The sequence below is a fragment of the Papio anubis genome, chromosome 16, assembly GCF_008728515.1.
Source record: "Papio anubis isolate 15944 chromosome 16, Panubis1.0, whole genome shotgun sequence".
Taxonomy (NCBI): Eukaryota; Metazoa; Chordata; class Mammalia; order Primates; family Cercopithecidae; genus Papio; species Papio anubis.
In genome coordinates, this window is record NC_044991.1 from 62,159,048 (window position 1) to 62,219,995 (window position 60,948).

The 60,948-nt window shown below is 40.9% G+C and overlaps 1 protein-coding gene across 1 annotated transcript; it reads right to left on the reverse strand.

Annotated features, from left to right (window-relative positions):
• Positions 1–1,174: 1,174 nt before the first annotated feature.
• On the reverse strand, positions 1,175–60,477 carry LOC116270802 (short transient receptor potential channel 4-associated protein-like). Its single transcript, XM_031656705.1, has 9 exons — positions 60,046–60,477; positions 45,205–45,333; positions 35,801–35,917; positions 24,034–24,091; positions 21,458–21,513; positions 16,370–16,498; positions 11,022–11,229; positions 1,971–2,156; positions 1,175–1,464 (listed from the first exon to the last, which is right to left on the reverse strand). Exons 1-9 carry the CDS (start codon positions 60,211–60,213, stop codon positions 1,337–1,339), a joined length of 1,179 nt encoding a protein of 392 aa, XP_031512565.1. The 5' UTR covers positions 60,214–60,477; the 3' UTR covers positions 1,175–1,336.
• Between the last annotated feature and the right edge of the window lie 471 nt (positions 60,478–60,948).

A 60,948-nucleotide genomic window follows, 5' to 3' on the forward strand; every position in this document is an offset into this window, starting at 1 on the left:
TTTTCTGTAGGTTGCATATAACTGGATCTTGTTTTCTGATCCAATATAACAATCTGTCTTTTGAATGGTTAAATCGATTCACATTTAATGTTATTACTGATAAAGCTGGACTTACTTCTGCCATTTTTTTGTTTTCTCTAGTCTTGTGTGTTTTTTTGTCCCTCAAAAAAATTTTTTTTTAAATCTGAAAAATATTAAGATGTATGTGGTAAGCAACTTTTTTTTTTTTTTTCCTGATATGGAGTTTCACTCTTGTTATTCAGGCTGGAGTGCAATGATGCCATCTTGGCTCCCCACAACCTCCGCCTCCCAGGTTCAAGCGATTCTCCTACCTCAGCCTCCCGAGTAGCTGGGATTACAGGCATGTGCCACCACGCCCGGCTAATTTTGTATTTTTAGTAGAGATGGGGTTTCTCCATGTTGGTCAGGCTGGTCTCGAACTCCTGACCTCAGGTGATCCGCCCGCCTTGGCCTCCCAAAGTGCTGGGATTACAGGTGTGAGCCACTGCACCCAGCCAGCAACTTCTAAGAAAGTAACTTGGGAAATACGGTGAAGAAATAATTGAAGGAGATATAATGTTATACTAGAAAATATTAATCAAAAGAAACATTAAAGCTTTCTGCCTCTTCTGGTATTACATCCAGCTGTTAGGCTCTATTAAACTGCTGTCTGAATTCTCGACTGTTTTTGACAATGCCCTGGAGTATACACTGCTCCCAAGTCTAATTCAATTAAATTCAGGAAGGGGTGATTTTTGAAATTGAGCTTTGTTCTGACCTTAGGAGAGTTCTTCTCAGCTGTCTCCTTCCCTGGTTCTCTGGTGAACTAGCTGGCCTGTGCATCACCTTGTTCTTAATTAAGAAGAGGTACCTGGCCGGGCATAGTGGCTCATGCCTATAAACCTGGCACTCTGGGAGGCCAAAGAGGGTGGATCACCTGAGGCCAGGAGTTTGAGACTGGCCTGGCCAACATGGCAAAACCCTTCTCTATTCAAAAAAAGAGAAAATACAAAAAATAAAAGAGTAAAAAAAAAGAAGAGATACCTGTCTCTTTTTATTTGCTTACCATCAAAATCTCAGGCATGAACTTCCCTAGACTCTGTTCTTACTAACTGCCTTTCTCTGTGGGCAAATTCTCAGAGCAGGGTCAGTAGCCTCTAGTCTTCTGGGCTTGCCTTTCCCAGTGCAAAACCTCTGTACATGAGCAAGCAAGCTTAGGCAAAGGTGATCACAGCCATAGAATTCTTGGCCTGAAGTATGTGGGATAGAGCTTCCATACCGTGAGTGCAGTATGGAGTTGGGTGGAGGAAGGAAGCCTCTGACCTCTTTGCCATACTTACCGAGAACTCAGCCTCTTCAATTTGGAGCTGGAGGGAAGAAGAAAAGCTGGTGGCCTCCCACTCCCAGTGAGATACCTATTCCTCGTTTGGGAGCTGAGAATTCCTGGGTTTGTGTATTCTGAACCTGCTGGCCAGAATCGAATGCTTTAGGGATGGGCACCTAACCAAAGATGTGCCAGAGTTCTTTACCAGGAAGCTGCAGCTGAGACTGGGAGTCTTCTTATTTAATAGGCAGTCTTCTGCCTAGTCCCATCAAGGGGACCAGGAAAAGACAGGGCACAGTAAGACAGAAGACTAAGAAACATTGTAGAAAGAAAAAGAGATGAGGAGAGAAGTTTCTAGGTTCCTAAGAATGTTCTGGTTACTGGTTCTTATCAGTCCCTGAGACATAGCTGTCTCAGGTCTGCAACAAAGCCCTTCTCCCTGAAATCAAGTCCACTTTGGGGAGTTCAATGAGGTTTCTGTAACCAGCTATCAAAAGAGTCTTAATAGTCATGGTCTAGAATTGCCTCGAGGAAAATACTACTTTGAGCAAATCTCCAATTAATCCTCCTTGGAAAGGAGAGCAAGAATGGTCCCAGGTGCCCATGGAAAAGCTCCCAATCACTCAGGGGACCCATCCTCCCATACCTTGATTGTGCTCTGACTCCTCATTGGCCACTCGCATCAGGGCATCTAGCACCAAAGCATTGTCTAGCCATGTGTACCACTCCTCCAACTCCTGAAGGAAGCTGGCTGTGCCCGTTGACTCTGACACCTTTCGAGTCGCCAGTTTGCAAAGCCGCTCAACAAAGCCAGGGATGCTGAGAAGGGCCGCTGACAGGGAAAGAACAAGCGAGGAAATTTTCAAAACAGAGACCAGCAAAACTACCCCTAAAGCCCTAACAAACAATCTGCATGATAGGAATAATTCTTACTCTGATAGTAGCTAAAGCTACTCTTTTAAAATGAAATGTCAAGCCAAGGTAAATAGTAATTATGTTATAGGCATAAGCTCAATTTTTAGCAGGTACAGGGAAACAGTCTTTTTAATCTACTGGGAATGCATATTAGAATAATCTTAATGCCTTAAATTTGTGTGTCTTTGAGCCAAGAGGTCAATTTCTGGGGATTTACCACAGGGAAATAACAGTCATATTACAAGAGAATATCTGTGTAAGGAGGTTCACTGATGTGGTTTCTGTAACAGCAAAAAGGTGAAGATAACTAAATGTTCATCAATAGCTGATTAATTAAATACAATGATACATTTATACAAAGGAACACTGCATAGATACTAAGAATGATGACACATACATCTTTATACAGTGACTCAAAACAGCTGTTTACTTGTTAGAGAGAGTAAATTATTTAAACAATATGAGTTTAATTAAGTTCATTTTCTTCAAAAATTTAAATATTTACTTCTTTAAAATACACAAATAAGGAATGAAAACATATATACCAAGGGATTTGCTGTGGCTGTTCCTGAGTAGGAGAGAATATAAACATTTCTCTTAAAATTACTCATCTACAGTTTCTAATTTTCCTATAACATTTACTGGCAGGATGAAAGAAGATAAACTTTTTTTTTAAGGTAAAGAAAAAAACTGAATAATCACCCAATTTTTCTTTCCACCAGTCTCATTTTATTCACAATGAGTGAGGTGGAAACTCTGATCGGCATAGTAGAACATCATAAACTTTGGAGGCGGGGAGATCCAGATTCACATCCTGACTCTGTCATTTAACCTTCTTTAAAATGAGACTAATGCCTGTTCATGTTTGCCTGAATATGCATTAAATCTCTCTGGAAGGACAGAAAAGAAGCCAAGAGCAGTGGCTGCCACAGTAAACGGCCATAAGATGGAAACAGTCAAAATGTCCATCAAGTGGAAAAGGGAATTTAGGTCACTGGGAATAATAGTGGAATGGAAACTTTTCAATAAATACTTTTGAATCTGCAGATTTTTTGGAACCATTTGAATATTACACCTAATTAAAAATTAATAAATAACTAGATATTTCAGGATATCAAGGAATTACCATTAATTTTTGATATGATGACAGAGTTACGTTTCTTAAAAGTCATTATCTTGTAAAAACACTGAAATATATGCAGGTGAAATTATACAATGTGTGTCTGGGGTTTACTTCAAAATAACCCAAGGTAAAGTAGGGAATAGTGAATGGGAGTAGAGATAAAGTAAGACAGGCTTGAACTCCTAGACTCAAACTATCCACCCACCGTGGCCTCCCAAAGTGCTGGGATTACAGACTTAAACCACTGCTCATGGCCTTTTTTTTTTTTTTTTTTTTAATAAATGATTTTTAAAAATTTTTTATATTGACAAGGCTAAGCGCAGTGGCTCATGCCTGTAATCCTAGCACTTTGGGAGGCCAAAGTGGGTGGATCACTTGAAGCTAGGAGTTTAAGACCAGCCTGGTCAACATGGCGACCTCCATCTCCACCAATAATACAAAAATCAGCCAGCCACCTGTAGTCCCAGCTACTCAGGAGGCTGAGACATGAGAATTGCTTGAACCTGGGATGCAGAGGTTGCAGTGAGCCGAGATCGCACCACTGTACTCCAGTGTGGGCAAGAGTGATACTCTACACACACACACACACACACACGCACACACACACACACCCTCCCTATAAATTAGTGAGTGGCTATGACGTTTGACCTTACTTATACTACATTAAGGTTCCTCAAAAAGTCAAACATAAAATTACCGTATGACCCAGCATATTTCACTCCTATATATATACCCCAAAGAACTGAAAACAGGTGCGCACACAAATATGTGTACACACACGTTCATAGCAGCACTATAAGATGAAAACATCCCAAATGTCCGTTAACTGAAGGGATAAACAGACTGTGGTATCTACATATGATGAGTATTATTCAGCCATATAAAGGAATGAAGTACTGACATGATACAACATGAATGAACCCCAAAAACATTATGCCAAGTGAAAGAAACCAGATTCAGAAGGCCATATGCTATATGATTCTGTTCACAGTCATGCACGGCATTAACGCTGTTGCGGTCAATGACAGACCATGTAGAAGACGGTGGTCCAATCAGATTATAATACTGTATTTTTACTATAACTTTTTTCTATGTTTAGATACACAAATACCATTATGGTACAACTGCCTACAGTATGTAGTACAGAAACATGCTGTACAGGTTTGCAGCCTAAGTGTATCATGGGCCACACCAGCTAGGTTTGTGCAAGTACACCCTATGACATTCACACAATGACAAAATTGCCTCACTGCATTTCTCAGAAGGATAGAGATTGCTAAGTGACACATGACTGTATATGAAGTAATCTGAATAGGTAAATCCACAGAGAAAAAAGCAGAACGGCGGTTGCCAGCGGTTGGGGAGAAGGGGCAATGGGAAGTAGCTGCTTAATGTGTACGGGGTTTCCTTTTGGGGTGATGAAAATGTGCAACTGGACAGACGTGGTAGCTGCACAACACTGTAAATTTATGAAATGCCGCTGAGTTGTTCACTTTAAAATGGCTAATTTTATGTTATGTGACTTCCATCTCCATAAAATAATTACGCAGAAATAGATATCTGTTTGAGACACTTTTTTTTTTTTTAAACGTATCAGCCTGGCAAATACAAAAAAGTCTGATAACGCTCTGTACTGGGAAGGCTACAGGCAACAGGGTGGGAAGATGAACAAGTAATTTCTTTGGAAGGTGAATTTGTCAACATATCGATTTCCATTAATGAAGGACTAATTAAATTATGGTATGCCCATATAATAAAATACTATATAATTACAAAAAGGAATCATATAATTCTATATATGCTAGAGTATAATTTTTGGCAAGGTAAGTTTAATAAAAAGAGACAAAGCAGTGCTTATTTTATATTACCTATTTACATTACCATCTGTACAAACAGTAAGGAGTCAGTCTCTCTCTCTCCCTCTTTCCCCCATCCACGACTGGGCATGGATAGAGTATCTCTGGAGGGACGTTTAAGAAACTGGTAAAAAGTTACCACAGGGAGGGGGACAAACTCTCTGCTGTACTTTTTGTACCATTTTAAAAAAATCTTAGGTGTATATTATTTTTTCTAAAAACAAATAAATAGGCTGGGTGTGGTGGCTCACGCCTGTAATCCCAGCACTTTGGGAGGTCGAGGTGGGTGGATCACCAGAGGTTGGGAGTTCAAGACCAGCCTGGCCAACATGGCGAAACCCCATTTCTACTAAAAATACAAAAAAATTAGTCGGGTGTGGTGGCACATGCCTGCAGTCCCAGCTACTTGGGAGGCTGAGGCACAAGAATCGCTTGAACCAGAAAGCGGAGGATGCAGTAAGCCAAGATTGTGCCCAGCCTGGGCGACACAGCCAGACTCAGTCTCAAAATAAAACAAAACAAAGCAAAAAAAAACAAAAAAGAAATAAAAAGAATTTGTATTCTACACGAAAATCTTCACAAAGCTGGATTTTTATTCTTATACTTCTGTTCTCAGCAAAAGTAGCTCCCGCTGCTTGACCTGCTCCTCTCAGGACAGCACGTAGGAGCTAGTCTTCCCCATTCCTGCACACTGAACACACTCCTCCAGATGGGAAGTGCCCAGCACTCAGGGCTATAAGTCAGACTTCCCACCCAAGATTCTTGAGCTGTTGTGAGTCACTCACCTCCTGAAAAGCTAACGAAAGCTACAGACTGTCTCCCTGGAAAGAAATTCGCTGGACCAATCATACCTAGCAACTCATACACAATCTCATGGGCTGACACCCCAGCATATCCAGTCCTTGTAATTCTCACAGCTTTAGCAGTAGCTACCACACCTGGCTGGTTAATGGTAAACTGACAACTAAATCACTCACAACTGGGAATTTCTGCAGAAGCAGGCCTCTTCTCTCCTCTCACTGCTGAAACATCAGTATTCCCCACACACTCCGGTAGTCTCCCCTCCTGCTTTCCAGCTTCACGTGCTGCATAATTCAGCCCCTCTCAGCTAAGTGTCATTTATAAATTGACAATTATCTAGCCTATAGCTTCATTTGCATCTCTGCTAAAAATCTTGAAAGATGTTACTTTCTCCCAGAAGGAAACCAGTTGTTCTCTTCTGAATCGACAGAAGGAACAACTGGTAGTTCTGAGAATCCCAAAAAGGACTCAAAAAATAATGATTTATGCGATCTTCCTGGAGGTCACATAATTTACATTAGATAATTACATGTAAATTATGTGACCTCCAGGAAGATCGCATAAATCATTATTTTTGCTGGGCAAGAAAATGACCTCACAGCCACAGTTTATTAAAAACAAAATGAAAACTTTTTGGCAACATCCTACATATTTCAGCTTTCCATACAGTTATGGACTGTATCCCTCCAGCCCCTGCAAATTCATATATTGAAGCTCTAGCCCCAAATATGACTGCGTTTTGAGACAGGCCCTTTAGGGAGTGTGGTCGTGTGATGGTTAATTTTAGCTGTCAATTTGACTATACTGTGGGATGCCAACGTGGCTGGCATAGCACTGTTTCTGGGCGTGTCTGTGATGGTGATTCCACAAGAGATTGGTGTATGAGTCTGTGAACTAAGGGAAAATCTGCCCTCAATGTGGGCAGGCACCATCCAATTGGCAGGGGAGCAGTGGGAGGTGATGGAGGAAAACCAAAAGGGATTCTCCCCCTTCTGGAGCGGGAAGTTTTTCTCCTACTGCTCTTGGATATCAGACTCCAGGATCTTAGGCTTTTGGTCTCTGAGACTCGCACCAGCAGTCTCCGGAGTCCTCCAGCCAGGGAGCTACACCATCAGCTTTCCTGGTTCTAAGTTTTCTGGACTTGGACTGAGCCATGCTAACGGCTTCTCAGGTTCTCCAGCTTGCAGACGGCTTCTCTTTTATTTTCTTTATTTATTTTTGGAGATGGAGTTTTACTCGTTGCTCAGGCTGTAGTGCAATGGCGCAATCTCAGCTCACTGCAACCTCCACCTCCTGGGTTCAAGCAATTCTCCTGCCTCAGCCTTGCAAGTAGCTGGGAGTACCGGCATGTCACTACGACTGACTAATTTTTGTTGCAGATGGCTCATCACGGGACTCCTCCGCCTCTGTGATCATGTGAGCCAATTCCCCTAACAAATCTCCCCTCATAAATCCTACTGCTTCTGTCTCCAGATCTGGAGACTGCTGCCTAATACAGGGAGGTAATTAAGGTTAAATGAGGTTACAAGCGTGGGGCCCTAAACGGAGAGGACTGGTGTCCTTCTAAGAAGAGGAAGAGACACCAGAGATCTCTGTCTCTCCTCACAGACGCAGAGGAAAAGTCATATGTGGATACAACAAAAACGTGGCCTTCTACAAGCCAGGAAGAAAGGCCTCACCAGGAACCAATCCTGACAGCACCTTGATCTTGGACTTCTAGTCTCCAGAACCGTGAGAAAAATAAATGTCCGTTAGTTAAGTCACCTAGTCTATGGTATCTTGTTATGGCAGCTCAAGCTGACTGACACACACACATCTGAGATAAAGGCATTCGCTACTGGAGTGCAATTCAAGAACGACAACATTCAGAGGACTAAGACTTTTCTCACCCACTCATGATTGAATTATGTCCACTGGCTTGGCTTTCCCAGGGCATTCGAATGGAGAAAATCATGTGGGTAAGGGAATGGAGTAGGAATTACCGTCAGAGTCAGGAGGAGTCAGACCCTGCACAACCTCATGTGTGGAACCTACAACATTTAAGCTTTATTCCAAAAGCTACAAGCAGAATCACATATAGACTGTCTACTACGTTAGTCACACAGGTTTGAAAGTGAATCTAGATATTTTAGAGAGACTTAAAAAAAAAACCTCCCAAATAAAAAAACAAAAACAAAAACTGAGCTTTGGGTTCTCAGTTAATCAAAAAAGCGCAGCTGACCAGAACAGTTCATTCCTCAAGAATAATGGGTAATGCTGGTTTTACTTAAGTCAGTTTACAAATAGGCATATGAAGGCAATCAGTACTAACAGGATCAAAATCATCTGCCAGAATAGATTCCTTAAATGGGAAACTAAAAGGTGCAAGTTACTTAGTGCCTCGGCACACACAGGTATCCCATACAGAACCGTTCTAGCCCTCGGTTTCCTCACATGTGCAATGGGGATACTAATCTCTATTCCACAGGGCACTTGAAGGATTAAATAAAATCACTTATAGGTAAAGCAGTTAGCTCAGTGTTTGCCATGCATCAGGAGCTTAGCAAATACTACCTTTTGTCAATGTATACGGAGGTGTGTACACCAGTTCTGAGGTATAATTCAGTTATAATGAAAGTCACATATTTTTTTAAAAAGGCAATTTCCTAAAATGAGAACTCCCCGCAAATCATAAAGGAGTGGGAAGAAAACTGTACACAGACCAAGGAAGACCTTGTATCTACGGACACAGGAGGAAGAGCAAACCTGAAGAGATAACAAACAAACTGTGGTCAGAGTCCACAAACCTCTACCTTTACATATGACTACAACATGTAAAATTATATTCCCTAATAACCTACAAAGTATAGTTATGACCACCTCGTATTCCTAACTAAAACTAGACAATAACAGAGTGAATGGCGGGCTCATATTCAGCCTCAGGAGACGAGGCTGCTCTGAAGCACCTGACAACTCTGCAGAGCCAGCCTGGGGAATGCACACAACTGGACTTCAGAAACAAAGAACTGTTTTCAGAGCATGATTAGGGTTACCTCTGGATGGTTGTGGTTTTCCGCTGCTGCTTTTTAATGATGCATTTGTATTATTTTACCTTGTTTACTTGGTGTACCCTAAGGTACACCAAAGGCTTTTGTATGAACAACATTTCTAGCCTGTTAACACTGAAAAACTAGCTTTTAAGACACAAGTTTCAGTTCAAATATGAATTATCTACACTCTTATGGCCAAAACACATATATGCCAGTTTCTCCAAAATCTGTGCAGGCAACAACATTTTAGAAAGAATACAGTTCTTTTGCTACTGAACAGAAATAGGTGGGGTAGGTTGGTTAGAATAGTGTTTTGTTTTTAAAGTAATATATTTACACGGTTCTAAAATCAAACAATATATGAACGTATACAGTAAGAAGTCCCACTCCCACTGCTACTACCTTCCCTTACCAGCTACTTCCTATTAACAACCACTTTAGGTTTCTTGTGTACCCTTTCAGTTTCTTTAGGCATACCATATGTGAGCAAACGTATGGTCTTATTCTCCCCCAGCTTAATACAAAAACTATCATATCATACACACTGTTCTGTATTTTCCTCTTTATCATTAATATATCTTGGAGTTTTCCTATAGCAGTACATAGAGATCTTCATTTTTTCAAAGCTACATAATTTTCCATTATATAAATATTGAATACATTAAGCAGTCTAGTGTTAATGAACATCTGGGTTGTTTTCAGTCTTTTGTTATTACAATGTTGCAATGAATAATAATTTTTTTTTTTTTTTTTTTTGAGACGGAGTCTAACTCTGTTGCCCAGGCTGAAGTGCAATGGTGTGATCTGGGCTCACAGCAACCTCCGCCTCCTGGGTTCAAGCAATTATCCTGCCTCAGCCTTCCGAGTAGCTGGGACTACAGGCATGCACCATCACACCCAGGTAATTTTTATATTTCTAGTAGAAACGGGGTTTTGACATGTTGGCCAGGCTGGTCTCAAACTCTCAACCTCAAGTGATCCTCCTGCCTCAGCCTCCCAAAGTGCTGGGATTACAGGCGTGAGCCACCGTGCCCGGCCTTAATGAATAATCTTGTACAGTAGTCCTCCCTTAGCCAAGACCCCCACAGTGGATACCTGAAATGGCAGATAGCACCAAACCCTATATATACTATGTTTTTTCTTATATACATACATAACTATGATAAAGCTTAATTTATAAATTAGGTACACTAAGAGATTAACAACAATAACTAATGATAAAACAGGACAATTATAACAAGCTGCCGTAATAAGAGCTATATGAATGTGGTCTCTCTCTGGAATTTTCCAGTTAATATTTCGGATTGCAGTTGAACGGGTAACTAAAACCACAACATGAAACTGCATACAAGAAGGGACTAGTGTCTATACATCATTATCTATAAAATGAAGGCCCAGGAGAGACCTAGTAGATCAAAAAGTATATGCATTTGTAATTCTGATAAAAAGTAGTTCTTAACTTTTTTGTGGTTCTGAACCCATTAACAAACCTAATGAAAGGTATGGAACTTGGTTCCCAAAATAATGAACAGATACACAAAATTTACATACTAGGAGCCTTCGCATGGATCCATCTCTAGAGATATTAAAAAGGGGTGCTAGGTGTGGTGGCTCACACCTGTAATCCTAGCACTTTGGAAGGATGAGGTGGGTGGATCACTTGAGCCCAGGAGGTCAAGACCAGCCTGGGCAACATGGCAAAACCCCATCTCTACAAAAAATACAAAGATTAGCCCAGTGTGGTGGCACCTGCCTACAGTCCCAGCTACTCGGGTGGCTGAGGTGGGAGGATCACCTGAGCCCAGGGAGGTCAAGGCTGCAGTGAGCCATGATTGTGCCACTGCATTCCTGCCTGGGTGACACAGTGAGTTCCCATCAAAAAAAAAAAAAAAAGAAAAAAGAAAAAAAGTTAGATGATTTAGGAAAGGCCTCAGAGCTATAATCTCAAAATTCTGAGAACTTGGAGACTTTACCTTGATTGATTTCAGCTGCAGAAGGCCCCAAACTCAAGCTCTTCTTCTGTTGAGCATTTTTGGCAAGAAGCGTGTGCTTGTCATCGTTCCCTGTATCCATCTCTGAAATGGTGACAGCCAGAATCCGGCAGAAATTAGCGAGCTGCTGCTGATCGAAATTGGATACTAAGGAACTCAGATTGGGGACTTCATCTAGTCGGATCATTTCCTACAGAAGACAAAAATGAAACAATCTCCATGCTCAATTCACTCAAGAGATTGGATGTGCCTCTCTTTTGCATCCCCCTAAATATGGGGCTCAGTGGCTAGATCACTTAGGTTCCTATCCCAGCTCTGTAACTTGCAGCTCCGAAACCTTAGTTAAGTTATAAAAACCTTTCGAGTCTTTGCTTGTTCATCTGTAAAACAGGACTAACCTGCCTCATGGGATTAGTCTGAGGACTAAATTTACCTTTTGATCACCACTGTTTTCACTTGTTCTTGTGGTATATCTTGCCTACTTTTTTAAAAAATGGAAATGCCTACCACTCAAGTTTTGCCAATTATAAATTACCATTCTTACTACAGATTTTCTTCTTAAAAAAATAAAACACTTCAAATATAGCTAAAGGCCTCTGTGTATTCCCCATCCAGTCGCATTTTCCTATCTCCTCGCAGAAGTAGCCATTATTTTGAACTTTGTGTTTATTATTCCCATGCATATTTTTATACTTACAAATATTTCCATTAAAATACATGGTACTGCTCTGCATGCAGTGTGAATGATACCATACTATACCTTACTTTTCATCCAACATTTTGAAGTTTATCTACACTGATATGAGCAGCTGATTCAATCACTTCCCACCGTTTTACCTCACAGTTTAATCACTTCTCTTTTCTTTAATAGACAGGGTCTCACTCTGTTGCTCAAGCTAGAGTGCAGTAGTGTCATCATAGCTTACTACAGACTCAAACTCCTAGGCCCAAGTAATTCTCCCACCTCAGCTTCCCAAGCAGCTAGGACTACAGGTGCGTGCCATTACACCTGGCTAATATTTTAATACTTTTTCTTTTTTTTTTTGAGATGGCATCTCAATCTGTCGCCCAGGTTGGAGTACAGTGGCGCGATCCTGGCTCCCTGCAAACTCCACCTCCCGGGTTCAAGCAATTCTCCTGCCTCAGCCTCCCAAGTAGCAGGGACTACAGGTGCCCACCACCACGCCTGGCTAATTTTTGTATTTTTTAGTAGAGGTGGGATTTCACCATGTTGACCAGGCTGGTCTTGAACTCCTGACCTCAGGTGATCCATCCACCTTGGCCTCCCAAAGTGCTGGGATCACAGGCATGAGCCACTGCGCCCAGCCAGCACTTCATTTTTATAGAGAAAGTGTCTCACTATTGTTGCCCAGGCTGGAACTCCCGGACTCAAGCAATCCTCCCACCTTGGCCTCCTAAAGTGCTGACATTACAGGCGTGAGCCACTGTGCCTGACCCTTTCTTCTTGTAACACGTATTTAGGTAAACTACAGTTTTTCACCATTAAACAATGTTGCAATGAACATTCCTACAGGTACTCTCTGTGTACACATATGTGATCCAGAGTGAGAGCAAGAATTGTCTTTTTCTTGACTTTACTAGAAATATTTCCAAAACATTTAAATTAAGTTTAATATTTGCTGTAAATTTTTAATAAATACCCTATAGCTGTTATATTTTAATAAATACCCTATATATTGTTTCTAAGTTTTCCTTCCATTGCTAGCTTTTATTAGGAATTATAATTTTATGGAATGCCTTATGTTATTTGGTTCTATTCTCATTTATTACTCCTTAAAATCTGTAAATGTCATGTACTACATGAGCTTTTCTCATTTTGAACCATGCTTGTGCTACTCAGGTGACACCTGCTATCCTTTATCCCACTAATTTACTTCCACTGGATTGGGTGTTTCTCTCACTGCACAGATCACATGAACTTTTAACAATCTGTTCCTGCATCTATTTCCCAAACAATCTGACCATACTTTGACGAAGGCATATAGCCTACTCTTTCTCCTGAGACTCAATGTACAGGACCTGGTAGCAACGGTATCAGTGAATGTGCCCAAAACAAGTGCATGATTCCTAGAAGCTCTCATGAATCCCACACTCCCCTCTATTTCTAGTAATGGAGGAAGACAGGAATTTGCTGTGTAGGGGGCATTGGGCAATGGCTGCTTCCACCTTTCCTTTTCCCTAGTACAAAACAAATGTCAGCTACTGCTATTATTGGCAACTGTAACTTTCAGCTCACCAGTTCCTCTAGCCCTGTCTAACTCAGTAAATGGGTCCCAAAACAGGTCCTACCACCCCCAGCCCACTTCTTATGGTTGTTTTAAATTTTAAGATTTTTTTTTTTTTTTAAGGCAGAGTCTCGCTGTGATGCCCAGGCTGGAGTACAATGGCACAATCTCTGCTCACTGCAACCTCTACCTCATGGGTTCAACCAATTTTTCTGCCCAGCCTCCCAAGTAGCTGGGACTACAGGCATGCACCACCATGCCTGGCTAATTTTTGTATATTTTTAGTACAGACAGGGTTTCACCATATTGGCCAGGCTGGTCTCCTGACCTCAAGTGATCTGCCCACCTCGGCCTCCCAAAGTGCTGGGATTACAGGCATGAGCTACCGTGGCCAGCCAAGAATTCTTATGTTTTAATTTTTGATACATACAACACATATTATGCAGCATAACAAAATGACTAGCTGTGTGTGCCTTTCCTATTGCATCTCTCTGCCTCTGGGAACCACTATCATTAATTATTATTGCCTTGCCATTTAAAAACCAATAAACAATTTGCTTTTTTGAGCTTTATGAAAATGATATGCTACCTACAGTGTTCTGCAACTGGCTTCTACCACCCGATTATTTCAATTCCTCAGCTATGTTGTTGCTTATGGCAACAGTTCATTCTTCTACTATATAATATTCCACTGTGTGAAGAAAGTACATTCATCCCTTCTCCTATTGATGGATCAGAGACTTGGTTTCAGTGTTTTGTTCTGAAACAACGAAGCTACAAATGTTCTTATGTGTTTCTTGATGCACAGGTGGAGAAGTTTTGCTGGGGCAGTGGCTTCCAAACTTTTTAGCTATCACCAGGAATGACCACTAGTAAACATACACGTGGAAATGTATATATAAATGTCAAACAAAAACTTATTCAAATAATACCCTTACACAATACAGTTTGCTCTTTTCTATCTGACTGACAAACCCGATGGATTGATTTCACAACCTTCTGGGTTTCAATCCTAAGAATCACTGTTCTAAGACTGAGCTTCCTCACAAGTGTGTCCAGGCACAGATTATAAGGTGACCCATGCAAAATACTGATGCCTCAGCCCTCAGGGCAAAGCTTCCCTAGGTGCTGGGGCACAAGGTATGTGGCTGTTCAACTACAAAACAAAAAAGAGAATATTCTGCTGATAAACATTTATCAGTAGTATGCAAGTGTTTCCACTGATACATATACTCACCAACATTTGCCCACTCTCCCCCTCACTATGGTATTGATGTGTATTTCCTTGATTGCCAGTGAAGTTACGCATCTTCTCTTTTATATTTATGGACCATTTCTTTCTCATCTGTGAAATGCTTGTTCATAACACTGCCCATTTGTCTACTGGGCTATTTGTCTTTTTCATGCTAATTTGTAAGAATTCTTTTTTTTTTTTTTTTTTTGGAGAGGGAGTCTTACTCTGTTGCCTAGTCTGGAGTGCAGTGACACAATCTTGGCTCACTGCAACCTCTGCCTCCCAGGTTCAAGCAATTCTCGTGCCTTAGCCTCCCAAGTAGCTGGGATGACAGGTGTGCACCACCACGCCTGGCTAATTTTTGTATTTTTTAGTAGACACTGAGACTGGGTTTCACCATGATGGCCAGGCTGGTCTTAAACTCCTGACCTCAAGTGATCTGCCTGCCTCAGCCTCCCAAAGTGTTGGAATTACAGGCATGAGCCACCGCACCTGGCCTGTAAGAATTCTTCATAAATTCTGAATACAAATCCTTTGTTGGTTACCTGAATTGCAAATGTCTTTTCCCAGTTTACGGTGTTTCCACTTTCTTTATGGTGTCTACCCCCTTTCAAACTACACCAAGATACCCATAATGTTTGGTAGAACATGTCACCATTTTGGGGTACACAAAAAAGAATGAGAGGGAGTGAGAGGCAAGTGGGAAAAGTCATGAAGGAGCAATTCTAGACTCCTATGCTGAGACTGCTAAGGAGTCTGGAGTTTCTACTCTGGAGGCCCCCTTTCACACACTGGCTGGAACACACAATTACTGGAATAACAACAAAGCCTTTTATCAAAGGGCACAAAGGCTCTGTCTGGGGCCTGCACACATCTCCAATGTGTTCCTGCAGACAATAGGCCACTTGTGCTGGGCAACGACAAGCAAGGCCTGGGGAAAGCACAGCAAGAAGAAATGAAAGCTGGGGTCACCACAGTGCACGTGAACACCCACTTCCCTGCAACAGCAACCTCTAGGAGGCTGCTCAACAGGAAGAGAAAGAAATCTGCCTACCAGCAAACAACATGGAGGCTCAGGACAGATGAGGACTGAGGAGGTGAGCTCCAGATCCTAACAAGCATTACACGAAAAATGTAACACAGTGAGTCTCTAACAGAGGTCTATGAATGTATTTTTGGGTACCCGTGAATTCTTGAAATTTTTAATTTAGTTTTCATTTTGATCATAGTTTTTTAAAAAAAAGTTATGGGTCATCTGATTATCAACCTTATGACCAAGTGGCAGGATTTCAGAGCTCCCATTTGTCTCCTACTGTGCTGGTGCCAATTAACCAACTTTAATTGTTGAAGACTAATGAGAAACGATAGAGGCAGACTTCATAAGTGAAAGCCAAACATTACTACCAAGGGGAACATATCCCTTGGTAGTAATGAATGAAGGCTTCACAGCAGTTCAGATAGCGGTAGAGAAAAGTGGTAAGAGAATGGAGTCACTGCACAGCATACAGTAGCACAGACATGCTACAAAGAACTTGCTCCATGGTAATGAGTGAGGGGCAATTTGATTTCAGCAAAGTAACATGCGGCATCACACTACATTCACAGAGTCAATCTGAAGTTCTGAGTTTTAGAATTAGTTTGCTTTCAATGTATATGTTTGTTTAGGTTTTACAGTCATGAAAGAACCACTAGTATAAGGGGTAATCCAGGTTTACACTTGAATATATCCAAGTAACACAAGACATAATTTAACACTTTCTTTTAAAAAAGCTTTGTATATTATTCAGGTTTGAGAATCCAATGGTCTGAGACACCCTTCCCCATCTGGTCAGCTGGAGGACACAGCTCACCTTTTTAACACCCAAAATATCTTCAATGAGGGTTGCTGTTTGTAAGAATGTCTTCTTACTTGTCATCAGTGTAAACAGGAAGATCACAAAGTCATTCTTTTCTGCCAAACGCTTTGTAACTCCCTCCGTCTGTCACAAGAAGAAAAGGCAGAATAAGTTGTAAGTACAAAATAAATTATGAAGAGCAAGGCATCCTTTACCGACAGTGAAAAGCAATTTCACCTCTGAAAACTGGCATGAGTCAACACAACGGGAACGGCATGACTTAACTGTGGGAAACATTCGTTAACTCCCCAGCCATGGAAGAAAAAAGCCTCCTGACATTCAGGCTACACAAGGGGAGCCCACTTGTGAGAACATAACACAATGAGATGGTATTTCCTAAGATAACTTATCTCAGAGTTCTGACGGCCATTCTTAAATCTGAAATCCAACAGTGCCGAAGCATGGACTTAAGAGTCAGACCCATGTTCTAATTCCAGCCATGTGATCCTGAGCATATCACTTCTCACCTTTGGAACTCCATTTTTTCATCAGTAAAATGATCATCTTAAAAGTCTTTGAGGCCAGGCACGGTGGCTCACACCTGTAATCCCAGCACTTTGAGAGGCCAAGGTGGGCAGATCACTTGAGGCCAGGAGTTCGAGACCAGCCTGGCCAATGTGGCAAAACCCTGTCTCTAATAAAAATACAAATATTAGCTGGGTGTGGTAATGCACGCCTGTAGCCCTAGCTACTCGAGAGGCTGAGGTAAAAGGATCACTTGAGCCCAGGAGGTGGAGGTCGCAGTGAGCTGAGACGAGGCAAATGCACTCTAGCCTGGGCAACAGAGGGAAACCCTGACTCAAAACAAACAAAAAACCCAACAACAATAACAACAACAACAACAACAAAACCCCCAAGGAGTATGAAGGAAGTAAGGAAACTAGCTGGTTAAAGACCTTAAAACTTAGGTTCAAGAGTTTGGACTGAAAACTGCAGTACTGTTAAGTACAGTGGCTCACACCTGTAATCCCAGCTACCCAGGAGGCTGAGGTGAGAGGACAGCTTGAGGCCAGGAGTGTGAGGCCGCAGTGAGCTACAATCTCACCACTGCATTCCAGCATGGGGACAGAGTGAAACCTTCTCTCTAAAAATAAAGAAACTGCAATACTGCTAGCTTACACACACATACCTCCCACCCCTACTGCCTTAAGGCAACTAGAGCTTAGTGGCTTTAATATTTCTTTCTTTTTTTTTTTTCAGCCTCTAAACTGAAAAAATTCCAAGGCTTACTGCAATAAACTTGACCTCTCCCTAAAAAGTATAATCAAGTGTACAGACACACACAGTTTGGTAAATGGGAACCCCAAGTTAGGAAGCATTTCAGAATCAGTGAAATGAGGTAGTCACAGCAAATTTAATTTTCTTTCAATTTTAGAGACAGGGTCTCACTCTGTTGCCCAGGCTGAGGCCATGACTATTCACAAGTATGAATATAGTTCACTGAAGCCTCAATCACCTGGGCTCAAGCGAGCCCCCCACCCTCAGCCTCCCGAATTGCCAGATCCCCCCACTTCAGGCTCCTGAATCACTGGGACTACAGGCGTGCACCACCACACCTGGCCAATTTAATTTTCAAAGTGAAGGCATCAATAAAGATGTGCCAAGTATATAAATCTTCAACGATCCCATTAAATAGGACACTAAAGAAAGCAATCTCAGTCTGTACTGATACATCTCTGTTCTTCAGTTGTAGCACTGACACATTTAAAAAAAAAAAAGAGAGAGAGAGGGGAAAAAAAAAAGGTTGTATTCCCAAACTACATACAGTACCTACACTGGCTACGAGATGTGAAACAGGACTGACTCTACTTTTACTCAGACAAGCAAAAGTTCTGGAAGATCCAAAGAAACAGAACAAAAAGAGAAATAAATTTATCACTTTCTCTCTATCTCCAGGCTGTCAAATACATAATCCTGCTGCTCTAACTAGCTACCCTTCACTACCCACCTTTCTCCTCTCTTCAATTTATCAAAGTACTACTCCTTTTACAGACTGGCTAAAATGACTTCTCTTGGAAAGCCTTCCTAAGTCAAGACTGGCCACCCAAAAGGCCATCACAATCCTTCCTTTCCTCTACATCACAAGTTCTTAACTGAGGCCAAAAAGCACTAAAACGATATATAAAATGTTGCATGCAACTACTGGGGAGAGTTTTTTCCATATAATATTCATCATAGGTTTTTTTTTTTTAAAGACAGGGTCTCACTCTATAGCCTAGGCTGAGTGAGTGCACTGGCACAATCATGGCTTACTGCAGCCCTGACCTCTCAGGCTCATGCAATCCTCCCACCCTAGCCTCCTGAGGAGCTGGGACTATAGGTATACAACACCACATCCCGCCAGTTTTTTATTTTTTTGTAGAGACAGGTTCTCGCTATGTTGCCCAGGCTAGTCTTGAACTCCTGGACACACATGATCCTCCTGCCTCAGGCTATCAAAGTGTTGAGATTATAGGTGTGAGCCACTGCGCCCAGCCTAATTATAAGCTCTTGACCTAGTATTTGTCAAGTATCTAAACAAGGAGCTACAAACTAGCATCCGGTAGGCCAAGCTTTTTCTGATGAGCATACTGGTTTTTTTTTATATTTTATTTTTTAAGAGAGTCTCATTCTGTCACCCAGGCTGGAGTGGAGTGGTACGATCTCAGCTCACTGCAACCTCTGTCTCCTGGGTTCAAGTGATTCTCCTGCCTCAGCCTCCCAAGTAGCTGGGACTACAGGCATGCACCACCACACTCGGCTAATTTTTGTGTTTTTAGTACAGATGGGGTTTCACCATGTTGGCCAGGGTGGTCTGGAACTCCTGACTTCAGGTGATCCACCCATCTCAGCCTCCCAAATTGCTGGGATTACAGGTGAGAGCCACCATGCCCAGTCAAAAGTACTTTTTAAACTTTTGAATTCAAACATCTTTAGACAGGACACCCTTGCTCCAGTTTAGTCATAGTTTACACAAGTCCCCTCTCCAACACCAGCAATTCCAAACATTTCCTGTTTTCTGCCTGATCCCTGGAGGCATTGGTGTTTGAAATCCTAAGAGCCCCAATTTCTCTATGTAACATGGAATTCAGCCAGATAGCACATAATTGGACCATATCATCCCATGTTGCTTAAAATTTTTTTAAAATTTTATTTAAAAATACTTTTAGTTGATATATAATAAAGGTACATAATTTCAGGAAGCATATAATTTAATACATTCATATAATTTATAAAGATCAAATCAATGTACTTGGGATAGCCATCAGCTTAAATACTTGTCTTTTATGTTAAGAACCATTCAAATTCTCTTCTAGCTATTTTGAAATGTAAAACAGATTATTATAAACTAAGTCACCCTTACTGATTTATCCTAACACTAGGTCTTATTTATCAACCCATATACTTGTACCCATTAATCAACTTCTCTTCATACATTTTTTTTAACTTAACTGTTTTATTGGAATGTCACTGATTAACAATAGGTATCATGATTTTAAAACAGCCTCATAAAACTACTGACTATATGGAAGTTGCCAATGATAGAGTCATTATTTTATACACTGTCTTCTTCTATAAGGACAATTTCTTTTTGGCCTTAGTTGCAAGAATTGTGCATTTCCTGAACAATTTGTTTTTTAGCTTATAGATCTCCCTGTGCCTATCTCTGTCATTAGCTATACATGGCTACTGAGCACTTGAAAGGTGGCCAGGCCAAACTGAGGTGTGCTCTGGTGTTCAAATGAGAAGGAAAAAAAAAAAAAACCATTGGATTTTGAGAGCTTAATACCAAAAAGAGTAAGTATCTCATTAATAATTATTACATGTTAGAATGACAATATTCTTGATACACTGTGTTAAATAGAATTTATCATTAAAATTAGCTTCACTATTTCTTCCTACTTTTTTCTTTAAAAAAATGTGGCTACGAGGAAATTTAAAATAACCCAAGTGGCTTGCATTATATTTCAATTTTACAGCACTACTATACATGCTGAATTATGTAAGTGTTCAAACAGATTCCTCTATTTGTGTTGGCTGCTAAGAAGCTTGAAGCCAAATTTGTGCCCATCCATAATACAGATGATTTTATGGTCTTCATTTTTATATCAGCCCAATTCCTGGCTACATGTTATGTCCCCACCCTTATTTTATTTATCTTCTTCTTTCTTACCTACTTCTAAGTTCGTGATCTTGGTAGATTTTGCATACACCCACAAGATGCCAGAAATCTCATTTTGAATGAGGCAAGAAATGAAATGGAGCTCAGTGTTTCTTTTTTATTTCCACAGCATACAGGGTTCACATCTATAACATTGTCTCATTCTGCCATGTATTATGATTCACGGTTTACATAGTTTATCTTAAGTTTCTAAAAGGTACTGTGTCTTATAAAAACTAACATTTATATATTGTTTTACAAAGTGTTTTCACATCTCCTATCTCAGTTCTCACAATAAATCTGTGATGTTAATATGACTGCTAACTGCACTCTATTGGTAAGAAGCTACAGCTTGGGAGGTGTACGAAGCCAAGGGCCAGAACACAAAATCAGGTCCTAACACTAAGTGCCATCCTCTTTTGTTTCTACTAAATTGCTTCCTTTATTCACCATTCTTCCTGGCTCAATGGTCAACCTAGTAGAGAGTCCTGCTCAATATACAGGGGGGTGGGGGGGACCCTTCTGGTTCTCATTTTGTTTTCTAACAAGGAAAATGAAGAAATAGGCATAATGGAGTTAAAATGAGTCTTAAAGGTCACAGTCTGCCAAAGCTTGTCATCTTTTGACAAGTGTTCAGTTTCTACTCAGACAGCTCCAAGCTCCAAGGCCAAAGGAGTTTACTACCTGCTGCAGCAGTTCTGGCTCTTAACAACCGCTACAAAATTCTGCCTCCCTATAATTTCTACCAGTTAGTCCTGATTTTCAGGCACACATAAAATAAGCCCAATTCCCCCACTATCTGAAGACAGCTCTCACATCTGCCACCCCACCCAAATATTCCCATCTTAACCCTTGCAGATCTGGTAGGGAGATACACGGAGCCCTAATGGCAGGGTACTTACACAGACACAGGTATTATACAGGATACTCAAGCAGTCCTTGGACATTTCATCACTTACTGAAAGTTAAAGGGTAATGACTGGTTATTTTTCTCATTGAAAAGACAGTACAACGGTTACATTTATTTTCAGCATAAGAACTGTTATAACCCCCTCCAAGACGATGATTTTTCTTTTAATATACTCCTTCCAGTCCCTGTCTACCAAAGATTTTCATAGTGTCCATCAGAATCTATAAGCCCATTTGCATATTGCTTTTGGTTTGATACAGCAGTTGTTTTCTTATTATGCCCCAAAGTCTTCATAATTTCAACCTGTTGTTGTGCCATCATTTAATAAAGCCATTTTCCCTTAATGTCTTGCTTAGGATATATCTACGATTTGGGGTTTTTTTTTTTGGCTATTTAAATAGACCACAAATAAGCAACTTAATACATATGTGTATCCTTTTAATGCTTGTATTAAACTGGTTCCTCAAGATACATTTTCAAAAGCAGAACTACTAGAATCTAAAGTATAAGCATTTTGTTCTGTTCATTTGTTTTGGTTTTTTAAAGATGAGGTCTTACTCTGTCACTCGGGGCAAGATCACAGCTCACTGTGGTCTCGAACTCCTAGGCTCAAGCAATTCTCCCTCCTTGCCCTCCCGAGTGGCTAGGACTGCATGCACGCGCATCACGCCTGGCTAAAAGTTAAAAGTATAAGTATCTCAATTGCTCTTGTTATAAATTTCCACTGAAAGTTCTATTAGCAACAAACAAATATACCATTTTTATCAGACTCACTAACCGAGCATTTCTTTTTTTATTGCTGTTATCTGTATTGGGCAAATGGCTTTTAATGTCTGATCTATTACTAATTCTAATAAAGAACCTACTACTTCCCTGTGAGCAGGAACAGGAAAGCAGCATAAAAAGGAAACTTAATTTTCATAAGCCCAAAACCAAGAGATGATGAAACTGAGTATGAACCATGGACAAAGTGTTTTATTTGGCACCGCTTCTCTTTTTAAAAACTGTTTCCATTTGCTCCTAAGCTGCCAGGAATGCTAAAATGCTAGGTCTCCTTCTCAGATCCCAATGGGCAGCCCCACTAAGCTAGCCTGACTAGACGGGTTGCCTCACATAATCCTGAGACAATGTAGACCCTCTGCATCCCTTATCACCACCTTTCAACCTCCTGGGGCTCTGTGATTGATTTATTTAACAACTTCAGAGCAGGGTAAAACACTGCTCTGTATGTCTCACTATATATCTCACTATTTCTAGATCCTCCACTTTTAAAAGGAATTAGGATTCACTCATTCATCAAGTATTATTCAGCATCAACTCTAGAGCAGATACAGTGGTGAGGGAAAAAAAAGTCTCAGCCTTCATGGAACCTATAAATCTAGTGGGAGGAAGAGAGACTAAACAAGTGCACCAACAAATAATTACAATATGCTACTTGCTATAAGCGTAGACAGAGAACATGAAAGATCAAGTTAGACAGAATACACAGTTGAGACATTAAAAATGAATATAAATCCTCTTAACCACTACTGCATGCACAAATGAGGCCTTATATAGTGTATAGGACCCCTAATAGGTTAGGGGTAAAAAAAAAAAAAAAAAAAACCTTTTAAATTAAAAAAATGCAAAGCTGGTAGGAGGGCATTCACCAAACATTAACTGAAGTCATCTCTGGCTTTTAACGCCAGAGTAAAGTGCATTCGCTTTTTTATTTTAAATTAAATACCGAAGCTGGGTGTGGTGGCTCATGCCTGTAATCCCAGCACTTGGGAGGCTGAGGTGGGCAGATCACTTGAGGTCAGGAGTTCGAGACCAGCCTGGCCAACATGGTGAATCCCCATCTCTACTAAAAAAAAAATACAAAAATTAGCCGGGTATGGTGGCGGGCGCCTGTAATCCCAGCTACTTGAGAGGCTGAGGCAGGAAAATCACTTGAGCTTGGGAGGTGGAGGTTGCAGTGAGCCAAGATCATGTCACTGCACTCCAGCCTGGGCAACAGAGCCAGATTCTGTCTCAAAAAAAAAAAAAAAAAAAATTTATATACCTAAAAAGAATATTTGTAACATGTGTAAGTCATAAAAAATAATAATAGAATATTACCCATATATCTACCGCTCAGCTTAAGAAACAGTGCATACCAAAACACTCTGACTTCTTACCCATTCACACTCTAGTAATGACTGAACTTTTTACAAAGAGCATGTATCACCTTTCTAACAAAAAATAGGTTTTTAAAAAATAAAAGAGTGATCTTACCAGGTTATTGCTTACTCTCTCAGCTAGTTATATATGAGAACTAAGAATTTCCCAAGGAAACATAGAAGCTGGATCACAGGACTATCAAAAGTACAAAGATGTATTCTTTTAACCCAGATCTGAATTTCTACGCAGTACAGAATGAATAAAGATAGTTGCTTAGCTGGGGGAGGAGAGAGCAACTTGTAGCTGAAGGTAAGACATGTCCTCAGTATTAAGAGTCAGGAAGGGAAGGAAGAAGGCAGCTGCTGGGAACTGCCACCATATTGTCACGTTGGAAAACAAGGACCAGCAGCTAACAGGTATACTTACTTTTCAGTTTCTGTCCCCGGATAGAGATCGTAGGCCTCATAAGAATTTCTACAAGAAGCTATAAAAAAAATTAGATAAAATCTTCAAAATTAATTCAAAGCATAACTTATAAAATGATTTTGCCATAACCATTCATTGCCCATATATCTGTCACAGTATTACAAGACCCTTTTGTTCCAGGAGGCAGTAAGGTTCAGTAAAAGGAACACTGCAGCAAGTCCGGAGACCCAGGTTCTAGTTCCAGCTTGGCCGCCTACTTGCCCTTCTCTGGGCCTCAGTTTTCTCATTTTTGAAAAGAAGTATTTTAGAGTAAGTAATCTCTGTGATCTAATGTGGCTTTAATTTCTGAAAAGCTGCAGAACATTATTACTATGATTCTTCTGTTTAAAGCATATTTGTAAGTGTAAGTTTATTTAAAAAGGTCTCAGAAGATACACCATCAATTGTTAACGCTGATTTCTACAGGGTTGGGTATGCATGTATTTTTTATTTTACATACTTTTAATACAACTTTGCACAAACTGTTTAAAATAAGCATGAATTTAAAAATTCATTCTATGGAGAGAAAGGATAGTTGATAAAAGGATCAATCCATTAGAAAGATAACAACTACAAACACATATGTACCTAACAACAGAGCCCAAAAATACATGAACCAAAAGCTGGCAGAAATGAAGCAAAGAGATAATTCAAAAATAAAAGTTGGACACTTTAATAACTCTGCTTTCAATAATAGACAACTAGGCAGACTAGCAAAGAACTAGAAGACTTGAACGCAATGAACACATACATTCTAACAGACATGTACAGAACACTCCATGCAGCCGGAACAGAACACACATTCTACTCAAGTGGACACGAAACATTCTCCAGGACGGACCGTATTTCAGGCCACTAAACGAGCCTCAATAAATTTAAAAGCACGGAAATCATACACAGTATGTTGTCTGGCCACAAAGGAATGAAATCAAAAAGAAATTTGGGAAATTCATGAATTATGTGGATAATTTAAAAAACCCATCCTAAATAATAATGGGCCAAAGAAGAAATCATAAGGGGAAGTATAAAGTATCCAAGATGGATGAAGACACCAAAACTTACGATGTAGCTAATGGAGTGCTCAGAGGAAAATTTATAGCTGTAAATGCCTACATTAAAGAAAATTCCTTTTTTTTTTTTTTGAGACAGTCTTTCTCTGTCTCCCAGGCTGGAGTGCAATAGCCCAATCTTGGCTCACTGCAACCTCCGCCTCCTGGGTTCAAGCGATTACCCTGCCTCAGCCTCCAGAGCAAAAGGAATTACAGGTGCCCACCACCACTCCTGGCTACGTTGTGTATTTTTAGTAGAGACGAGGTTTTGCCATATTGGCCAGGCTGGTCTCGAACTCCTGACCTCAGGTGATCCGCCCACCTTGGCCTCCCAAAGTGCTGGGATTACAGGTGTGAGCCACTGCACCCAGCCAAATAAAATTGTTTCTAATCAATAACCTAATCTTCTGCCTTAAGACACTGGAAAAAGAGCAGACTAAACCCAAAGCAAGCAAAAGGGAGAATAAGAGTTGAAACAAATGAAACACAGAACAGAAAATAACAGAAAATGAACAAAACCAAAAACCAGCTTTTTGAAAAGACTGGCAAATTCTTAGCTAGACCAACCAAGAAAAAAGGAGAGAGGATACAGATTACTATACTCAGAAATAAAGGAGAGGGCATTACCACCAACCTTATGGCAACAAAAGTCATTATAAGGAACTACTATGAACAACTGTATGCCAACAAATTAGATAACCTAAACGAAATGGACACATTCCTAGAAAGACATAAAACTATAAAAACTGACTTAAGAAGAAACAGAGGCTGAGCATGGTTGTTCCTGCCTGTAATCCCAACACTTTGGGTAGCTGAGGTGGGAGGACTGATTGAAGCCAGAAGATTGAGATCACCCTGGCCAACATAGCAAGACCCCATGTCTCTACAAATAAAATAAATTAGCTGGGTGTGGTGGTATGCCTATAGTTCCAGCTACTCGGGAGACTGAGGCAGGAGGATTACTTGACCCCAGAAGATTGAGGCTGCAGTGAGCTATGATCATGCCAATGTACTCCAGCCTGGATGGAAGGGCGAGACTCCATCTGTTTAAAAAAAATAAAGAAGATGAAACAGAATATCTGAATAGCCCTAGAGCAAGTAAAGAGATTGACCTAGTGATTAAAAAAAACAAAACAAAACAACAACAACAACAACACTACCCATAAAGAAAAACCCTGGACATGATGCCTCCACTGGTGAACAACACAAGACATTTAAAGAATCACCAATTCTTCCCAAACTCTTCCAAAAAACAGAAGAGGAGGAAACATTTCCCAACTCACTCTTTGAGGCCAGTATTACCCTGATACCAAAACCAAAGACATAACAAGAAAACTACAGATGAGTATCTCTTATGCATATATACACAAAAATTCTGAAAACCCTAGCAAACAAAATCCAGACACATATAAAAAGGATTATAGTCCACGCATGGTGGCTTACACCTATAATTCCAGCACTTTGATAGGTCAAGGCAGGAGGATTACTTAAGCCCAAGAGTATGAGACCAGCCTGGGCAACATAGTGAGACCTTGTCTCTACAAAAATTAAAACAAAAAATTAACCAAGCATGGTAGCATGCACCTGCAGTCTCAGCTACTCAGGAGGCTGAGATGGGGGGATCGCTTGAGCCCAGGAGAAGCTGCAGTGAGCTGTGATCATACCACTGCATTCCAGCCTGGGTAACAGAGAGACCCTGTCTCAAAAGAAAAAAAAAAAAAGAATTATACACCATGACGAAGTGGAATTTATCCCAGGAATGTAAAGTTGGTTCAACATATGAAAATCAATATAATACACCATATCAATAGAATAAAGGACAAAAGTCAAAAGCCACACAGTCATCTCAACAGATGCAGAAAAAGCATCTGGAAAAAACCCAACACACTTTCATGATAAAAACAATCAACAACGAATAGAAGACAACTTCTTCAGCCTGATAAAGGGCTTTTATTAAAATACCCACAGCTAGTATCATGCTTAACAGTGAAGACTAAATGCTTTCCCATTAAGATGAGGAAAAAGACAAAGACGTCCACTCTCGCTACTTCAGTTTAACATTGTATTGAGTGTTCTAAGGCAATTAGGGAAAAATAAAAAAAGAAATTAATGGCACCCAAATTGGAAAGGAATAAGTAAAACTAATTATTTATAGATGTCATAATCTAGAATATAGAAAATTCCTAAGGAATTCACTAAAAAAACGATTAGAGCCAATAAGCAAGAGTTCAGCAAGATTTCACGATATGTGATCAATATACATAAATCAACTGTATTTCTACAATTGTAGCAAGAAGCAATTCAAAACTGGAATTATGAAAGCAATTCCATTTAAAAGAGCATCAAAAACAGTAAAGACACTTAGAAATAAGTTTAACAAGTGCAAGACTTGTACAACAAAACATTTTTGAAAGAAATTAAAGACAATAAAAAAATGGAAAGCTATCTTGTGGTTCATGGATCAGAATATTTAATATTAAGATGATAATACTCCCTAAATTGACCTACAAATTCAATGCAATCACTATCAAAATCTCAGCTGGCTTCTTTGCAGAAATTGGCAAGCTGATCCTGAAATTCACATGCAAATACAAGAGATGCATAACAGCCAAAACAATCTTGATTTATAAATACAAAAATAAACCCCTGTGTCTATACGATCAGTTGATTTTTGACAAGCTTGCCAAGACAATTCAATAATGAAAGAGTAGTTTTTTCAGTAAGTGGTGCTGTGATAACTGGATAGTCACATGCAAAATAATGAAACTGGACTCCTGCCTCACATGATAAACAAAAATCAATGCAAATGGATCAAAGATCTAAATGTAAGATAAAAAATATAAAATTCTCAGAAGAATACACAGGTAAATCTTTGTGACCTTGGATTAGGAAATGGTTTCTTAGATGCACACCAATACCCAAGCAACAAAAGATAAAATGAACTTCATCAAAAGTAAAGACTTTGTGTTTCAAAGGACACCATCAAGAAGTGAAAAGACAGCTACTTAATGGGAGAAAATATTTGCAAATTACAAGAAATTAGTATCCAGAAACTAATACAACTCAATAATAAAAAGACAACCCAATCAAGAAATGGAGAAAGCAGATGAATGCACATTTCTCCAAAAGTTCAATAAATAAACAGATGATCAACATTAGTCATCAGGGAAAAGCAAAACAAAACCACAATGAGATACCTCTTCATACCTACTAGGATGGCTATAATGAAAAAGACAAATAGTAACTATTAGCAAAGATGTGGAGAAATTAGAACCTTTATACATTGCTGGTAGACATGTAAAATGGTGCAAGTGCTTCAGAAAGCAGTCTGGCAGATCCTTAAAAATGAAAGAGTTACCAGCAACTCCACTACTAGGTATACACCAGGGGAAATTTTTCTTTCTTTTTTTTTTTTTGAGAGGGAGTCTCGCTCTGCCGCCCAGGCTGGAGTGCAGTGGCGCGATCTTGGCTCACTGCAAGCCCCGCCTCCCGGGTTCCCGCCATTCTCCTGCCTCAGCCTCCCGAGCAGCTGGGACTACAGGCGCCCGCCACCACGCCCGGCTAATTTTTTGTATTTTTAGTAGAGACGGGGTTTCACTGTGTTAGCCAGGATGGTCTCGATCTCCTGACCTCGTGATCCGCCCGTCTAGGCCTCCCAAAGTGCTGGGATTACAGGCTTGAGCCACCGCGCCCGGCGGGAAATTTTTTAATAAGACAATCTAATAGAAAATGAAAACATGTCCATATAAAAATTTACATGCCAATGTTCATGGCAGCATTATTAATCATAGCAGATTATTAATAACAGTCAAAAGTGAGAACAACCCAAATGTCCATCAATTGATGGATGGATAAATAAGATGTGGTCTATCCATACAACGGAATATTTCTTGACAATAAAAAGGAATGGAGTATTGATACACGTTATGACATGGATTAACCTTGAGAACATTATGTTAAGCAAAAGAAGCCAGTCACAAAAGACCACGTATTGTATGACTCCATTTATGTGAAATGTCCAGAATAATTAAATCTATAAAGACAGAAAGATTAGTGGTTGCCTAGGATGGGGGAAGGAGGCCTTGGGAGGAAATGGAGAGTGGCTACTGAAGAATATGGTATTTCTTTTTTGGAGTGATGAAAATGTTTTAAAATCAATTGTGGTGATAGTGATATGTAACTCTGACTATACTAAAAAACCGAGTTATATCTTGTAATATATCTTTTAAATGGGTGACTTGTATGACATGAATATCTCAATAAAGCTATTATTTAAAATAATAAAACACCTCATGCTCAGTTAAAGAAGCTAGACATAAAAAGCCACATGGTGGATGATTCTGTTATATGAAATATCCATAACAGGTGATATGGTTTGGCTCTGTCCTCACCCAAATCTCACCTTGAATTGTAATAATCCTCATGTGTCAAGGGTGGGACCAGGTGGAGGTAACTGGATCATGGGGGCGGTTCCCCCATGCTGTTCTCGTGATAATGAGGGAATCTTTTGTAAGTGTCTGGCATTTCCTCTGCTTGCACTCACTCTGTCCTGCTGCCCTGTGAAGAAGGTGCCTGCTTGTCCTTTGCCTTCTGCCATGACTGTGAGTTTCCTGAGGCCTCCCCGGCCATATGGAACTGTGAGTCAATTAAACTGTGAGTCAATTAAACTACCCAGTCACAGGTATTTCTTCACTGCAGCATGAGAACGGACTGATACAATAGGCATATTATGGACATTATGGATATTTCACAATAGGCATAATACAGACATAAAATAGATTAATGGTTGCCAGAGCTGGGGAGAAGGGGAGATGGGGAGTGACTGCTAACTGGTACAATATTTCTTTCTGGCATGATAAAAATGTTCTGGTTATCACTGCACAATACTGATGGGTGGTTACAAGAGTTAACTTTATGATATGTAAATTATATTTCAATAAAGCTGTTATTGCTGGGCAAGCAGGGTGGCTCGTGCCTATAATCCCAGCTACTCAAGAAGGTGAGGCAGGAAGGTCATTTGAGACCAGGAGTTAGAGAGTGCCTGAGGAACAGAACAAGACCCCTAGAACTCTAACAAATATTTAAAAAAAAATTATCCAGGTATGGTGGCACGAGCCTGTAGTCCTAGCTACTTAGGAGACTGAGGCAGGAGAATCACTAGAGCCCAGGGATTCAAGGCTGCAGTGAGCCAGGATTGTACCACTGCACTCCAGCCTGCGACAGAGTACAACTCTACCTCTAAAATCATCATAACAAGTTTTAAAAGCTGTTATTTTAAAAAATTCTGTTACACAAATTCTAGGTTAATACAAACAGAAAAAAAAAAAAAATGTTAGAAAGGAATACACCTGAATCTCAACAGTGGTTGAATGTTGGTGACAAGTCCCAAGATAGTTTTTCACATTTTCCTTGACAAACACCTTTTCCTTTTAAAATGAGGACCTTTGTTTTCCAAAAAAGTTCAATTTCCACTTAAAGCATTTAAAAATAATCTATATGCTGAGAATATGACTAAGCCCGTATGTTTAAAGACATCCCGTATATACATATTTTACTTATTTTTTATTATTGTTTAAGTCAAGCTAGGAGTTACCCTAGAACAAAAAGAAAAAAATTCTTACTTAGCCCCTTCTAGCTATCGGCCAATACTGAGGCAGCATATCCAAGAGACCTCAAGCCAAATGAAGAAAGAAGATTCCATAGCATTTTTTAAATTAAAAAGCCAGTAGGCAAATCTTTGAGACTAGATAGTTCAGCTTGAGGGTCTGAGAAAGCCTCTGTTCATCTCACACCAGCAACAAATCTTTAGAAAGTAAATCTACATGCCATGAGATTGCTCCTGGCATGAATGTGACACTATAATTCAACATCCTGAATTAAGAGAGATGTGTTATTTTAGCTTGAAGCAGCAGATTAAAAATAAAAATCCTAAACTACTACACCACAGATTGTCAATTCTAGAGAAGCACTGGGTTCAGCTTTCTGCACATCTGTATTTAATGTCAACTGCACTTGTAGGAGAGAAAAGCAAGATGTCTCACGACTTGGGGCAACAATGAAAGCTGCCCTGAATGTAGGCCTGCTTTGCTTTGTATAATAGAGACCTAAGGTCATCCTCTAGAAAAGGTGGAGTAATTATTATAGAGTATATAACAATTTTATAGCCTGTTTTCATCATGAATTTTCCCATATTATAATTTTAACATTATATTAACAACTTCATAAAATTCAGCAAAATAGAATAACCATTACCTTCTCCTGGTAGACAGTCATTACAAATAATGTTACACCTAACCGTCTTGGTAAACAAGCTTTATCTCATTTTGACTTATGTCTTCAGGAGAATCACAGAAATGGAAACAACAGGGCAAAATGAGTAGTAATGTTTAAAGCTCTGAAGTATACTACATAAATTCTTCTCAAAAGAGATCACATGCATCCAAGCAATATGTAAGATGCTCAAGTGCATAGAATGTATTTAAAATAAATTCACTTCAAATGGAAGATAGACTATGTCAATGCATAAAAGTTCCTGAATGCCAAGCAACGGCTTACACCTGGCCCACAACTACTGAAAAGCTGAAAGATTTTTACCTACAAATCTAGGTTTCCCATAACCTCTCAGGGAAACAGTCAATGGGAGAAGAAGAGTCATTTCCCCCATAAAAGCAGGCACACACTCTCCTAGTCCACCACAGTCCTCATACTTGTTTAATTTATGCAGATGAGCTTGCTCTGGGTCTGCTTCACTCCACTTAGTTACATACTTCACATCTGCTTTGTATACTCTAAGATACACTTTTCACAGTCATGTTATAGATAGGGTTAGGTTGACAAGGAGTGATCCCACTGAGCTTTGGGCAGCATGACCCAAGAGAGGCTTACTTTGGGTTCTTGCTAGTTATTAGCAGAGGAAGAAATAACAAGCTCGGTTTGGAAAATACTACCAGCAGCAGGATAGCAAGAGAGTTCACTAACAAATGCACCCAAACTGAAGGTTAGTGAGGTACATAATGACTTAAGCAGGAGCCCATGTTTATAAAATGACTGGGATTCCTGGAGAAGCTGCCTTAACTCAAAGCAGGAGAGAAAACCCCCACAAAATCAAGAACAATTGATCCAAAGATGTCTGAAGATGGGATAGGATCCTACTAGAGAGCCACATTTCCACTGAAAATAGACACCAGGCTAGAGACCTACATTATTATATTTCCTCCCATAAATACATCAGTTCTTACTGAGTAGATTTCTTGATGAAACAACTCAAAACTAAAGGGTCTCTTGTGCTGGTCAAGTAAGTAAATGCTCTAGGACCACCGGCACTGCTGTGGAGAGGGAATGCCGAGCAGCAGTTAAAGAAGAAAGGCTGTGGCTGATGACATGCATGCAGATGTCACACTCAATCTTTACTTCAGTGGAAAATGGCACCTTTAAACAAAAGGAAACTTTAATAACTGAAGTATAACGTGATACCGTTTAAAGAGTAAAATTTTTTTTTGAGACCGGGTATTGCTCTGTCACCCAGGCTGCAGTTCATGGTGTGATCTCGGCTCACTGTAGCCTCAACCTCCCAGGCTCAACCAATCCTTCCACCTAGCCCTCCAAGCAACTGGGGCTGCAGGCATGTGCTACCACAATCGGCTAATTTTTTGCATTTTTAGTAGTGATGCAGTTTTGCCATGTTGCCCAGGCTGGTCTCTAACTCCTCGACTCATGCAATCCGCCTGCTTCGGCCTCCCAAAGTGCTGGGATTACAGGCATGAGTCACTGCACCTGGCCATGAGTACAAGTCGTACATGTACAGTTTTACACACTGAACACCATTCCTGTACAATCACCACACAGATCAAGATAAAGACTAACCACAATACCCGGAAATGCCCTCTCCTTCGCGTTCACTTCAGGTAATGGGGTTACGGGCAAATATCTAGGGCAGAAAAGTCAGATCCGAACCCTTCACTCATTACACCAAAACAAATTTCAAATGGTGCAAACATTTAAACATATACAGTTAAAAACTGTAAAATATTAGAAGGAAATAGGTATGTAAGTTTAAATCCAACAGTGGGAAAGGTATGAACCAAAACTCTGAAGCCATTAAAGACTGATCAATCTGACAATCTAAAAATTAAACATATCTAATTTAAAAATAACGTCAAAATTTAATTCTCAAAATAGGAAAAAAAACACAAATGACAAAGGGCTTTAAAAAATCAAAAGCACTTACAAATCAGTAAGAAAAAGGACAAATAAATAGAAAAAGGTGCAAAACAGACAACTGGCAGAAAAGAAACTACTTATAAACACAAGAAAAAATATCCAATCTCAGTCATAGAATGAATTTTAAAAACTGCAGAGAATTTATAAAGAACTCTTACAACATAATATTCAAAAGAGATATATCTCAACTAAGAAACTGAAAGAGGAGACAGTAATTTCTCCAAGGAAGATACACAAATGACAAACTCAAGAAAAGATGGTCATCACTGGCCATCAGGGAAATGCAAATCAAGACCACAATGAGGTGTCCCTTCACACTCACTAGAATGGCTATAATCATTACAGGGCTGGAGCAGGGGCTCATGCCTGTAATCCCAGCACTCTGGGAGGCCAAGGCTGGGGGACTATTTGAGCCCCGGAGTTTGAGACCAGTCTGGGCAACAAAACAAGACCCCATCTCAGTATTTTTTTTTTTAATTTTAAAACACTTTCAAAATGACAGATAATAACAAGTGTTGTCAATGATATAGAAAACCTGAAACCCTCAGACATTGCTGGTGGCAATGTAAAATGGTAGGGCCTCTGGGAAAACATTCTGGCAATTCCTCATCCAATTAAACATAGAGTTACCCCATATGACACAGCAACTCTATTCCTAGGTATGTATATGCCCAAGAGAAATGAAAATATGTCCACAAAGAACCTGTACAAGAATGTTTATAGCACTGTTACTCATAATAGCAAAAAGACGGAGGCAATCCAAATGCCTCTCAACAAATAAGAAATGTAGCATACTCTCACAATGAAACATCATTTGGCCATAAAAATGAGTACTGATACATGCTACAATACGGATGAACCTAGAAATCATTACGCTAAATGAAAAGAAGCCAGTCACAAAAGATCACATATTATATAACTGAATTTATACAAAATGCCCACAACAGAGAAATCTATAAAGACAAAAAGTATACTAGTGTGGAGAGAGGGGGAGGAGGTGGCAGAGGTAGGGCAGTGCTAGATAAAACACATGGAGTTTCTTTTTTGGGGTAATGAAAATGCTCTAAAGTTGACAGTGGTGATGGCTGCACGTATCTGCAAATATACTAAGAACCACTGAATTGTGTACTTTAAATGGGTGAAATGTATGGTATGTGAACCATATCTTAATAAAGCTGGTTAAAAAAACTATGGAAAAATACCATTTTTTTCTCACATCTGCTTAGTAAATACTTAAAATACACTGTTTGCTGAAGGGGGCTTCTGGGTACTGGTAATGTTCTATTTCCTAATTTGGGTGGTAGTGCAAAAGTGAATTTATTTTGTGGTAATTATCGGTGTACTTTTCTGTATGAAGGTTATACTTCAGTAACAACATCCATAAAAATACACACATAAACACAATATGTTGGTGATGGTATGGGTAAACAGACACTCATACTTCGTTACTGGGGATATAAACTGACAAAACTTCTTAGGTAGGTAAACTTCAGATTTATACACAATAAAAAACATATGTTCTTGTTCCAAAGGTATATACTCACATGTGTACAAAAATATGTATAAGATCTTTACTGCAACCTTGTCTGTAAGAGAAACGGTGTGGAAAAATTATAAATGCCAATCAACTGGGGCCTGGGTAAATATATTATGGCACAATCACACCAGGGAACACTAGCCATTTAATCTTTTTTTTTTTTGAGAGAGAGTCTTGCTCTGTCACCCAGGCTAGAGTGCAGTGGTATGATCTTGGCTCACGGCAACCTCAGCCTCCTGGCTTCAAGCAATTCTCCTGCCTCAGCCTCCCGAGTAGCTGGGATTACAAGCACCCGCCACCACGCCCAGCTAATTTTTGTAGTTTTAGTAGAGACAGGGTTTCACCATCTTGGCCAGGTTGGTCTCGAACTCCTGACCTCATGATCCACCCGCCTTGGCCTCCCAAAGTGCTGGGATTACAGGCGTAAGCCACCATGCCTGGGCTAAAAATTTTAATTAAAAAAAAAAAAAGAGACAGAAGAAAGAAGGTACAGGATAGTGTAACCGTGTATATGGTATATCACTCTATGTGGGGAGAAAATAAACTAAGGTGGAGGTGGAGGAATACTTACACACATACACACATACACACACACACACACACCCACACACCCACAACAGAACATCTTTGGCAGGACACACAAGAAACTAGTGATCACAACTGGTTCTGAGGAGGGGACACTGGGAAATTGAGAGATGTACTTTTCACTTTGTATTTTTTTAAAAAGGTAGACACCAATTTAAATAAATGAATTATTCTAAAGCAAAAGAACGCTGCTTCAACATGTAAATGCCACTAAGCTTCTAAAAGTTAAAATCTGAAATGTTACAAATTCTGAAATCTTTCTTATCTCCCATTTCAAAAGTTAAATTCTCAAACCATTAAGTGGTAGTAACAGTAGTAATAATAAATAGCTACTTACATCAACACCTCCAAACAAGTCAAAAATATAAGTATTTGGATAAGTGGTTTCTTGGGTAAGTTTCCTCTCTTCAGTAACAAATGCCATAGCCTCCATGGAGAGAAGAGGAGAAATTTCCTAGTTTTTTTTTAAAAAAAAGTACATACAGACATTGTATTAGTAACCAACACAGGCCAGACACTAAAGCATCAGTTTGTGCTCTAGTACCAACTTGAATTCCCATGAACACAAAGACAGTCCCCAATGAACCATACTTCCTAGTATTCAGGCCCCTGTAAAGCCCTTTCTCACACTGAATCTGCGCTGGTATGACATACCTCAACTAACAGAATGTGGTAGAAGTGACACTAGGCCACTTTCAGCATAAGCCTTAAGAAAGCCTGGTAGGCCAGGTGCCGGGCTCACACCTGTAATCCCAGCACTTTGGGAGGCTAAGGTGGGTGGATTACTTGAGGTCAGGAGTTTGAGATCAGTCTGGCCAACATGGCAAAACCCCATCTCTACTAAATATACAAAAATTAGCCAGGCGTGGTGTTACACACCTGTAATCCCAGCTACTCGGGAATCTGAGGCATAAGAATCACTTGAGCCAGGGAGGCAGAGGTTGCAGTGAGTCAAGACAGAATCACTGCACTCCAGCCTGGGCAACAGAGGGAGACTGTCTCAAAAAAAAAAGAAAAAAAAAAGAAAAAAAAAAAAGCCTGACAGACTTGGCTCTTGTCATCCTGGAACCCAAACATCATGCTATGGGAACAACACAGACAACTGGGGAGGCCATGAGGATAAGAACTGAGGCCACGACCAATATCCTTAGCTGATCTCCAGCTGACAGGCAGCACCAACCTGCCAGGGATGTGAGAGAGACCACTTTGGACATTCCAGATATCTCAGTACCACCCTACCCAACAGCACATGAAGCAGAAGAGCCACTCAATCAACCAAGAATTGTTGAGAGATAAATGATGCTTGCTACTTTCGGCTGCTAAGTTTCGGGGTGACTAGTTCTGTAGCAATAACCAAGTCACTGCTCAAACGTCATCTCCTGCAGGAAGTCTTCCTGATTTCCCCCAACCAGAAGCATGCTCTTCAGACCCCCCAAACAATCTACAACTCATTTGTAACATTTAGCACTTTTACTTTGCACCTATTTACAAACCTATGTTATTTTGTTACTTCTTCCCTAGACTAAATGTTCCTTGAAGACAACACAAACAGATCCCACTTTGTATTCCCCACAGATTCCAAGACACAGTATTTGATATAGTACACATAGGGTAGTAGTTCCCAAACTGAGGGCCACAGAATCCTTTGTTGGAACAAAGCTAAGAGGAAAAAAAATCTTATAAGAAAACCTAAAACATAGTAAGTTTCAAGTAAGTATTTATTGAATGAATAAAGAAATGATGATCACAGCAAAGATATACAAATATTAATTTCTCTCCCCTTTAATTTCACCTCAATCTCACATCTGAGATTCTGCAGGAAGCAAATAATGTGCAATTCTTTGAAAAGCATTTTTAAACAAGTGTAAGAAGCTATAAATATTTCTTTTTTTTTTTTTTTTTTTTTGAGACAGAGTCTCACTCTGTCGCCCAGGCTGGGGTGCAGTGGCCAGATCTCAGCTCACTGCGAGCTCTGCCTCCCAGGTTTATGCCATTCTCCTGCCTCAGCCTCCCGAGTAGCTAGGACTACAGGCGCCTGTCACCTCGCCCGGCTAGTTTTTTGTATTTTTTAGTAGAGACGGGGTTTCACTGTGCACCATGTTAGCCAGGATGGTCTCGATCTCCTGACCGCGTGATCCGCCCGTCTCGGCCTCCCAAAGTGCTGGGATTACAGGCTTGAGCCACCGCGCCCGGTGCTATAATTATTTCTATCAGACTGTGAGAAGATTAAAAATATGAAAATGTCTCTTCTTAAAGGTAAAGACTATGTTTAGTTTCTATTACATTTTAAAATAACTATGTGATATAATAATCAAAACTTCACCTCTGAAGAACATTTGTCATTCAATTACGTCCAATATAACTTACATGGGTTTTATTTTTTTTTTATTTTTTATTTTATTAAAGTTCTAGGGTACATGTGCACAACGTGCAGGTTTGTTACATATGTATACAAGTGCCATGTTGGCGTGCTGCACCCATTAACTCGTCATTTATATTAGGTATATCTCCTAATGCTATCCCTCCCCCAGCCCCCCACCCCATGACAGGCCCCGGTGAGTGATGTTCCCTGCCCTGTGTCAGTGTTCTCGTTGTTCAATTCCCACCTATGAGTGAGAACATGTGGTGTTTGGTTTTCTGTCCTTGTGACAGTTTGCTCAGAATGATGGTTTCCAGCTTCATCCATGTCCCTACAAAGGACATGAACTCCTCCTTTTTTATAGCTGCATAGTATTCCATGGTGTATATATGCCACATTTTCTTTTCTTTTCTTTTTTTTTTTTTTGAGACGGAGTTTTGCTCTTGTTGCCCAGGTTGGAGTGCAATGGCGTGATCTCGGCTCACCGCAACCTCCACCTCCCAGGTCCAAGCAATTCTCCCGCCTCAGCCTCCCGAGTAGCTGGGATTATAGGCATGCGCCACCAAGCCCAGCTAATTTTTTATTTTTAGTAGAAACGGGGTTTCTCCGGTGGGTCAGGCTGGTCTCAAACTCCCGACCTCAGGTGATCCGCCCACCTCAGTCTCCCAAAGTGCTGGGATTACAGGCGTGAGCCACCGTGCCCGGCCATATGCCACACTTTCTTAATCCAGTCTGTCACCGATGGGCATTTGGTTTGGTTCCAAGTCTTTGCTATTATGAAAAGTGCCACAATAAACATACGTGTGCATGTGTCTTTATAGCAGCACGATTTATAATCCTTTGGGCATATACCCAGTAATGGGATGGCTGGGTCAAATGGTATTTCTAGTTCTAGATCCCTGATGAATCGCCACACTGTCTTCCACAATGGTTGAACTAGTTTACAGTCCCACCAACAGCATAAAAGTGTTCATATTGCTTCACATCATATTGCATCCTCTCCAGAACCTGTTGTTTCCTGACTTTTTAATGATCACCATTCTAACTGGTATGAGATGGTATCTCATTGTGGTTCTGATTTGTATTTCTCTGATAGTCAGTGATGATGAGCATTTTTTCACATGTCTGTTGGCTGCATAAATATCTTCTTTTGAAAAGGGTCTGTTCATATCCTTTGCCCACTTTCTGATGGGGTTGATCTTTTCTTGTATATTTGTTTAAGTTCTTTGTAGATTCTGGATACTAGTTCTTTGTCAGATGAGTAGATTGTAAAAATTTTCTCCCATTCTGTAGGTTGCCTGTTTACTCTGATGGTAGTTTCTTTTGCTGTGCAGAAGCTCTTTAGTTTAATTAGATTCCATTTGTCTGTTTTGGCTTTTGTTGCCATTGCTTTCGGTGTTTTAATCATGAAGTCCTTGCCCATGCCCATGGCCTGAATGGTATTGCCTAGGTTTTCTTCTAGGGTCTTTATGGTTTCATGTCTAACATTTAAGCCTTTAATCCATCTTGAATTAATTTTTTTATAAGGTGTAAGGAAAGGATCCAGTTTCAGCTTTGTACATATGGCTAGCCAGTTTTCCCAGCACCATATATTAAATAGGGAATCCTTTCCCCATTTCTTGTTTTTGTCAGGTTTGTCAAAGATCAGATGGTTGTAGATGTGTGGTATTACTTCTGAGGTCTCTGTTCAGTTCCACTGGTCTATATCTCTGTTTTGGTACCAGTACATGCTGTTTTGGTTACTGTAGCCTTGTAGTATAGTTTGAAGTCAGGTAGCATGATGTCTCCAGCTTTGTTCTTTTTGCTTAGGATTGTCTTGGCAATGCAGGCTCTTTTTTGGTTCCCTATGAAGTTTAAAGTAGTTTTTCCAATTCTGTGAAGAAAGTCATTGGTAGCTTGATGGGGATGGCATTGAATCTATAAATTACCTTGGGCAGTATGGCCATTTTCACGATATTGATTCTTCCTATACATGAGCATGGGATGTTCTTCATTTGTTTGTGTCATCTTTTATTTCATTGAGCAGTGGTCTGCAGTTCTCCTTGAAGAGGTCCTTCACAATCCTTTAAGTTGGATTCCTAGGTATTTTATTCTCTGAAGCAATTGTGAATGGGAGTTCACTCATGATTTGGCTCTTTATCTATTATTGGTATACAGGAATGCTTGTGATTTTTGCACACTGATTTTGTCTCCTGAGACTTTGCTGAAGTTGCTTATCAGCTTAAGGAGATTTTGGGCTGAGACGATGGTGTTTTCTAAATATACAATCATTTCATCTGCAAACAGGGACAATTTGATTTCCTCTTTTTCTAATTGAATACCCTTTATTTCTTTCTCCTGCCTGATTGCCCTGGCCAGAACTTCCAACACTATGTTGAATAGGAGTGGTGAGAGAGGGCATCCCTGTCTTGTGCCAGTTTTCAACGGGAATGCTTCCAGTTTTTGCCCATTCAGTATGATATTAGCTGTGGGTCTGTCATAGTTCTTACTGAGATATGTACCATCAATAACTTGTTTATTGAGATATTTTAGCATGAAGGGCTGTTGAACTTTGTCAAAGGCCTTTTCTGCACCTATTGAGATAATCATGTAGTTTTTATCTTTGGTTCTGTTTATATGATCGATTACGTTTATTGATTTGTGTATGTTGAACCAGCTTTGCATCCCAGGGATGAAGCCAACTTGATCGTGGTGGATAAGCTTTTTGATGTGCTGCTGGATTTGGTTTGCCAGTATTTTATTGAGAACTTTTGCATCGATGCTCATCAGGGATATTGGTCTAAAATTCATTTTTTGTTGTGTCTCTGCCAGGCTTTGGTATCATGATGATGCTGGACTCATAAAATGAGTTAGGGAGGATTCCCACTTTTTCTATTGATTGGAATAGTTTCAGAAGGAATGGTACCAGCTCCTCTTTGTACCTCTGGTAGAATTTGGTTGTGAATTCATCTGGTCCTGGACTTTTTATGGTTGGTAGGCTATTAATTATTGCCTCAATTTCAGAGCCTATCATTGGTCTATTCAGGGATTCAACTTCTTCCTGGTTTAGTCTTGGGAGGGTGTATGTGTCCAGGAATTTATCCATTTCTTCTATATTTTCTACTTTATTTGCGTAGAGGTGTTTATAGTATTCTCTGATGGTAGTTTGTATTTCTGTGAGATTGGTGGTAATATCCCCTTTATCATTTTTTATTGCATCTATTTGATTCTTCTCTCTTTTCTTCTTTATTAGTCTTGCTAGCAGTCTATCAATTTTGTTGATCTTTTCAAAAAACCAGCTCCTGGATTCATTGATTTTTTGAAGGGTTTTTTGTGCCTCTATCTCCTTCAGTTCTGCTCTGATCTTAGTTATTTTTTGTCTTCTGCTAACTTTTGAGTTTGTTTGCTCTTGCTTCTCTAGTTTTTAAAATTGTGGTTAGGGTGTCAATTTTACATCTTTCCTGCTTTCTCTTGTAGGCATTTAGTGCTATAAATTTCCCTCTACACACTGCTTTAAATGTGTCCCAGAGATTCTAGTATGTTGTCTTTGTTTTCATTGGTTTCAAAGAATATCTTTATTTCTGCCTTCAATTTGTTACATGCCCAGTAGTCATTCAGGAACAGGTTGTTCAGTTTCCACGTAGTTGAATGGTTTTGAGTGAGTTTCTTAATCCTGAGTTCTAGTTTGATTGCACTGTGGTCTGAGAGAGAGTCTGTTATAATTTCTGTTCTTTTAAACATTTGTTGAGGAGTGCTTTACTTCCATCTATGTGGTCAATTTTGGAATAAGTGCGATGTGGTGCTGAGAAGAACGTATATTCTGTTGATTTGGGGTAGAGAGTTCTGTAGATGTCTATTAGGTCCACTTGGTGCAGAGCTGAGTTCAAGTCCTGGATATCCTTGTTAACCCTCTGTCTCCTTGATCTAATGTTGACAGTAGGGTGTTAAAGTCTCCCATTATTATTGTGTGGGAGTCTAAGTCTCTTTGTAGGTCTCTTAAGGACTTGCTTTATGAATTTTGGTGCTCCTGTATTGAGTGCATATGTATTTAGGACAGTTAGCTCTTCTTGTTGAACTGATCCCTTCACCATTAGATAATGGCCTTCTTTGTCTCTTTTGATCTTTGTTGGTTTAAAGTCTGTTTTATCAGAGACTAGGATTGCAACCCTGGCTTTTTTTTGGTTTTCCATTTGCTTGGTAGATTTTCCTCCATCCCTTTATTTTGAGCCTATGTGTGTCTCTGCATGTAAGATGGGTTTCCTGAATACAGCACATTGATGGGTCTTGACTCTTTATCCAATTTGCCAGTCTGTGTATTTTAATTGGAGCATTTAGCTCATTTACATTTAAGGTTACTAGTGTTATGTGTGAATTTGATCCTGTCATTATGACGTTAGCTGCTTATTTTGCTCATTATTTGATGTAATTTCTTCCTAGCATCGATGGTCTTTACAATTCGGCATGATTTTGCAGTGGCTGGTACCAGCTGTTCCTTTCCACGTTTAGTGCTTCCTTCAGGAGCTCTTGTAAGGCAGGCCTGGTGGTGACAAAATCTCTCAGCATTTGCTTGTCTGTAAAGGATTTTATTTCTCTTTCATTTGTGAAGCTTAGTTTGACTGGATATGAAATTCTGAGTTGAAAATTCTTTAAGAATGTTGAATATCGGCCCCCACTCTCTTCTGACTTGTAGAGTTTCTGATGAGACATCCGCTGTTAGTCTGATGGGCTTCCCTTTGTGGGTAACCCGATCTTTCTCTCCGGTTGACCTTAAAATTTTTTCCTTCATTTCAACTTTGGTGAATTTGACAATTATGTGTCTTGGAGTTGCTCTTCTCAAGGAGTATCTTTGTGGCGTTCTCTGTATTTCCTGAATTTGAATGTTGGCCTGCCTTGCTAGGTTGGGGAAGTTCTCCTGGATAATATCCTGAAGAGTGTTTTCCAACTTGGTTCCATTCTCCCCGTCACTTTCAGGTACACCAATCAGACACAGATTTAGTCTTTTCACACAGTCCCATATGTCTTGGAGGCTTTGTTAGTTTCTTTTTACTCTTTTTTCTCTAAACTTTTCTTCTTGCTTCATTTCATTCATTTGATCTTCAATCACTGATACCCTTTTTTCCACTTGATCGAATTGGCTACTGAAGCTTGTACATTTGTCACGTAGTTCTCGTGCCACGGTTTTCAGCTCCATCAGCTCATTTAAGGTCTTCTCTATGCTGTTTATTCTAGTTAGCCATTCATCTAATCTTTTTTCAAGGTTTTTAGCTTTTTTGTGATGGGTTTGAACATTCTACTTTAGCTTGGAGAAGTTTGTTATTATCGATCTTCTGAAGACTTCTTCTCTCAATTCGTCAAAGTCATTCTCCATCCAGCTTTGTTCCGTTGCTGGCCAAGAGCTGTGTTCCTTTGGAGGAGAAGAGGCGCTCTGAGTTTTAGAATTTTCAGCTTTTCTGCTCTGGTTTCTCCCCATCTTTGTGGTTTTATCTATCTTTGGTCTTTGATGATGGTGACGTACAGATGGGGTTTTGGTGTGGATGTCCTTTCTGTTTGTTAGTTTTCCTTCTAACATTCAGGACCATCAGCTGCAGGTCTGCTGGAGTTTGCTGGAGGTCCACTCCAGACCCCGTTTGCCTGGGTATTATCAGCAGAGGATGCAGAACAGCAAATATTGCAGAATGGCAAATTTTGCTGCCTGATCCTTTCTCTGGAAGCTTCGTCTCAGAGGGGCACCCAGCTGTATGAGATGTCAGTCAGCCCCTACTGGGAGGTGTCTCCCAGTTAGGCTACTCGGGGGTCAGGGACCCACTTGAGGAGGCAGTCTGTCCGTTCTCAGATCTCATATTCCGTGCTGGGAGAACCACTACTCTCTTCAAAGCTGTCAGACAGGGACATTTAAGTCTGCAGAAGTTTCTGCTGCCTTTTGTTCAGTTATGCTCTGTCCCCAGAGGTGGAGTCTACAGAGGCAGGTAGGCCTCCTTGAGCTGCGGTGGGCTTCACCCAGTTCCAGCTTCCTGGCCGCTTTGTTTACCTACTCAAGCCTCAGCAATGATGGACGCCCCTCCCCCAGCCTCACTGCCGCCTTGCAGTTCAATCTGAGATTGCTGAGCTAGCCGTGAGCGAGGTTCCGTGGGCGTGGGACCCTCAGAGCCAGGCACAGGATATAATCTCCTTGTGTGCCGTTTGCTAAGACCATTGGAAAAGCGCAGTATTAGGGTGGGAGTGTCCTGATTTTCTCGGTACTGTCTGTCATGGCTTCCCTTGGCTGGGAAAGGGAATTCCCTGACCTCTTGCACTTCCCAGGTGAGGCAATGCCCCACCCTGCTTCAGCTAACACTCCGTGGACTGCACCCACTGTCCGACAAGCCCCAGTGAGATGAACCCAGTACCTCAGTTGGAAATGCAGAAATCACCGTCTTCTGCATTGCTCATGCTGGAAGCCGTAGACTGGAGCTGTTCCTATTCGGCCATCTTGGAACCAGACCCCCAACTTACAGGGGTTTTACCTGCATTAGAGCTGGTGCTCTAAATTCAAATTTAGATCCAAACTACCGCTAAAGTTTGATAAAATAACTCCAGCCCTACTGAATCAGAATTTCAGGGGTGGGGCCCAGAGTTCTGTTTTAAAAAGCTCTTTAGGTGATTCACAAACACACTCCAGTTTGAGAACAATTACCCTAGCATAATGTCTCTGTGCTCTTTCCACTCATTTCCCAATCATCAAACCTGGGACTTTCAATCTTCTTATGTTAGTAATAATAATCAACAACCACAAGGCCCCTTCCATGAGCCTTCAGCAATATGGAATCTTCTAAACCCTTTTCTACTTTTTTTTTTTTGGAGTCTTGCTCTGTTGCCCAGGCTGGAGTGAAGTGACGCAATCTTGGCTCACTGCAAGCTCCACCTCCCAAGTTCATGCCATTCTCCTGCCTCAGCCTCCCGAGTAGCTGAGACTACAGGTGCCTGCCACCACACACGGCTAATTTTTTTTGTATTTTTAGTTTCGATCTCCTGACTTCATGATCCGCCCGCCTCAGCCTCCCAAAGTACTGGGATTACAGGCGTGAGCCACCTCGCCCAGCCTTCTAAACCGTTTTCAAAAAGAATGTCATCTGAATCGCAGGATAGTGCTGACCTCCCAAAATTAAGGAAGCCCTGCCACAAAATAAACACACATAGAGACCAGAAGGATAACACAGGGAACCTAACGGTGATTATCTTGGGATGATGGGATTATAGGTGATGTTTATTTTCTTCTTTGTACTTTTTCTGAATTTCTCAAATTTTCTATAGCTTACACAGTAAAAAGAGGCTATTTTTAAAAGCCAACAGAAGGGAAAAAAAAGCAGACAGCTTGTGTCACCTAGAGTCCCTGAATACACCCCTCCAAGTTCCTTAAGAGTTACCTTGAGGATGTTTTGGCACTCAGCGAAGTCACTGTGGAGGTGGCTGGTGGCATGCAGCTTGAGGAGCAGCTGAGGAATTCCACTCCACTTGGATTGTTTGTCCCTCTCTGTCAAAAAAGTCTCAGTGAACTGTGAGTTAAAAAAAAAGAGAAAACATATTATTGTATTATTGATAATAGCTGATATGGCAAAGGAGAGCAGCTGACTTCCAAACCCACCCAGGACAGTTACAAATTTCTCTCTAAGCACTACTATAAAAGGCCTCTGTCTAGAAATCTTCAAAACCTCCCCAACAACCTATTACTATAAGTAGTAAGAAGGAGGGACTGGAAATACTCTTGTACCACTCACAAACAGCACAATATCATTGAGAGTGGACTTAGACTAACAGTAAACATATACTGGAAATTCTAGGGCAACTGCTGAAAGTACTTTTACAAGAAGAATAATTGATATGCTGAGAGATGAAAAATAATGGAACCATATAAACTGCACAGTTAAGCCCATAAAAGGCAGGAAAAGAGGAGAAGATAAACAAATAACAAGTATAATAAAACAAACATGGTATATATTAATCCAACTATATCAATAATCGCTGTAAATATCTATGAATGGTCTAAACAAAGGACAGAGACTACAAGAATGGATTTTAAAAAACCAAGATCCAACAATGTGCTGTCTACAAGAAACTCACTTAAATATACATACAGATACGTTAAAAGTAAGGGGAAAGGCCGAGCACGGTGGCTCACACCTATAATCCCAACACTCTGCGAAGCCAGGGCAGGTGGATCACCTGAAGTCAGGAAGTTTGAGACCAGCCTGGCCAACATGATAAAACCCCGTCTCTACTAAAAATACAAAAATTAGCCGAGTGTGGCGGGAAGTGCCCGTAATCCCAGCTGCTCGAGAGGCTGAGGCAGGAGAACTGCTTGAACTCAGGAGGCAGAGGTTGCAGTCAGCCAAGATGACGCCATTGCACTCCAGCTTGGGTGACAGAGCAAGACTCTGTCTCAAAAAATAAAAAAATAAGTGGATGGAGAAAGATAAATCGTGTAAAAAGAAAGATGGAGTAGTTATATTAATTTCAAAGCAGGCTTCATAAAAAAAAATTATCAGAAATAAAGTGGGTCATTTCATAATTTGTCGTTATGACAAATTATTAGGGGTCAATTCACCAAGAATATGACTCCAAAAATGACTCCAAAAATATTAGGGGTCAATTCTCCAAGAAGATACAACAATCCTTAACATATATGCATCTAACAACAGCATGTCAAAATATGAGGCAAAAACTGCCTAAAAGAACCGCCAGACAAAAAAATGACAAATCAACTCTTACAGTTAAAATATTTTAAACTAAAAGAAAACAAAACTTATCAAAATTTGTGGGATGCAGCAAAAGCAGTAATAAGCCAGAAGTTTGTATCACTGAATGCATATATTAGAAAAGAAGAAATATCTATAGTCAATAATCTAAGCTTCTACCTTAGTAAACCAGAGAAAGAAGAGCAGTTTAAGCCTAGAGCAAACAGAAGAAAAAAATAAAAATGAGAGCAGAAATCACTGAAATTGAAAACAGAAAATCAAGAGAGAAAACAAAACCAAATGTTAGTCCTTTAAAAAGATTAACACAATTGATAAACTCTAACCAGGCTTATCAAGAAAAAAAGACAGAAACACAAATTACTAATATGCGATACGTAAGAGGAATTATTATTACTGACTCCATGGACTTCGAAGGATAAAAGAGTATTATGAACTCTTTGCCTCGATATTTGCCTAGCACTTTGGGAGGCCAAGGCAGGAGGATCGCTTGAGCTCAGGAGTTCAAGACCAGCCTGAGCAACATAGCAAGAGCTCGTCTCTACTAAAAATCAAAAAAATTAGCCAAGCGTGGTGGTGCACACCTCTGGTCTCAGCTACTCAGAAGGATGAGGTGAGAAGATCACTTGAGCTTAGGAGAATGAGGCCGCAGTGAGCTATGACAGCACCACTACACTCCAGCCCGGGTGACAGCGCGAGATCAAAAAAAAAAAAAAGACATCATTATAACCAAAGAGTGGAAACAATTCAAATGTCCATCAACTGATGAATAAATATAGTATATCCATCCAATGGAATATTATTCAGCAAGAAAAAGTAATGATGTACTGAAACTATAACAAGGATAAATCTTGAGACCATTATGCTAAACCAAAGAAGCCAGTGTCTAGCTGGGCACAGTGTCTCATGCCTGTGATGCCAAAGTAATCCCAGCACTTTGGGAGGCCAAGGTGGACAGATTCCTTGAGCTTACAAGTACACGACCAGCCTGAGAAACATGGTGAAACCCCACCTCTGCCAAAAAAAAAAAAATACATATATACATATATACATACACACACACACACACACACACACATATATACACACACACATATAAATTAGCCAGGTGTGGTGGTACATGCCTGTAGTACCAGCTACTCGGGAGGCTGAGGTGGGAGAATGGCTTGAGCCTGGCAGGCAGAGGTTGCAGGGAGCCAAGATTGCGCCACTGCACTCCAGCCTGGGCAATAAAGCCAGACCTTGTCTCGAAACAGAAACAAAAACAAAGCGAGACTCCATCTTTAAAAAAAAAACAAAAACAAAAACGAAACTAAAAGAAGCCAGTCTCAAAAGGCCACATATTGTTTGATTCTATTAATTTAAAATGTCCAGAATAAGCATATCCAGAGACAGAAAGATTACTGCTTGGCAAAGGTTGTGGGGATGGGGAAATTGGGGAGTAACTGCTACTGAATACAAGGTTTCTTCTTTGGGTGATAAAATGTTCTAAAATTGACTGTGATTGACAGATGCATAACTTTGTGCATACAGTAAAAACCACTGACTTGTACATTTCATTTTTCTTTTGTTTTTTTTTAAACCCTTTTATCTCCTCGGTTTACCAATTTGTACACTTTAAAAGGGTGATATGTGCAATATGTGAATTACATCTCAATAAAGCTGCTACAAAAACTAAATAAATAAATGAACATAAGCGAACTTTTTAGGGTGACAATGTTCTAAAACCAGATTGTGGTGATGGTTGCATAACTTCATCAATTTGCTGAAAATCACTGAATTGTAAACTTTTTTTTTTTTTTTTGAGACGGCGTCTCGCTCTGCCGCCCAGGCTGGAGTGCAGTGGCCGGATCTCAGCTCACTGCAAGCTCCGCCTCCCGGGTTCACGCCATTCTCCTGCCTCAGCCTCCCGAGTAGCTGGGACTACAGAAGCCCGCCACCTCGCCCAGCTAGTTTTTTGTATTTTTTAGTAGAGACGGGGTTTCACCGTGTTAGCCAGGATAGTCTCGATCTCCTGACCTCGTGATCCACCCGTCTCGGCCTCCCAAAGTGCTGGGATTACAGGCTTGAGCTACTGCGCCCAGCCGAATTGTAAACTTATAATGGGTAAATTTTATTGTATATAAATTATGCCTCAATAAAGCTGTTTAAGAAATATTTTAAAAAAGAAGAGAAAAGGGAATAAAGAATAGGACATTTAAAAAGCAAATATTGTATTAAGCAAGTATATTTAAACACCAAAATGTCAGTTATTATATTAAATCTAACTGTGCTAAATGCTCCAATTAAAAACAAAGTTTGGGCCAGTTGCAGTGGCTCATGCATGTTACTACAGCACTTTGGCAGGCAGAGACAGACAGATCGCTTGAGCCCAGGAGTTAAAGACCAGACTGGGCAACACAGGGAAACTCTGTCTCTACCAAAGAAAAAAAAAATTAGGCACAGCAATGTGTGCCTGTAATCCCAGTTACTTAGGCAGCTGAGGCAGGAGGATCCCTTGATGCTAGGAGGCCGAGACTGCAGTAACCTGTGATCTGGTACCATACTCCAGTCCGGGCGACAGAATAAGACCTTGTCTCAAAAAATAAATAAAAAATAAAATAAAATAAAATAAAATAAAAACAAAGTATGCCACTTACCAGAGAACAGAAAAGCTAAAAGAATGGGAAATAATACACAATGTAAACATATACCAAAAGGTAGTATAACTATATTAAAATCAGCAAGAGCAAAGAAAAATCATTACCAAGCCAGGTGTGGTGGCTCATGCCTTTAATCCCAGCACTTTGGGAGACCGAGACAGGTAGATCACTTAGGTCAGGAGTTCGAGACCAGACTGGCCAACATGGTGAAACCCTGTCTCTACTAAAAACGCAAAATTAGCTGGGCATGGTGGCACAGGCCTGTAATTCCAGTTACTCAGGAGGCTGAGGCAGGAGAATTGCTTGAACCTAGGAGGTAGAGGTTGCAGTGAACCGAGAATGCACCACTGCACTCCAGCCTGGGTGACAGAGTGAGACTCCATCTCAAAAAAAAAAAAAAGTACTACCAGAGACAGGCACTTTAATAAGGATAAAAATGGCAACCTGGATAATGTTAATGGTCCTAAATTCGAAAATATCTAATAAAAACTTCAACATACATAAAGCAAAAACTGACAAGGCTAAAAGGAGAAATAAAGAAATCCATAATCGTAATGGGAGATTTTACATATCTTTTTCAAAAACTGACACATACAGACAAAAATTAGTGAGAATATAGAATATTTTAACACAATTAAACAAAACGGACACACCTCGAGCAGTATATCTAGTAAATGCACTCTACACGTCCTTTACAAATATAAAGAGAACATCTGCAAAATGACCAGCTGGTAGGCCATACAGCAAATTCAATACATTTAAATGAACTGAAATACAGACTATGTTCCACATCAGAAAGATAATTATAAAATCCCCATGTTTGGAAAACAATATACTTCTCAAAAATGCACGAGTCAAAGAAAAAATCAAAGTGGAGATATGAAAATATCCTGAAAGATAATGAAAATACTACACATTCAAACTGATGAGGTACAACTTAAGGCATGCTTAGTGACCACTATAACCCTGATACCAAAACCTGTCAAAAGGAAAACTGCAGGCCGGTTTCACTAATGACGATGTAAAGAAAAAACCCTAATTCAAAAACTGAATTAAATTTAAAATTTGTATCAGAAATTAAAAGTTGGTTTAATATTTGAAAATTTTATTCCATGCAATTCAACATATTGATAACAAAAACGAGAATAATGATATGAATACCTCAATTGATACAGAAAAAGCATCTGATAAAATTCAACATCCATTCATGATAAACTCAAACTGAAAAAAAATGAATTTCTGTTAACAGGTATCCACAGAAAACCGACTGCAAACATCACACTTAATGACAAAATGTTTAAGGTTTTTTCCCTCTTAGATCAGGAACATGCTACTTCTATTCATCATACTGGAGGTCTCAGGCAGCAGAGTAAGGCAAGATATATAGAAGACATAAGATTTTTTTTTTTTTTTTTTTTTTTTTTGAGACGGCACGGAGTCTCGCTCTGCCGCCCAGGGTGGAGTACAGTGGCCGGATCTCAGCTCACTGCAAGCTCCGCCTCCCGGGTTCACGCCATTCTCCTGTCTCAGCCTCCCAAGTAGCTGGGACTATAGGCGCCCACCACCTCGCCCAGCTAGTTTTTTGTATTTTTTTAGTAGAGACGGGGTTTCACCGGGTTAGCCAGGATGGTCTCAATCTCCTGACCTTGTGATCCGCCCGTCTCGGCCTCTCAAAGTGCTGGGATTACAGGCTTGAGCCACTGCGCCCGGCCCGACTTAAGATTGTTAAGGATAAAAGATTCATTTGCAGATGATACAATATTCACAGACGACTGTACAGGTATACAATCTGAAAGAATCTAAATGTAAATTATCAACTATTACAGCAATATAAAGGAATAATATAAAAATATATCACATTTTTATATTAACAGCTACAATTTTTAAATGTAGTTTAAAAAACACTACTTATAATACCACTTTTAAAAATGCTAAGGAATAAATCTAACAAAGTTATGCAAGACGGCTACAAAGAAAACTATAATACACTCTTGGCCAGGCACAGTGGCTCACGTCTGTAATCCCAGCACTTTGGGAGGTCGAGGTGGGCAGATCACCTGGGGTCAAGAGTTCAAGACTAGCCTGACTAACATGGTGAAACCCCATCTCTACTAAAAACACCAAAAAAAAATTAGCTGGGCATGATGGCGGGCGCCTGTAATCCAGCTACTAGGGGAGGCTGAGGCAGGAGAATCGCTTGAACCTAGGAGGCGGAGGTTGCAAAGAGCTGAGATCACGCCACTGCACTCCAGTCTGGGAGACACAGGGAGACTCTATCTCCAAAAAAAAAAAAAAAAAATACAGGAAAATAACTTCCAATTTAGAATTCTATACCCAGCCAAACTAAATATACAAGTGTCAGAATAAGATATTTTCTGATCTGCAAGCTTAAAAAAAAAAAAAAAAAGTTACCTCCCAGGTACTCTTTCTTGGGAGGCTACTAGAGAATGTGCTCCAGGAAAAAGGAAGACAATTCAGGAAACAGGGTCTAAAACATGAGAAAACAAAGAAAAATATTCTGGATTTGGAGACGAGAAGTCCCAAGAATTCAGCTGTATAGCAGACCTAGTAACTAAACTAAACTGCTAAACTGCAGTAGAAGAATGAAGGGCTTCAAATGATTTCTTTAAAAAGTTTTAGAATTTAGGAACAAATTATAAGTATACAGAAAGCAAGTGGGCACAGTGGCTCACACCTGTAATCCCAGCACTTTGGGAGGCTGAGGCAGGTGGATCACCTGAGGTCAGGAGTTTGAGACCAGCCTGGCCAACATAGTGAAACCCTGTCTCTACTAAAAATACAAAAAAAAATTAGCCAGACATGGTGGCGGGCACCTATAATCCCAGTTACTTGGGAGGCAGAGGTTGCAGGGAACCGAGATCGTGCCATTGCATTCCAGCTGGGCAACAGTGCAAGACTCCGTCTCAAAAAAAAAAAAAAAAAAAGGTATACAGAAAGCCAAACAAATTAAAAGGATGCATTACTGCATTATTCCCTGACTTCACCACCATGCAATACACCAATGTAGCAAAATTTCACTTGTACCCCATTAATACAAATTTAAAAACAGTAAAATAAAGGATGCACTATTATGCTAATGAAAGTCAAAAGGCTATACAGGGTATAAGTATATTTATCCTTCGATTTAAAAAATGGAAGAGGACTGTTTTTAACACGACAAAAAAACAAAATTATACAAAACATATATAATTGTACAATATATGGCCCTGCTGTAAACAATAATGCTAACATCATAATGTAAATACTTAACAACAGCCAAAACCGTGATATAACTACATTGGTAGAATAGTGGAGACGAGTAAGAAGGAATCAAATGTGTGAATTAAATCCTAGTCTTTTTCGAGAGCGAAGAAAATAGAAGTATCTAAAAGTGAAAAGAAACAGCTTTATAACCCTGTTATTTAGAAATACTGGCTCTCCTGTTTCCTGGATTCTTCTCTTGCAAAAGAAATAGCTAAGTATGGACACTGAACAGCATTGGGAGTATGGAACTTAGAGGTGCAAAGCGGGCAGTGCACTGCTGTTCTTTTGTTACAAGCTTCATGACACTCAGAGACCTAATCACAGTCCAAATACTTGACTTCACAAGCAATTTCTTCACTATTTCTGCATTGTCTTACAAGGCATTTACTCTCATCTAAAAAGAATAATTTGGGGCTGGACACAGTGGCTTATGCTCACAATCCCAGCAATCGGGAGGCCAAAGCAGGCCCATTGCTTGATCCCAGGAGTTTTAAGACCAGCCTGGGCAACATGGCAGAATCCCATCTCTACAGAAAAATACAAAAATGAGCTGCATGTGGTGGCATGTGCCTATAGTCCCAGATACTCCGGAGGCTGAGGTGGGAGGACTGCTTGAGCCCAGGAGGTGGAGGTTTCAGTAAACCAAGTTTGCACCACTACACTCCAGCCTGGGCAACAGAAGCAAGACCCTGTCTTAAAAAAAAAAAAAAAAACATCAGAATTTTGCTTTCCTTGTGAACAGCTTGGCACTGTGATGAAAGTGCCACCATTCAGTCATCTTCACAGTTGAATTACTGGCAGGTATCATATGGGTTTTCTCCTGAAGTACTTGTGGTTTAACAGTTGACAGCAGTGATAATCTCTTACATCATACCCTCTAAACTGTCAAGCTGTTTAGCAAATGTGACATTTCTAGACATTTACAGTTTCCACTGATTATACGGTTTTTCAAAATAATTAAAGGCTAAATTCCATGAAGATAAATATGCATCTTGTTTCTTTAATCCTAAGTGTAAGATATCTAATGCCTCAAAATGTCATACTAAATGCAAGGGTCTCGTGCAATCTCACTGCAACCTCTGCCTCCTGGGCTCAAGTGATCCTCCCGCCTCAGCCCGGCCCCTTCCCCCTCCTGGCCCCCCACCCACCCCCCCACCACCAAGTAGCTGGGATTACAGGCATGCACCACCATGCCCGGATAATTTTTTGTATTTTTAGTAAAGATGGGGTTCCACCCATCTTGCCCAGGCTGGTCTTGAACTCCTGAGCTTAAAGAATCCGTCTAGCTTGGTCTCCCAAAGTGCTAGAATTACAGGTGTGAGCCACCACACTCGGTCTAAATAGATACCTTAAAGGATAATGAAGATAAAATACCTTGTTGGGTTATTTTGACAATGCATGTAAACCACTGAATACTTGCGTCTCCTTTAATGTGGTATGATTCAGTAAAATTAGGAGTAAATTTTAGGGCTTGTGAATACAAAAACTTCCCATTGAAATGAATGGCACATATATATATCTACATATATACATATATATATGTGTGTGTGTATATATACATGTATATGAATGAGACTTTATCCTAATCAGTTTTTCAGTATCAAATGACTTTTGAAAAGCAAGGGAAGGTTTATTTGACTTAAATGCCTAGGTTTCATAAATACTAATGCTTAGAATGAGGCTAAAACAATTAGGCCAGGCACGGTGGCTCATGCCTGTAATCCCAGCACTTTGGGAGGCCGAGGCGGGCGGATCATGAGGTCAGGAGATCGAGACCATCCTGGCTAACACGGTGAAACCCCGTCTCTACTAAAAATACAAAAAACTAGCCGGGCGAGGTGGCGGGTGCCTGTAGTCCCAGCTACTCGGGAGGCTGAGGCAGGAGAATGGCATAAACCCAGGAGGCGGAGCTTGCAGTGAGCCGAGATCGCGCCACTGCACTCCAGCCTGGGTGACAGAGCAACACTCCGTCTCAAAAAATAAAAAAATAAAAAATAAAAAATAAAAAAAAACAAGTAGTGCCTAATGAAAAAGCTAGTGAATCTGGCTGGGTGTGGCAGTTCACGTCTGTAATCCCAGCATTTTAGGAGGCTGTGGTGGGCAGATCACGAGGTCATGAGTTTGAGACCAGCCTGGCCAGCACGGTGAAACCTTGTCTCTACTAAAAACACAAAAACTAGCCGGGCATGGTAGCACACGCCTATAGTCCCAGCTACTCAGGAGGCTGAGGCAGGAGAATCACTTGAACCCGGGAAGCGGAAGTTGCAGTGAGCCGAGATCGTGCACTACACTGCAGCCTGGGTGACAGAGCAAGACCCCATCTCAAAAAAAAAAAAAAAAAAAAGGCAGTGAATCTAAAGAAAAAAATATAAAGTAACACTCAGGTGCATTTAGATATGCCAATAATCATAAAGGAAGCAATGACTGGCATGTGGGAAATTTAACAGCATCCCACAACCCAGTCTGTCACCAGACTGCCAAACTGAAGGGTATCTAGGGATGGTGGGTCATGACCTGTAATGTGAGTTGCACTACCCTAGAGCCCAGGGTTTACTCAGTCTGTCCTTTCCTTCAACTCCTACTGATCATTCCGGGCCTTGTACGCCCATGGTAAGGAATCCAGAATTGATTCTATCAACCACAATGAGATGAGGCTGGAGAGTTTTAAGCAAAGGATTTATAAGATCTGATCTGTATTAAGCATCAAATGTGCTGATGAATATGAAAAGGCTCAGTAAACTCCAAAGTACCACCCCAGCGTATTTTACTGCCTTGACAGAGGGCAGAACAAAAGGAAGGGAAGAAAATAAGGCAAACTAAAATCCAAGTAGAATTGACCCATTATAAATCATGTGGCCTGTAGTCATGACCCAGGCTTTCCTTATGCCCCATTTAGGCAGATGGAGAAGATCAGGTCTGGTGGAAAAGGGAGAGGATTTTGGCTGTCAATATACTAAGTTTGAGATGCCCATTAGACATCAAAGTGGAAATGCTGAGAAAGCAACTGGATATACCTACCCACCCAGAGCTAAAAGGAGAAACAGGAATGGAAACAGAAACTTAGGGTCCCTCAGAGTATAGAGCAGTTATTAATAACAATACAAGCTAATCTTTACAGCAGTAAGCAATGTACTTACAGCTGAGGAAGTACGTTTCAGTCACTATTTTAAGTGCTTTATATGTGTAACTCACTTGGTCCTCACCACAACCTTGGAAGGTCAGGTCCTATGATACTTACTTTACAAATGAATAAACTTAGGCATAAACAGATTAAGTAACTTGCCTAAAGACACACAGTAAGTAAATACCAGAGCCAGGTTTCAAACCTAGGTAATTTGACTCTGGAACTCTTTAAAGCCATGAGATTGCTTGGCGAGTAAATCTAGACATAAATTAGACTGAGGACATGGTATTTCAATTCAAGCCATTTCCTGAGTATCAAATGGCTGGCAAGGTTTCAGGCTCTGCAGATACAATGAAAAATAAGACACAGTCTCTTCAAGAAGCCCAGTTTAATTAGCCACTAGCTGAGAGAAACTATTTACTAAACAACTATTACTATGTGCCATACTGGTTAAGCTTTTAAAACATATTATTTCATTTAATCCTCCTAACAACTTTATGGGATAGATGTTATCATCACCTCTTTAGAAATAAGGAAACTGAAGTTAAAAGAGGTTAAGTAACTTAACCTTGGCCACTCTGCTAGGATTCAATTCAGGTCCACCTTACCTTAAAATCTGATTTTTTTTCCCAAGGAAATTCCATCATATGCCATACCACAGATGATCCTTGAGGACATTATGTTAAGTAAAATAAGCCAGTCACAAAAAGACAAATACTGTATTATTATACTGGGGTTATCTAAACTAGTCAAACTCATAAAAACAGAAAGAAGAAGAATGGTTACCAGGGACTGGGAGAGAGAGAAATGGGGAGTTGTTCAATGGTAGTTTCAGATTTGCAAGACGAAAAAGTTCTGGAATCTGTTTCACAACAATGGGAATATACTTCACATTACGTAACTATACACTTTTTTTCCCCCCCTAAAGATACAGGGTTTCACCATGTTGCCCAGGCTGGTCTCAAACTCCTGGGCTCAAGTAATCCGCCCACCTCATCCTCCCAAAGTGCTGGGATTACAAGCATAAACCACCACAATGGGCCTGACCTCTACACTTATAAATGGTTAAGATGGTAAATTTTATGTTTACATATATATTTACATATGTATATAGCTTGAAGCAGGGTCTCATTCCGTTGCCCAGGCTGCAGTGTAATGGTGAGATCATGGCTCACTGCAGCCTTGACTTGCCAAGCTCAAGCGATCCTCCTACCTCAGCCTCCTGAGCAGCTGGGACTACACGCATGCATTCCCACACCTGGTTATTATTATTTTTTTTTTGTAGTAGAGATGGGCTCCACTACATTGTCCAGGCTTGACTCAAACTGGTTCAGGTCCCATCTTGGTCTCCCAAAGTGCTGGGATTACAGACATGAGCCAATGTACCTGGCCTATATTATATATTTGTTTACTACGATTAAAAAATTTTGGCCAGGCACAGTGGCTTACACCTGTAATCCTAGCACTTTGGGAGGCCAAGGCAGGCGGATCATGATGTAAGGAGTTTAAGACCAGCCTGACCAACACGGTGAAACCCTGTCTGCATTAAAAATACAAAAATTAGCTGGGTGTGATGGCACGCGCCTGTAATCCCAGCTACTCAGGAGGCTGAGGCAGGAGAATTGCTTGAACCCAGGAGGTGGAGATTGCAGTGAACCGAGATTGTGCCACTGCACTCCAGCCTGGGCAACAGAGCAAGACTCTGTCTAAAAAATTAAAAAAAAAAAATTTTTTTATTCTGGTCTTTTCCTACTATACCACATGCCATAACGGTATAAAAATATGGGTAATCTGGGCAACATAGTGAAACCCTGTCTCTACCAAAGATACAAAAATTAACAGGGTTTGGAGGTACACACTGTAGTCCCAGCTACCAGGGAGGCTAAGGTGGGAGGATCACTTGAACCCAGGAAGTTGAGCGTGCCACTGCACTCCAGCCTGGGTGACAGAGCAAGACCCTGCATCAAAAAAAAAAAGGGTAAGCAAATAATTTATTCTGCAGGATGGGAGAGAGGAGAGGAAGGGCACAGCATGAAATAAATTTTTTAAAAAAACTAAGAATATCAGTATTTGAAAGATGAAGGTCCCCATTTTATCCTCACATTTTATCCAGGCAGGGTATCTCTATCTCAGCCTCTGAAATAGCTCCCATACCTATATACAACCATCAGTTACCACAATAACCTGCCTAAACCAGGCTCCAGAATATTCCAGTAGTGTTGTATCTGGTGTGTTTTTTGTTTTGTTTTGTTTTTTGAGATTAAAGTCTCACTGTCACCCAGGCTGGAATGCTGGAGTGCAGTGGCGTGATCTCAGCTCACAACCTCCACCTCCCAGGTTCAAGCAATTCTCCCGCCTCAGCCTCCAGAGTAGCTGGGATTACAGGTGCATACCACCACGCCTGGCTAATTTTTGTATTTTTAGTAGAGACAGGGCTTCGCCATGTTGGCCAGACTGGTCTTAAACTCCTGACCTCAGATGATCCATCCGCCTCGACCTCCCAAAGTACTAGGATTACAGGCATGAGCCACTGTGCCCCGCCTCTGGAGAGCTTTTCTAGGCTCCTCCCATTCTAAGTCATTTGGCACTGGAAACAAATTAAGGTGCCTAAATTGCCTCATTTATTATGCTAAAGAACTTCTGTGGCTCCCTATTACTCTCAGAACACTGATTATCAGGAGGGGTGTTTAGGAACATATCACCTAGCCTTTCTGAGCCTCAGTTTCCTCATCCATATTAACAAATGAGTCTTGAAGCATAACTCAAAAGCTTGAGCATTAAATAAAGATAACATATGCCTTGCACCATACTTGTTCTAAAGTTATGTGCTCACTAAAAGTTAGTCCTCTTTCTGCCTGCCTCTACACACCCAGCTCAGTAAGGTATCTTAGCCTAAGAAGGAAAGACCAAGTATTTCTAGGAATTTTTTTTTTTTAAGACAGGGTCTCACTCCATCAATCTCCGTCTCCCAGGCTCAGGTAATCCTCCCACCTCATCCTCCCACAGGCACGCACCACCCCACACCCGGCTAATTTTTTTGTAGAGACAGGATTTTGCCGTGTTGCTTGGGCTGGTCTCGAATTCCTGGACTCAAGCGATCTGCCTGCCTGGGCCTCCCAAAGTGCTGGGATTACAGGGTCTTAAGTCAGGTAGAGACCACCACAAGGCGGAAAAAGGCTGCTCATGTATGGTTGTGTGATGGCCACGAAAACATCTCTCACTCACTGCTCCTTTCGTCCACAATCCTCCATACACACAGACCATCTAGCCTTTATTTTATCCTTTTCGTCACTTGAGGAAGTGATATTTAAATAAAATTTAAGTAAAGTTATACTGTGAAAAGTCTCACTCCCATTTTCTCCCCCTTTAGCCCAATTCCCACCTCACTCCCACCAACCACTTTATTAGAGTACCCTTCAAACTTCCTTTACGAAAAAGCTGTCTTTAAATAAAACTACTGTTTTACAGGTGTTAGCAAGGTTTGGGGTGGGGGAGGGTGGAAGAAGTAGGAGACTAGGTCCTATTCAACCTGGTTTACCCTAAAGCAGTGTCCTTCGCTCACTCAAAAATAACAATAATCGTATGTTGGGCACCTGTTATAAATCAGATGCTTAATATTAACTACCTTCAGCCCTTACTATGCACCAGCAATGCACCAACTGTGTAAAGCACCAAAGGCTTTACACAGTTGCCCCCTTTGATTTCCACAACAATCTTAAAACGTAGGTTACTAATTCTCATCTTCATCTTGCAAGTGAGGAAACTGAGGCACAGAAAGGTCATCTGCCCAAGCAAGAGAGAGGAGCAGGGCTTTGAACCCAGGCCTGACTCCAGAGTCCCTCTTAACCATGACGCTCTGCATTGGCAAACCAGATACAGTCTGTGCACCCGCTGGAACTCGGCCTGATGTGGGAGACAGGCGAGAAAAAGGCAGACAACAAAGAAATACGAAATTATAGACTAAGAAAGTAATGTAAACGAAATAAATTCGCAGCTGTGACAGAATAACAATGGGGACCTACTTTAGAAAGGGGAAGGAGTGTCAAGAAAAGGCCTGAGAAAATGACATTTATGAAACGCTTGGGAACCATTTGGGGGCTGCAATGATGACCCCCTCCCCCACGCCCAATACACAGGGGAGAAACTCGAGGCCCATAGAGGCTAAAACAAACTCGCCAGGGTCCCCCAGACGTGTAGACGTGGCGCAAGGAAGGGAGGATCCAGAAACTGGGCCCAGCGTTCGTACACGCCATCAGTGCCCACAGCAGCCCAGCCCCGCTCGGCCCCTGACAAGGGACAGCAAGCCAGCTGCTTCATACGGCCCCGCTGCGGCTGAGAGCGTCCGGGCAGCTCACAAGGAGGCCTTGCGGCCAGCCAAAAGGGGTCTGGCCCGTCCAGCGGCGGCCTGGAAAGGCCTCTTCCCCGGCACCCCGCCAGCTCCCGCCTGGTCCGCCCCGCCCCGCCCCTCCTGGTCCAGCCTCGTACCTGCACCGCCCGGACCAGGCCCCGGCCGGTCAGCTGGCCCTGCCGCAGCTGCAGCAGAATGTTACTGGGCCGCGGCCGGCCGCCCCATCCGCCCCAAGCCGCCACTGTGGCTGCCGACCGTCGCCCACGGCCGGCTCCGGACCCAGCCGCCGCCGGCGCCGCCGCCATGTCTCCTCGTCGGACAAACAGGAAGCAAGCGGCCTCGGGGCCGCGGAGATTTCTACGGGGCGGCGGAGGGGTTCCCGCAGCGCCCCCAGTGGGCTGTCGGCGGAGGCGCAAGCCGCGTGGCAGGGACAGTGCGCGGTGTAGAGGCTGCTGGGAAATGTAGTCCTGCGTGGCCGCAGGGCAGGTGGGAAAAGAGATGTGGCCTTTCTTGCACTGCCGGTTTCTCTGGCCCCCGGGCCCAGCATTTCGGCGAAATCTCCCGAGGTCTGAGACCAGTCACTGCGTGCGCACTCTCCCATTTCTCTCGCCCGTTTGGGGAGGATGCAGGCAGCTGGCCAAGAAATGATCCTGGGCTTCGGGTCAGGAGTCAGGCCCTCGAGTCCGCTTCCTGCCTGCTTCTCTCTACACGTGACTCGCTGCGGACGTCGACCAAGTCATCGCACTCTGCCCCTGCGCCTGTGTCCTCGTCAGGTCACTCCATCTATAGATCCTGGGAGCCTGATCAATCAGTAGTTCCTGGGGCTTTCTCTGCGCCTGACACCAAACCATGTCTGGGGGAAAGGGAGGGTGTCTGGGATACAGCAGTGAGCAGAAAGGCCTAGGACCCTTTATCACGAGATGCAGGTTACAGGGGAAGACAGCAGATCCACACACAAAGAAACGCAGTCTCAAACTGGATAAGTTGTGTAACTGGATAGGTTGTTGTGAAATTAAATAATGGAAGGGAAAGGGATTAGT

Bases quoted from the DNA above. Each gene is read 5' to 3' on its own strand.
- LOC116270802 (XM_031656705.1), bottom strand. From the start codon at position 60,213: ATGGCGGCGGCGCCGGCGGCGGCTGGGTCCGGAGCCGGCCGTGGGCGA. The intron at 45,334-60,045 runs GTACGAGGCTGG...TTTAACTCACAG, and splicing joins GCCTGGTCCGGGCGGTGCAG to TTCACTGAGACTTTTTTGAC. The intron at 11,230-16,369 runs GTGAGCTGTGTC...TGTCTTCTGTAG, and splicing joins ATATTTTGGGTGTTAAAAAG to GAAATGATCCGACTAGATGA.